This window comes from Adiantum capillus-veneris, chromosome 9, assembly GCF_014529385.1.
Source record: "Adiantum capillus-veneris isolate H3 chromosome 9, ASM1452938v2, whole genome shotgun sequence".
NCBI lineage: Eukaryota > Viridiplantae > Streptophyta > Polypodiopsida > Polypodiales > Pteridaceae > Adiantum > Adiantum capillus-veneris.
In genome coordinates this window covers 2,958,606-3,030,694 of record NC_140939.1, presented here as the reverse complement: position 1 = coordinate 3,030,694, position 72,089 = coordinate 2,958,606, and the positions used below count along the sequence as shown (strand labels likewise).

General features: G+C 43.3%; 2 protein-coding genes across 2 annotated transcripts; one reads left to right on the top strand and one right to left on the bottom strand.

Annotated features, from left to right (window-relative positions):
• Positions 1 to 11,112: 11,112 nt before the first annotated feature.
• On the bottom strand, positions 11,113 to 12,991 carry LOC147450040 (uncharacterized). Its single transcript, XM_086520637.1, has 4 exons — positions 12,815 to 12,991; positions 11,891 to 12,739; positions 11,543 to 11,773; positions 11,113 to 11,469 (listed from the first exon to the last, which is right to left on the bottom strand). Exons 1-4 carry the CDS (start codon positions 12,851 to 12,853, stop codon positions 11,113 to 11,115), a joined length of 1,476 nt encoding a protein of 491 aa, XP_086376763.1. The 5' UTR covers positions 12,854 to 12,991.
• A 2,978-nt stretch (positions 12,992 to 15,969) lies between these two features.
• Positions 15,970 to 35,291, top strand: LOC147450039 (ribosome biogenesis protein BOP1 homolog). The gene is made up of 16 exons (XM_086519395.1): positions 15,970 to 16,515; positions 16,642 to 16,796; positions 30,442 to 30,559; positions 30,697 to 30,798; positions 30,876 to 31,035; positions 31,114 to 31,222; positions 31,304 to 31,406; positions 31,501 to 31,651; positions 32,786 to 32,918; positions 32,995 to 33,095; positions 33,179 to 33,246; positions 33,531 to 33,591; positions 33,702 to 33,929; positions 34,133 to 34,217; positions 34,319 to 34,497; positions 34,570 to 35,291. Exons 1-16 carry the CDS (start codon positions 16,015 to 16,017, stop codon positions 34,653 to 34,655), a joined length of 2,340 nt encoding a protein of 779 aa, XP_086375521.1. The 5' UTR covers positions 15,970 to 16,014; the 3' UTR covers positions 34,656 to 35,291.
• Positions 35,292 to 72,089: the final 36,798 nt, after the last annotated feature.

Here is a 72,089-nt window from a genome sequence, read left to right as displayed (position 1 = left end):
GCACCATTTCTCCACCACTCCCCTATAGCCTTTATACCAAAAAGTTGATTCACATCATTTCATTCAGTCAAACTCCTATGAATGCACGTTTTAACTCTTTGTTTTCTAAAGCTTTTTTTAGTATGTCAAAGAAGTGAATGCAACTTTTAGACAAGACTTTTAAGGCCTTTGAAGGATGCATGTCAAACTATTAGAATTGAGTTAGAATTGAAGTTACCTTCAACATGGCGTGCCAAAAACTTTAAATTGTAGAGAACAAAGAATTGAAGAGTGCATTCACAGGATGTTGATCGAAGGATGGTAGGATATGTCTACTAATGAAGATAAGGTCTGAGCGAAGGATGGTCTGAGTGAAGAATGCGAGAGAAGGATGTGAGGTCGTCCATTGCAAAGCTTGAGCAACGCCGTTTGAGGGGTCTTGAGCTTGTTAACAACAGGTACTTAAGGGGGATGCACAAGAGCAAAGGGTTTTGCAAAAAGCTCTTGGATCGGTGTCAGTTTGGCCCAACCCTGCTAGATTGAGCTCGCAAGGGCTAGTCGGTGCTTCAGCTAGCTTGCCCGCAACTCACAACTGCTTCTCTTGCTCCTTCCTCGCCTCGCCGCGTTTGCATCTTCAGCATTGTATTAAGCGATTATTGTCTTTGAATTGCAATCATTATAGGTTAATAATCGTTTTTGCTTTCTAGAGTTAGTCTTCATTACACCCGGGTGTTGCTATAACGGAGATAATAATACTCGCTTTTTTGAAAGCGATTATTCTCCACTAGGTGGTGAATCTCCCTTTTGTGACTTGGTGTCGGTGAGGCCTTTCACCGCGCCATGGTGAGCTCCTCTAAGCCGTTTTACGCCGAAGCAGTGGCAAACAGAGGTCGACGATGGAGCAACCCGACGCTCTGAAGACAATTGTGGTTTCTCTGTCAAGCACAAAACTTGTAATCCTTTGACCCTCAAGGCTCGGTTTGAGCTCGAGGTTGATGTATATTTCTGATGTTCTTCTTTTTTTTGCAAAACTCACAATTTTGAGTGGATAGTATTAAGAACAGAAATAATATACACCAATCCTCAAGCTCAGACCAAGCCTTGAGGATCAAAGGATTACAAGTAATTTGCTTGGCAGAGAAACCGCTCCTACTCCTCGGCTTCACTTATTACAAGATGTTATGTATTGTTTTAGACCAATCCTCTTAGGCTTGTTTACCTCCGATCATGTGGATCATCAATCTGCTCTCTTGCGTTATTTCACAAAAGCGTGCCACAACTAGATCCCCCTCAAACACACGGCGGTTCCTTGCTTGCCAAATATGGTGCAAGAAGTAGTACCTGATTACTTAGGTGCAGACTAGAAGAGCAGGACTTCCCATCCTGTTACTACCAAAGAACAGATTATTCTTGAAGAACTTAATATGCCATGTCCTTTGAATCCACTTGCATATTTTCCCAGCCAAGCCCCTGATTGTCTGGCATCCCATGAAAAGGTGGGCTAGGTCTTCACTGGCTATTCTGCACCCCGAGCAACGATCGGACCCGATGCCTCTTTCTTGTATCTTTACGCCCGTCAATAGAGCACCCCACATCACTTTCCACGAAAATATATACTCAGGCCATCTTGGCTTCGAGATGTTCTCCATGACTCCCTCCCATCGTTTTTTTGTCCAGTGCCTCTTCGATAATTTGTTGAGGGGGCTACACGAATTAGCCTCGTGCATTAATGCATGGTAATGCCTTTAGAGTGTGGTTTCCAAAAGAGGCTACTCCCAGGCCATCTCCAAGCTTCCCATTCAAAGTTGGATTCACAAATTGGCATCACCACCTTTTCAAGCTCTTTCATCACCCTATAGACTAGTAAGATCTGAAAGCCATCCAAATGAAATTGGATGGCTAAAGAGTCAGCAGTTTTCTAGCACTTCCTGTTGCCATCCCAGAATTGCTCTAGTCGAACGAGCCCCTTATTATTCACCTTCCTGGCCATTTCTATCCAGTAAGGGCTTTGCGATGGCCCCAATATTTTAGAGAGCCAAGGGGACCAGTGTAATATGGAGTTCTTAAAGTGTCTGGTTACTTCCCCCCATTCCAGAACCTCAGTAGCACTTTTGTGCTTCCTCATCAGCTCCCTTGAGAGTCAACCAGATCTAAGATAAGACCACTTTGGGGTGAGAAGTTTGTCGTGCATCACAACCCCCTTCCACATTCCCCCTTTTGATCCCAGTTTTGCTGCATCAAGCATTTCCTTGGTCATGATAGCTCAAGCTTGGTCCTGTTTAGCTAATGAGACCATAAATTTGGCACAAAGGGCCTCTGCATGAGACATAGGGTTAAGAATGCCGAGCCCTCCTTGGTCTACCGGCCAAGCAACTACCTCCCATCTAGCCCACTGCCATGGCCGGGAGGATTTCGTGTTGTTCTAACCTTCTTTTCAACACTTCCAAGTAAAGACGCCCGGGCTTCTTCCACTTCCTGAGATTGGGTCTCTGGCTGGCCGATAATCTGGCTGAGATACTTGAGCATAAGTGCAGCCATCTCATCTTGGTTTTGAATTGTATTCCCTTTCTCATCATCGAGCACTTGCACGTGGCCTCGACTTTTCCTCACCTTCAGAGCCCTAAAAAGGTGTGCTTGGTTAGAAGGCTCTGGTTGCAGGAAAGTTTCCCTAGATAGCAGTCTTGCCTTCTTGATTTCCTCCAGGTGTTCATTGGCCAGGTGAATTTAGCTTCAAGCATCGCTTGTGCTCATCTTCGGTAGCCAGTTCGGCAACCTTCCTAGAGGCTAATTGCACTACCTCCTCTGTGAGATGTTTGAAATGTGCCTCATTGGCTTTTTTAACCTAAGGACTCGAAGTTTTTATAGCTTTTTGTACACTCCGAACAAATACATTCCAAGCACAAGGTTTATTCATCCCCACATCTTTCTTGAGCTTTCCCAATGCTTTTTTGGCGATGCTTCTGAAGAGAGGTTCTTTGAACAGGTGTGTCCCTGCAACCAGAAACTTTTTCTCCCCTCTCGGGGATTCCCCCCCCCCCCCCCCCCCCCCCCTTTTTCTTTCTTGAGTTGTATGTGTAATGGCATGTGATCGAAGAGGCTTTTTGTTGAGATTACCTTCATCTCTAACGTCGATGAGATCCAGTCGGCTTGATAAGAGCATTAGCATCTATCCAACCGAGAGGCCGTGCGGGCATACTGAAGGCTTGCGTAGGTGAATCCAGGAATGATGTTCCATGGCCCACTTCCCACAAGTCAATCATAGCCCACTTCTCGCATAAGCTCAGCCATTTAGACTTTTCTGAGCCAGCAAGTAGACTAGCGGAGCCTGTTCTATCCTTGCTTTTCTCGACCATATTGAAATTTCCAACCATCAGCCACTCCCCTTCAATCGGAGTATCCCTGAGCTTCATCCACAATTTAGCTCTATCCTTTGCGTTGCAGGGGCCGTACACATTTACTATGGTGATAGGTTGATTGTCCCATTTGATTCTAGCAACAAGGACTCTTCCAGAGGGGTGGTTAAGAACCACCTTTGGCTCCAAATCTTTGTCAGCAATGGACAAGACACCATTGAAACCGTCGCTTCCTTCTCCATAAAAGATAAGTTTTTTTCCTACAGCCTGTTTTCTCTTGCACAGGGCATCCAAATGGTGTTCTTGGATGGCCCAGCAATTGACTGCCTTATCTTTCTTCACTTCCTCCCAAAAGAGTGCCCTTCTTCTGGGTTTTTAGTCCCTTCACATTCCAAGGATGAATAGAGAGAGTATCCATCATTGGGAAAGGAGGACAAATTCTTCTACCTCCAGGAACTCTTCCCCAGAGTTCCCATTCAGGTTGTCCTCTTCCATTGGCTCCTTTTCTGTTGAAACCTGCATGGTATCCAACTTGGAAGTGAAAAGGTCCTCTTGATTTTTCTTCCCCAAAACTTCGAATATATTGTCATACAAGACCGGAGGCTTTGGGAGATCCGATGGGAGACCTATGATTTGTCCCAAGGCCCTAGCCTTTGCTTTGAAAAGTTTACATGAAATATGAGATACTTGTTGCCAGCCCTCATCTTTTGACCTAATAGTTGGAGACATCACGATCTTCTGCATTACTGGGGTGGCCGTTCTTTGCTGAGCGGTGGATGAAAAGCAGTAGCTTTGGGTGGTCTTGCTCTTACCCCGGTTGCCATGCTCTTGTTTCTCCACATCTTTATTCGAGTTGACTTTATTTTGCCCACCCTCTGCTTTGCCAAGATCTTCAGTAGGCTTCTTTGTTGGATCTCCTGTATTCGTGCCACCCTGTGGGGTAGCCTGTGATTGGCTTCTCTCCTCTGTAGGCTTTAGCACCTCAGCGGGACACGCCCTCGTATAATGTCCGAATTTGTTGCATTTGAAGCAGGCCCTGAAGAAGGTGTTAAAGTTAAGAGGAACGATCTTTATCCCTACCCCAACATTCACCACCAAATTCTTTGGCTGTGGCTTCCTCAGATCCCACCAGATACATACCTTGTTTGCTGCTACCCTCGAGGCTCTGGAAGATGGAACAAATAATGGATCACCAAGCGAGGCTGCGAGGTCCTTCAAGTTCTTCCTAAGCCATACTGGGAGGTTGCCAAACTCCACCCATACTGGGCAGAGATCCTTGAATGCCTCATTAGATTCAAATAGAGGGTCCCATGGGAGCACGCACACTGGTGCACGACTGAAGAACAGCGGGCTTTTCGCCAAAACCTTCTCAACCATTGCATTGTCGTTGAATTGAATTGACACGAATTCTTTTGCTATATATTGGGTGAATATTACCGAGCCGTGTTGATTCAACACCAGTGGACTGCTAAGCTAATTACGGAGCTCAATTCTATTGGGAACTCTCCCCATAAACACGAAAACCAGAGTAGAGTTTGCTACCTTCGCCAGTTGCTTTTTCACTATGGGAGAGGGAACAACCACCGTAATGGAATCTTCCACCTCGACACACTGCGGGAGCACTTTCTTAAGTGCTTGGTGTTAACCCTCACGGCACACGGACACCCCATCACCTACGACGGACGTGTATTATGTATTTGGTAGAGTCAGGTACCGGGCTTGTCGGACCAATAGGGAAAGGTAGAGTGATCGCCGATGAGAGGCGCACTTTAACTTGGACATTCAAGGGATTAGTTGGTTAAGCATGGGCGCCCAAGTGTGAATGGGGTGAGCTCCTATAAAAGCCAACTAAACCTAATTTTTACTCATTCTCTCATTTGTGCAATTGAAGAGTGCTCTTGCTCCATCTCCATCTTCTTCTTCTTCACCTCCTTGTGTGTGTGTGTGTGAGAGAGAGAGAGAGAGGGAGAGTGTGTGTGCGATCGAGCATTACGAAGGCACGACGGCGGCGAAGCGGTTGAGCGCGGCACGACTGCAGCTTCTTCTTCATCGCGGCGAGGAATCCACCACGAAGGCGAGCGTAGAGCGGTGAGTGACACACCCTTTGTTTTCTTGAGCTTGCTAGTTTAGGCTTGTTGTGTGCTTGGAGCCGTTTGTGGCTCGCATACGGTGTATTGGCAAGTCCCTTGCTCCGACAGTGCGGCAAGGAGCGCACACTTGGAAAGCTCTGTCCCCTTTGGCCACTTCAGCAGCATCCTCCTGCGTCGTCAAATCCTCACGCGACCTTTTGTTTAATGACAGTGCACACAGGATTGCCGCTAGGTCTTTGTCCACCTGCTTCTTTCTTCGTTTCAGTTCCTCCTTACTAAGATCAGTAAGGGAGCTTTGACCGCTATCATCGGCGCCCGGTTTCACTAGGTCGCCTGTCGGCTTGATAGCCTTGAGAGCGTCGAGCTGCTCTTTGCCCGAAACTGCTTCAGCGTAGGATGGCTTAGAGGAGCTCGCCATGGCGCGGTGACAATCCTCACCGACACCAACTTACTGTAAGAGTTACAATAATCTCTGATAATATTCAAAGTGCTGCAGTAGGGGGGGGGGGGGCTGCACTGCCTTTTGCTTAACACACCGTGCGTGTTGCTCAGCTCCCAGTCTCGCCAAAACTTATTCGCAAAATGTCCATGTGCACATTATCTTATTAGGTAGGCTCAGAAAATGCTTATTGAGGCAAATAATCGCGACGCCTTGTTGATAATCGCCTTCACAAAAAAGATAAGAATCGCTTAGCCAAACTTAATAATCGCTGCGTGCTACCGTCGTGGGGGAGGGGGATGCACCGCCTTGTTGAAAGCTTTTGGCAGGCGGCTATGCTCGAAGCTCTATCACTCTACCACACCTTACAGCAGGACGGAAGCCCCCCGGTCTCACAAGGTCACACACCTCAGCTCATCATTGACAGACACTCTTCAGCGCTTCAGACCATTGCGCCGACCTTCAGACCCTCATACATTAGCGCCGCCGAACCCTGTGATCACCATCGTTTAGTCTGCGCGATTATATATTATTCAGAGCTTCAGCGCGATTATTAACAGACCCATATTTCTTTTTTTATTATTATTTTTATTTCTGATGTTCTTAATACGATCCACTCACAATTGTGAGTTTTACCCAAAAAAAAAAGAAGGGATGTTTATCGCATGATGTGAAGTATTGATTTAATATAATTTTTCATAATATTTTATTTTATAAAGAGTCTTTTCACTTAAGGACTTAATAAAGATTCAATTCATGATGTGACGTATTGATTAATGAACTTTTCATAATATTTTAATATGTAATTTGCCTAAGAAGGCCATATAAAGGAGTTGATAGAGAAAACGTGCGAATCTCTCACCATCAAAAGTTTCACTATCACATTAAATGTAATGTACCCTTTGTTTGCACTTTAATCTTTTCATCACCATTTGATTACATACAATATGATTTTTTCTTCGTTTTGGTGTTTTTAAAAGGTGTCTCTATATTGGTGTTGATGTGAGGTATTAAAAATGTATAAAGAAGATCCTCTCCCTCTCTCTAACTGATGAAAATAAGGGTAAACTTGAAATTCTTTTGATTTTTAGGTCAAAATTTGAAGCTTTTGCCGGTAATAACACTAAAATTGTGTAAATTTCTCGATTTTTTTATAAGCAAGCTCAAAATATAATTGAGATTTTATAATTTTAACTGATTAAAATACATTGGACCTCGATTTTTTCCCAATACTACCTCCCTCCCTCCCTCCCTCTCTCTCTCTCTCTCTCTCTCTCTCTCACACACACACACACACACACACACACCAATGTTTGAATTTTTTTATAAAAGTAGAGTAAAATTACAAAAAATATCGAATATTTTGTAAAATTTCTTCTTTGAATATACCCAAAGGAAATTTTGTATGTTTTTCAAAATGATGTTTCTTGAATTTTGATGTCACACACACACACACACACACAATTTATTACAACTAAAAATATTGCCTTCTTGAGGCCACCGTAAAAACTTTACCTTGTTTTCTATTGGGCTTGGGTCTTTATTGAACTTGAGTTCTATACATCACTCCATGTACAAGATTCTGTCAAATGTTTGTCTTCGTTATTGGTCCAAGGAAGGTATAACAAGCATTGTTCTCTATAGTGGTCTTCTGGGTTTTTAAGAATGTTATATTTCACGAATCTTATGATTTTAGCTTTGCGCAATGGTTTGTAAGTCGTTCTGTCTTGTTTAATTGTTGATGCATATTCAGCCAAGCATAGATGATGAAGGCTTTGTGATCTTTTAACATATTTATCAATAATGTTTTGGAAGAATATGTTTGTGTCAGATGAGTGTAGTCTTTGTAGACATGCTTTCCTTTTGAGAACTAATGCACGTTGGAGGGTTAGTACTTATGTATACAAAGTCACCAGTTGTAGTATGGAGTGGTAACGGTAGCGCTATGTAAGATGCTTGTTGTGCACTAATTTGTTGTGTGTTGAGAATAGTATTGCCGACCTTACATAGCCGCTCAATTGTTGTTGTGTTGTTGGCCACACAAATATCAAATTGAGATCTTATTACTGCTATCAATGTGTTGTCGATTTTTGTCATGTATGATGTGCAATAACTTGTTGCACCATGTGCGTTCAAGACGAATTGATTATCAGTGTTTGCGTCCCATAGTGTTGCAATTGTGGGGTTGAAATTGTTTGTATAAATGTCCGTCATGTTTCGTTTCAAGAAGATTGTTGCTGTGGATAGTGAGTTTGTTATTGCCAAAGTATATTCTTCGAATGTCAAATGCACGCTTTGTAGCCATTCCTCAAAGGAAATGCTAGTTTCAATGGGAAGTGTATTGAGGCTAATTCTGAATGCATTTAAAAGTTTTCTTGCTTCTCATTTGGTTGTCATAGTCATTGCTAGTCGGGGTCTAAGAATGATTGTGAATGGCATGGGGAACCTTGGGAAGACAAAGCGACAGGATTTGCTTTTCTTGAGACAAGTTTTTCTATGTTGATGCATTTGTATTTCACAAAGGTCTGATGGAAGCTTGGAGCTGTTCGTACTTATGTACATGACTACGAATGCCACAATAGCATCATCTGTGTCATGTTCGAATATAGGAGCTTGTTCAACCCATAAAAGGCCATGATCATGCTGGCTGCCATGGCTTTGGAACTCTGTCACAAAGAAATAATCAAGAATTTTTCCGCATAATTTGCTATCGTTAAGTAGTATTCTTTTCATGGCTGTGAAGCGGTTAAGGTAGAAGCGAGTTGTTGTTATTGGATCTGCTCGCACCAAACGTCCACGAAAGGAGCTATCGCTTTCATCGCTATCTTGTTTAAGCGGCACTATTTGTTCCAAGGCATCAACAAGTTTTTTCCAATGTTTTTCAGCTGAAGAAAATGTCACAAAGAAAGTTGGTGGCCCTAGCTGTCGAATCATGCCAAAAACCTTTTTTCTTTATTTATCTTTGTACTGGCGAGGTACGAAGCGCTTCAAAGTCTATGTACCCTAGTTGTGATGAGACTACTTTTTCTATATTTGTGTCCTGACAAACATGTCCAGCAGACAAGGTTCTTCCCTCAAGTTTTGCTTTGCGTAGGCGTATCCAAATGGAGGATAGTTTTTTTTTTGTCATGATTTTCACTGATTTGAAAAATAAGATTTTGATGTTGAGGGCAAAACGCCTATCTTTGTGCATGAGCTCCCATTTGGCTACTGTTTGGTAACTTTTAGATACGTGTTGGTGGTATTTTTAGGCTCTCCAAAGAAGATCATAGGAAAACTAAGCTCCTCACAGAACACATCAGCAAATAAACCGAGTGGATTGTTCCCCTTTGATGGTGCGACATACAAAATTTTATTATTGTAATCAACAACTTGCTCAACAGTAGTGATGTTGTGCAGGAGCACATCAGTGTCAATAGCTTCCTCGTTCTCCATCTCATATCTGTTTGTGTCTAGGGGAAGTGATGAGTGTGAGATTTCTTGAAAGTGTGCAAGCCATTTATCATTTATGGTTATGTTTTTCTTCTTATACAAAGAGGTATCAAGAAGAGCGTGTGTGGCCTTTAGTGTCAGCAATGGTCTAACAAGGCCAGATAAGTAGCAATGTGTGTACTCGAGCTTGCGTTTGAGCCCTATCAAGACTGAAGCCTCATGTTGGATAAATCGAGGAAGAACTTGTAGTGTTTTTTCGATATTTGCAAGGACATTGACGACACTCCCTCGCAAATCATATTGGCCATCATAAGTTAGTTCTTGAATCTTTGCAAACGGTATGCGAATGGAGACCAGGCGTGCTTCGACATTGTTCAGTTGCAGGACTGGTAAGAGAGGGTTGTTAAAGCCCAATGTATGCAAGCTCTCAAACGGCATCATAGGTCTGTTTGATTTGTGTTTGCATGCACGGCAACAGAATAGAGAGGAGCATCTTTTTTGTTTTCCACCTCCAGCATGTAAGCACAGTGGAGGAGTGAAATGTGTGACTTGCGAGCGGAAAAACAAGCGGCCACACTTTTTGCATGGATGTGTAGGTGTGTCATTAAGCCTCTTCAGGATTTTTTTTACAATCTTGTTTTTTTGTTGTGGATGAATGGAAGGATGTTGCTGCAATGAGGCAGTCTCTGTCAGCTTTATATGCCTTAGTCGCTTCAATTTTGTTGTAATTGCAGAGTGTGTATGGACACAAAGTGGTTGCTTTTCAATAAATAGATTTGCGATTTGAGTAGCTGGTTTATACATGTTCTCTCTCCACAAGTGGGTTAATAAATCACACTCTTCAATTGTCCAATGGACAAGTTTAAGATGTGATTGTGAAGTCGTGAAAGCATAATAGATGAAGTCGATAATAGATCCATCTATAATTAGAAGTCCTTTTTTGAACTGTTCAATTGATTTTCCAACTACTTGTTTTTTTGTTGTGTCCACTTGTAGCATTGTGAAGGATTACGGTAAGTGTTTTTTCGAATTTGTGAGCGAAAATATTGATGACTTCCATCGTGAGACTCATCGATGTTTTACAAGTATCGTATAGAGCATGCAATTGTGTAGCTCTTTCACTTAATGACTCTAGCTGTGATCCAAAGAAGAATGAAGCTGAAGAGTGTGTGATAGAATTCGTTAAGTGGTTCTCAAACAAGCATTGTTGCATTATAAGTCTAAATGACTCAAACCTTAAGTTTGTTTGCGATACACTATGAAGTGCTCGAAACAATTGTTGATTAAGAGGATGTGTTTGCATAAATAGCATGTCAATGTCTCTCTTTTGGAATACTGAAACCAGTAGGATTTTCCATTATAGAGAGAGGAAGAGAGTAGTGTTTGTTGTTTTGCATATAATTGATAGATATAGAGAGGAATTGAGGAGTAGACACACACACACACACACAAAGCTTGTGTGTTGCTTTACAAACAATGGACATTGAGAGAGAGAGAGAGAGAGAGAGAGAGAGAGAGAATGTTTTGTGTATCTATGTGTGCCTATTTGTAGCTGATTCTAGATCGATAGATAGAGAGAGAGAGAGAGAGAGAGACAGAGAGAGAACAGAAATACAAAAATGTTTTGAGTTCTCAATTCGGGGAAGAAGCGAACAATACTTATAAGCATAACCACAATACTTAGAACCACAACCAAAAGTGTGCAAAAGCACGTTACAAATAAGTAGAGGATGGAAGCATTGGTTTTGTTTGAGGATATAGTTAGAACAAGCAAGCAAAGTAAAGCGTAGCTAATAATGAAAGACAAACATTCACAAGACTAAGATTCAGTTTGATACGCCACCACGTGGCCACTCGCATTGATTTTGAAACGACCAAAGCGTGAGGTTGTTGCCAAGGTATCTCTTGCCTCAGAAACGGACTCTGCGTAAATTTGGTTGAAGGTTCTATCCAATGCAAGCACTAAATCGACTGCTACACCAATAATTTGCACATCAAGAAGCTTTTTGTCTTTTGTTGCAATACGTGCTTCCAGCTTCAGTGTTGTGATTATTGTGGTGTTGTTATTGCAAGATCCACAATAAGGTGCCTGCCTAAGTCTATACACTTTTTGGGATTTACAATGCTTCTCCAGCAGCACACTATTGAAGTTGACAAATCGGAGGGTGCCAACAACCTGGACAAGGTAACTATGTAAGAAAATTAGAGAAGTCACTTCTAATATATCATTATATGCTATATGAGTGCACCTCACGAGTGTAATCCAAATTTTCGGTTTGAGCCTGAAAGACGGCAGCAAGCTCCTCTCTGAGGCGTGCACTACGAACAAGCAGTAGAATTGTAACATCCAGTATTGACAAGGTATTGGCCTTGGCAAGGAATGCACCGATGTTTCTTGCAACGCACATTACAGGGCCATCAACAACCATTTCTTGAAGCAATTGTTGGCAATCATCTTTGCGAGAGTTCACAAAACTCATCTACAAGAAAAGATTAAATATGGAAACAAAATCAAAAAGAGCATCAATATATCATGGAAGATTTCAAATGTATAATAAAATACTAGAAAACAATAAGCAAGATAGGTCAATTCTTACAAATGCCCTATCTGATGGGAGAAGACCATCTGCAACCAGAATGTCACCAACAGACCCACCAAATCTTGACTGCGAGTTGTGCTTTTGTAAAATAACAAAAGCAAGTGTGCTCAATTGAGAACGTCCACTCGAAGATTGTTGTGCACCTATCTCATCAAGAAATGCACGTATCTTGCAATCAGGGGCGAATGTAAGAGACACGGGGAAAGGTTCCGCTGTGCTTATCACAGTAGTAGCATCGATGTACAAGGTATACAGTGTTGACCCCCCATCTGCCCTATTTTTGCGTCTGACAACTGGGCTGTCAATGTGAACAAAGTCACCGAGGTGGAGCTTGTCGACGTAGAGCTCTATGTATGGATCATTGATCGCCACCATAATAGTGTCGGTGCATTCTTCATCAACCAAGTCAAGCTTCAAGTAACGGTTGTATTTTAGTTGGTCAAGACCAACTTTGTAGGTCCCATATAGATTCAATATTTGGCCCTCAATACAGAATTGTGGGCTTGAGTCAGAGATATCAACGATCAAGAATTGTGGGAGAAGACGTTGAGGAAATGGAACAATACTAAGATCAATAGGCTTCCTGTCTAGTTGAGATGATTCACCCAATCCATACAAGCCAGAAGGTTGAATAGAAGGCTGAATTTCAATCGGGCTCGGATCGTTGGTATTGTCAAGAGGTATGTCCTCAATAGGGTTTGGGACAATTGTTGCTTGGAGTGGTAAGGGAGGCTTAATAGACAAAGGCTCAATATCAAGAGGTGTGGTCTTGTTTAGCGCATGGGATGGAACAACTGTTTCAACATATGCCTCCTTCTTGATATTAATGGGCTCCACCATGGGTTGCTTACCTACATAATCTAAAAGATAGCAACAAAAACAAACAACTCTATGAGTTGATGAAATCGCTCTCAAATAGACATGCTTTTCCAATAATGAATGCTCACATGCAGAGTTCATCGGGTCGTTCAAATGAAACAGTGCGTGTGCAGTAGGCTTGTGAGGCCTATGAAGCTCCTGCTTCAATCTTTTGTGAGGCGCTGATGATGTGCAAGCAATTGGGGGCGCGTCGGAACGTTTACCGCTTGAGATAGGAGTACCTTCTACCAACCTTCAAAGCTTTGTAGAAAATTAATTATGAGCACCTAACACCTTCCATATATAATGAAAAGTTTGATAATGATAGGTAGAAACACAAGCAGTCATTTGTCACACGAACTGTTCAAGGTGACAACCTTGCCATATAACTTCTCCTTGTATATCAAAGCACCTAGAAGACAAAGAAGCGCTTTCAATTATAGGAAGGTGGTAATCATATGAGAGTGACAAATGTTGTTGTGATACAGGTCTATGCATGTCTGTGTGTTGTAGAGCGAGAGAGCGAGAGAGAGAGAGAGAGAGAGAGAGAGAGAGAGAGAGAGAGAGAGATTCAATGATTATGTGGCGAGAATGACGAGATATTAAGCACCATAGATGACATGACACAAGACAAGATAATAATTCTTGTCCTCATATCTTACACAGGTAGATTAGTTATGATGGAAGGAAGTTCGACACAAAATATGATGACCAAAAGTCCATAGATGGCCTATCGATAGGAGAGCATGTTGACCAAGTATGATTACTCAAGAATGGCCTACCAATTGGCTTCTTAAAACCTAGCAAACTTAAGATGGAGAAGAGGGCATGGACCTAGAACATTGATCTTTGAACTACATATTAGAAGGATTGTAGTCGTGCAAGCCTACGGTCATGGAGAGAAGCCACAATGCGGGGACGCAAAAGAAATCCTAGGTGTGTTGCACAACACACATGCATATAAAATGATCAAGCCATTTCGACCTTTGAACCATATAGTAAAAGGATTGTAGCTGTGTAAGCCTATGTTCATGGAGAGAAGGCACAATGCGGTGATGCGAAAGAAAGCCTAGGTGTGTCGCACAACGCACATGCATATGAAATGGTCAACCCATTTTTGACTCTGTTTGGTCGATCTAAGTCGAGAACCACATAGTAGAAGCATTGTAGCCGTGCAAGCCTATGTTCATGGAAACAAGGCACAATGTGGGAATATGAATGAAAGCCTAGCTGTGTCGCACAACGCATATGCATATGAAATGGTCAAGCCATTTCGACTCTATTTGGTCGATGTGAGTCCAATTCGAGGTGCTGTTGCGTTTCTGCTGGCGTCACGATGGGCCAAGATACAACACGAAAAGTGCAAAGGAGAGAGAAGTCAAATGAACAATACTGAAACGGATTCGAGCCTAGGCAGAGATTGTCGCACTAACGAGCTTCCAAATTTTCGCTCCGCTAGCTGTGGCGATAAAGTCATCAAATAGAAAGAGGTCTATCCAATCTCAAAATCTTTATGTATTGCAAGAATTCTAGCACGTATTTCTATTTTCTTCGCTTGAAACGCTCCTCGACATGTTCAAGTGATGAGCATTGCAATTGACATTGCTACTTCGAGGGTTATGAAAGCTAGATATAAAAAAACCAAGAACGGCCTTATGGAACGCGAGAAAAAAGCCAAGATTACGCAAGGACTCAATAACATGACAAGACGACAAGAAGAGAATCCGCGAAGCAACCATCACATTTCCATGACAATAATGAAAGTAAACACGATTAGACAATAATATCAAACAATCTCGCAATGAGTAACACATTCATAATGCCAATGCACAGTAGATTCGATGATACAAATTCTTAAAGAGTTTGGCCAAGCAAAAACAGTAAGTAGAACAAGATGAAAATCTTCAATAGGTCTCACCGCCTTCAAAATCCATGCTGTCAGCACCATCAGAATCTCCATTGCTTACGTACCATTCTCAGGCTTCAGGAGCAAAAGAACTCCCACTATTTTGTTTGGAAGCCATTGCCAAGCAAAGTAATTTTAGCACAAAGTGTTTTCACATAGTTCTTCTTTAGATACACAAAGGCACAACAATGCATGCTTTTATAGAATTTCACAAGAGGTCTTCAAAAGTGACGGTGAATTCAACTTTAGCAAAGCCATTTCTTTATTGTAGGCTGAAAGAGCACGTTTTTAAAATTTCTTATTGGCAAATTGAAGGAAAGGAATTTACTCTTGGCAAATTCAAGGAAAGGAATTTTGTGTATTCAAAAGATGAATTCATGGTAGTGAACTCGCATCACTGCAGTACAGCGTGGGTAGTGAACTCGCATCGCTTGCAGTGCAGCGTGGAAAAGAAAGCTCATGGCATTCAATGCCTTGTAAGGCGCAACAGGCAATTGCCATCAGCCTTGTAAGACGCAGCAGCCCGATACACTTCCTGCAGGACGAAATTGCACAGCCTGGTGCAATGGCCCTCCATTTCGGCACGCCTTCCATATGGGCTGCAGGCGTCCCCTCTTCCAGGCGCTGCAGGGCGTCCCCTCTTCCAGGTCACTGTTGCACCCACTGTACAGTCTGAAGACCTGCTCGCTGTCATGAGATGGGCCTCTTGGCTTGCAAGTTGCAATTGCCCTGCGCAGCCACGGGGCTGACCTCAGTAGTCTACCACAGTCTCACACTAACTCCCCCACTCATTTGGCTCCTTGAGCATCGCAGGCGTCCCCTCTTCCAGGCGCATGCGTTGCAGAGACTACACTGCATTGAAGCCTGTTGGCCACGTGTCACCCATCTCCATCTCAAAAATCGACGGCCAAAAAATTGCCCGTTTTCTCCACCAGGCCCCTATGGCCTCTGCAGGCCAAAAAGACTTTCTTGAAGACTGCATCATAAGATCAAACTCCTATGAATATTTTGTTTAATGATTTGATCTCTAAAGTCATTTTCAAGCTTGCAGACAAAGTAAATGCTGCCTTAGAGAATAGTTTCTATTCCAAAGCTTTAACTTTCTATTCACAAGACTTTTGAATCCCTTAGGGACACTTGTCTCTCAAAGAAGGTGATGTAAGAAAACAAAAGGGACAACAAAGTTATTTTACAAAGACCCTTGCCATGTGGCGCTTATCAACCAAAGAATCCAACGGCCTCAATGTGCAACAACCTTGCACAATGAACCCTATGGCCTTCAGCATGCCAATAATAATGTACCTTGCACAATGAACCCTATGGCCTTCCACATGCCAATAATAATGTGCACTGTTGTATGCTAAACCTAGCTCTCTGTTGGCTGGAGAAGGAGAGAGAGAGAGACAGAGAGAGAGACAGGACGCGCGTTACTCTCAGCTCCAACAGTGCCTTTACCACAGGGTTCATGGGCACGTCGGACAAAAAGCGGAGGCAAACTCCGGATGGTAGTAAACGGGCTGTGAACGTTGGAGCTGCTACGGGAACCAACGGAACTGCAAGTTTGTTAGACACAGCCCGAACAGTAGATTTGAGTACTTGCTCAGATAGTGACGATGGAGACTGGCAAAACACAAGCTCCGATAGTGATGATGAATACAGCTCTGCCAGCTTTGATGATGATGAGTCCTCGGGTGATGAAGGTGAGGGTACCACAGAAATTAACGAAGCAATACTGGACTACATGGGGGCTTTGGAGAAAGAAAGAGAAGATGAGGAAAGAGGGGATTCTCTCACTGGTGGTGGCGAAGAATCAAGGTCACCAAGAGCTGTCGTAGAGAGTGACTCTTCTGAAGATGAGGTTAGTGAACATTTTCTGTTTGTTGAAGGTGGGTTTGGAAATTGTACAATCCGTCCTCAGATCAAGAGCAATGGAGGCATTCCATATTGATTTTGAGGTTCATCATCTTCATCTTACATTTAATAGGTACCATCACGCAACACAATTGGAAATGTGCCTCTTGAATGGTATAAGGATGAAAATCACATTGGGTATGATCTGAGTGGAACGAAAATTAGCAGAAGGGAGAAAAAAGATCAACTTGATTCATTTCTTGCTCGCTCAGATAATTCCAAGGATTGGTAAGCTAAGTGAATCTGTAACTAGAAAAGACAGTCATCTTTTATGCATCACTAGAGTCTTTTGTTTTTGGAATGTAGTTGTTGGCCTTGTGCTAGAAGTATGCAGAGGCAGATTCTAGAGGCAACGATCTAGCTGTTCCAATTTAGTATTTTCTATTAACGTCCTTTGGACCTCCCTTTGGAGGCCGAAGTCGACCAATAAGACTAAATAGATATATCATTGGTTATATTTCACTGTGGGCATTGTGCCGTATAAAGCGAATGGAAAGCAAAACATAAACCAAAATAACTTTGGGAGTTCGAATTACCATTGTAAGAACCTCAATTGGGAAATGATAGTAATTCACTATCTTTACAACAACAAGAAGAATTAATCTTCATTTTTCGTCCTTTTGTGAGGGAGAGTCGGACTAGTGGATGATAGCTTTCCCTCTATAAACAACCCATTTCTCTTCTTGTTTGGCTGCTCCGACCCGAGCTAATGTACTTACTCTTAGCTTGAGGGGTGTGAGCTCATGTGAAATCCATAGACAAGTGCCTTTTAAGTTGTTTAGTTGCTTCATGACTTCTCTTTTCTCCCTGACATTAGCCTATCTTTACTTGCTTTCTTGTAACCTCAATGTAGACCAGATCTCCGAGGTCCACAAAAGGGACTAGTTTGGTCAGTCATTATGTAATGGGAGGGCACCACGTGCCAACGGAAAAGAACATACGAGACAACTTTAAGCATTTTGAAACAATTGGAGAGAGAGAGAGAGAGAGAGAGAGAGAGAGAGAGAGAGAGAGAGAGAGAGAGAGGGAGGCGGAATTCCACCCCCAGAGAGCATTGGCCCCAAACCTTGGTGCCCCTTTTGGTATTTCTTTATCTGCCAGATCAGCCCTAGCGTTTTCTAGAGGAGCAGCCAACAATCTCAGTTTGCAGCAGATCAGCCTCAGCATTTTCAGATTTCAGCCTGTCACAAGACGGGCACCATGTGCCAATAGAAAAGAACAAGACTGAACAGACTTTTAGCACTTCAATAACAACTGAAGAGAGAGAGAGAGAGAGAGAGAGAGAGAGAGAGAGAGAGAGAGAGAGAGGTGGAATTCCACCCCAGAGAGTATTGGCCCCAAACCTTGGCGTCCATTTCGGTATTTCTTTATATTGCATCAACACAATACAAGCCAGTACTTCAGACTCTGCACCTTCTTTCGTTGTGAGAAACGGCTTGGATCTACCTTCGCGATCTTCCCCTGTGGTATGATACTTTGGCAGTCCATTGAGCCTCCCCTCGGCCATTCCCTCGCTGGCATCGAGTGCTCCACAATTGTCTATCATCGGCCTCATAGAGATCTGCGTTTTCACCCCTTCATTCCTCACATCGGGAGTGCAAATAAGCCCCCTGGCGGCCATCCGCAATCCCACATCGAGAAGGATCTAAACGTGCATCAAATCAATCCCGAAGGTGCCTTGTCTTGAGGAGTTACCGAGGTGATTGTGATCATACTAGTCAACAGAGTCTGCAGTTGAGGTATTGCATTGTGTGTACGTTCCATTTATGCAATCTAAAGCAAATATCACATCGGCAACGGTGTGGGGGGTTGTTGAGAGGGTTGCTTGGGATCCCATTGGGTGTTGCTCTCTTCTTCTTCTTCTTCTTCTCTCTCTCTCTCTCTCTACACATCTCTACCATACTCTCTCATTTCATCTCTTAGGAAAAGATAAAAGGAACCCTCATTCAAGCTAGAAAAAATTACTAACGCAAGGAAAAGAAGTAAAGGATTTGTGGAAGTGTAAAATCTATATATTTACCATTTCAATTTCGTTGCACCTGACACCTAGGCACTTGGGCCCAATCGGACGGGGTCTTATAGGTTGGTAACACTTTTATTATTATTTGTCCCAATCGGCGAGGATTTGTAAGTTGGTGAACACTACGTCTTCTTTTGCTTCTTCTAGGGTTTAGGCCCCTCGGTCGAGATGTGGAGGTTGGATTAGGTCTTCAATAGCTTGACACGTCAGCAGTTTGTGATACATTAGGGAGCTCATCAATCCTAATGCACTTCCACACTTCATATTCTTTATAATGCTCCTTACTTTATAATGCTCCTTACTTGTGTAAGTTATCGCTTTAACTAGCTTGCTGGATATTTCCTTTACCAACTTTCATAAGGGTAACGCTAGAGTTTTGGAGGTCATCTCCTAGGTCTTCCCAACTAGATATTGGGAGTGAGGACTTCTTTGTGACTATGCTTGGCCCTTTGAGGCTTTTCTAGAGTCTAGGTGTTGTGAGCGGGATGGAAACACATGTCTCTATAATCACTCGATCCACACTCTTGGGATAACACACACACATACACTAAGGGGCACCACTCGACTTACACAATCCACCTGGTTGAGACAAGGAACACACTGATGGAGTGTCACATGACACATCCAACCCTATCTGTCCGTGGACAAGCTACAACATGACCAGGGTTCAGTTGAGTCAAGTCAGTCTAGAATAGGAAGTGATCTGGCACTTTGTGAGTCTGTTCGTAGACCGTGAATGACCAGTCACTAAGATTAGATGCATATCCTCCGGTTGCACACATCATGATCATCAACATTCCCATTAGAATCCATCAGGGGAATTTTACAGTGCATTAAACCTATTTTTCCTATTTTTGACATTTTTCGCTTATTTATTAAGTGACTTTTGTTGGGAAGTAGGCAGGGCAATTTTGCTAAGATAATATATAAGCAACCTAAGGCTAGCATTATTTGGCAGAAGAAGAGGAAAGTGCACAGGCAAGGCTCCCTTGCAGCAGGCGTCTCTGTCTCACTCTCAGCAAGAATAGACCCCCATCAACTTGACGTTTTTCAGCACCTGGACTCCAGTGTTTTCAGCAAGGACATTCAGCAAGCAAGGCCTTGCAATTAGCGATTCTGCAACAGATATTCAGCCCTTAGAACCAACGATTTTCAGCAGCCTATGATCAGCGTTTTGCTGCAGAAAAGCAGCGCTTAAGAGACCAGCCACTTCAACGTTTTTGCCAACTTGCATCAGCGTTTTTGCACTATCATACCAGCGTTTTTAGCAAGGCAAAATTCAGCAGATAGAAGAGCAGCATATCAGCATTTTGCATCAGCCAATTCAGCGACATGAAGCCTAGCAAGCTAGCGTTTTTGCAACAATAGCAAGTACGCGTCCCAGCACTCAGCTCTCAACATTAGCCTCGTCCTCGTCGTCCACACCGTCGACCTCGACATAACCCCATTAGATTTGCATCAACATCTTGTATCAGATTGTGCAATCAATAGTAGACCACGCTCTCTATCGAGAGTGGGGCCTTTGGAGGAGGGTTTTACAACGTCTCTGGTGTCGTATTCTCTTCTCTCTCTATCTCTCAGTCTCATGCACCTTCACGCATAGTGTCCATTCAATTTGTTTGTGAATATCGTTCCGTCTGCAAGTTCAAAAAAACAATCATTCAATTGAGATTGCCCATTATTCTAAAAAAATTAGCAGCCTATTGATTCCGCTCCAGAGATAGTGTCCTGCACGCCTCAATGTGTGCTCTCATCTACATGAAGAGGTGAATACGAGACCATGGGTAGATTCCTCCATATACGCGTAAGAGAACAAAGAGTGGCTGAAGAGCCACGACAAAGCTATCCATCTCTGTCCAGAAGGCTTCATCTAGAACCTTCCTCTGAATGAACTTGGTAGGCTCCTCTTTGCCATGGTGCATTAGACGCGACTTCGGATCTACAACTGTCTGCAAAAGTGAGTCTCTCAATCTTGAAGAACAAGGTACATGTATGCAAACCTGGTCTTTGAGGACCGCACCATATCCAATGTATGATGGCTCCTGAAGATGGCCAGAGCTTGATGCTTCTTGCGGGAAAAAGTGGTCACCCTCGTTGCCTCGGACACAATAGGCTGAACCCAAGGCAATTTTTCTATATCCTCCATGAGCAAGTTTAGGCAATGGGCGGCACATGGAGTCCAGACTCCACACAATGCGAGGGAACTCCCTCCCCATGGCCTTGCAGTTGCTAGCATTATCTGTAAACTTGCAAGTAGCCAACCAATGTAAAGTTTCAAATTTTTAATTAATGTAGACTCGTAGAGACACAAGAGTAGGTCCTCTTGAGATAGTAGAGATTGAACAATGAACACAAGGAGAAGAGATGAAGAGATTGACTTTAGTTGCACGGCATTCTCCTTTTCCACCTCAAGAATGGCACGACGAACATGTTTGTAGATGAACTCTGTTGTGATCTTCTCACTTGCCTTTCTTGCATTGACAACTCTCAAAAAATACGTATCAAGGCAGGATGACACCAAAATGTTGATGATGTGGTGTCTATGCAGAGAAATGATGGAACACCCAAAAGTTTACCACCCAGCTTTTACTGGGGTGATTGCTCTATCAATGATTGCTTTCTGTTCATCTAGCATACTTGTATGCATCTTATTATAATTCAAGCCAGTCCATGACTCTGTGGGGCCAACTTGTGCAATGTCTCTGACCATCCTCTTCCATTGATCTGTTCGAAGCACATTGAATGCAATATTGCACTCTACAAGGGTGCGAGCAATCTCCATCTCTGCTATCTTTAGTCTCTCTCTCACCCAAGATCGAGAGTTCACGCGTGAAGGCAACGTAGTCTGCCTCAATGCTTTGGTGGGAGTTGTAGACTGGTCATCCCCACTCTCCTTCTCATCATGCCTTGATACACGAGCTCTTTTCCTACTAGTACGGACACTCGAGGGCACAGTAGTCTAAGAGCCAGAAGCCATCCCTCATCTCTAAAAATGTCACCAAGGTCCCCAAGTAATGCATCTTGCAAGGCATCTCGTGAAATCAAAGACCGCCTCCAAGGTGCACTGGATGTCGCTGAGAAGTGTTTCCGTGTAAGGTCTTCCTTGTTTTGAGGGGGGATCTTCTCAGAACCATGGCATTGATTTGTAGTACCTATCCGTGTAAGATGCTTGAGAACACGAGTATTAATACTCGTCTTGCCGTCCCCACAATACTTGCATTGCCATTGACGAGTTCTCGATCCTTGCCGACCCGATGTAGTCACTACACTGATCACATGGGTGTGTGTGTCCCACACTCCCACACTGGGTTGGGTTTGCGAGGTCCAAGAAGTACATGCAAGAACAATGCACACAGTACCTGCAAGAACAACATCTTACTATGTGCAACCCCTTCAATCTGCAATAGTGCACATTGCACCCCCTTCACACTACAACCCACCCAAATTCGCCGTTCTGAGTCTCTGCACAAGAGCTACCTGCAAGAACAGTGCACACAGTACTTGCAAGAACAGTATCTGCGACCCCTTCAATCTACAACAGTGCACACTGCACCCCATTCGCATTGCAACTCACCCAATTTGCCCCTCTGAGTCTCTACACAGGTGCTTGATGCAAGGCAAAGTTACTCGAACCGGGAGGGTGCGGAACGGGAGGGAGGAGGGGGGCTGAAACGGTTGACTAAAGAAACTATCTATATATGTTATATGTAACGGGGACGGGCACCACGCGCCAATGGAAAAGAACAGATCGAGCTGACTTTAAACACTTCAAATCAATTTAACTGAAAGAGATACACGACACACGAGACGAGGAATGGCAGAGTTCCAGCCTGAGAGAGTATTGGTCCCAAACCTTGGTGCCCCTTTTGGTATTTCTTATATTGCTTGAACTTAGTACAACCGCCTGAGGAGCCCCTCAGGTGATGTTTATAGGCCCTTGGCCTCTCAAATGTAGTTACATGAAAACTTCAAGTTCTAAAAGCATATGGTCCCAAAAGCTGACGCTGAAAGCTGCCAGCACATTTCATGGAAATCCGTACACCTGCCATGTCATCAGCAGTCAGCGTGAATTGCGAAATTCCGTACAGTGCCACACAAGCATGTCAAAGCGAATTGTGGGCTGTTTGTGTAACTGACATGCCATCAGTTGAATTCGCAAGAGCATTGTGTGTACATTCCAGCCATCATTCGGCGGTTGCGCACTCCAAAGGGAGTGTTGACTTGTGGTTTGCTATGGACACACCTATGCACACATTAGAGGAGTTCACACGAGATATGGCCATGCTCATGGCATATGGGATCACGACATTCCCAGAGAAGACACCACCATCTTGGGTGGACACACTTACCACTTGACCTCGACATGCCATATCACTTGCTTACACAGGAGCATCTACAGGGACTCAGGGAGAGGATCTTGGATCTCTTCTTGGACAGGTTCATTGCTTGGATCTACAGAATGGAGTGGGACTTCAGTCTTGGAGAGTTTACCCACGAGATGTGGGAGATTAGGCATCCCGCAACTACATCCGGAGTCCCTCGGAGCTTGGCTTGGATGGTAATGCAGTTGCTCTTCTACACTCCTGATCATTCGGATTGCTACCTTTAGAGTTGCTTACACCCACCCTCCGTAACCTTACATCAGACGTATCCCCCAACCTGGGCAGTAGGCCACTCCCAGCTCATTCACATTGAGAGCCACACCGAGATGCGGTTTGGTGGTGTTGTTGACGCGGATTCTGTTTTGGTTGACACCGGAGGATTGGAGGCAAGAGATACAGGTAAGACAACGTAGACAGATTGGTATGGTCTTTCCTCTTCTCAGAAAATTGAGTCTTGCTTTCCCCTCATCTTGGATTACCCTACCTACTGATAGGACACCATCCGGTGGGGGTCCGTGCGGTCTCTCGGTGACTGTTGCAGCTTACGGTAGCTTCTACAGTGCAAACTGCTTAGTCTGAGGATGTTTACGGCACAAATTGCTACAACTGGCCTTCTTGGAGTTATACACAGCTGTTGTTAGAAGATTAAGCGAGCGATTCTTACTTACAATAGGAAAAAGGAGTAAGAAACAAGGGGAGGAGGGGGGCAGATGACAAACACTGAACGCGTTTCGCTAGATTAAGCTCATCAGTAGTGTTTATCTTTTGCAAGGGATGGGGGTTTATATAAAAAAGGAGGGTAGGGTGTTTACAAAAAAACAAGAAGGGTAGAATGGGAGGATTAAGAGGAGGGAAGAAGGGCATCTAGGTACACAGTAATAAATAGAGTCCTTCTTTGGTATCTAGGTGCAAAATTTGAGGGAGTAATCCATCAAGAAAAGAGAGGCTAGAGGGACAAGGGACAAGGTACAAGGTGCAAAATTGTGAGAGAGACATTTAAGAAAGAGGGAGCTAGGTACCATGAATAAATATTGGTGGCTCAAAAAGAAGAGAAGTATACAACATTCTTTAGGGAAAAAGAAATATTCAAAAGGGGCGGGGGGGGGGGGGGGGGGGGGGCGAGGGGGCGGCTAATGGGTGTCCGCGATTAAAGAGGGGTGCGAAAATTGGAGGCTAGAATCTTTTCAACATTGGGTGCATTGAGCCAACATACAAGAGGTCTGGGGAGGTGGGAAAATTTTGGTGTGTTGCTAAGGTAAAGAGAGAGAGGTTTATTAATGGAGAGAGAGAGATTGAGGTTGCGTGTAAAGGGTGAGAAGGGTATTTTGACCACCAAGGGGGAGGGTTTGGATTTGGCCTTATTGGTTAGGAGGGAATCTCTTTCATTGTAGGAGACGAAGGTAAAGCAAGCAGGAGATCTTGGGGGTAACCTCTCGCTCTTAGTATCTGGAAAAAATTGGAGCGAATGTTAAGGAAGCCTCTAAGAGAGCTATATCTTTTAGATTATGAGATGATAAAGACGATTTTTTGGTGGGTGGGGTGCCAGATACCGATTTAGATAAGATTACGGGACCTAGATTTTTGTCGGCAGGTATAATGATGATGGACGGGTCATTTTTTAGAGAAACAATAGCTTTTTCAAGAAAAAGGCCCATACCTTTTTTAGGTTATGCGCTCCCAGATCGTCTCCGTGTAGGTTGCTGTGGGGGTATACCTCTGAAGCTGCAGCATGGAGCGTCTCTGTCAGTATCTGACTGAGTTTAGCTAGTGGCCGTCCCGGCTCTTGAGTGCATAGCTGCCTGTATATCTCATCCATATACACATAATCCGTCTCCCTCATGAAGGTATACCGGGTGTGCGTGAGGACCTCTCCTAATGGATCTGTGCTGAACCGAAACGTCAAGGTGAAAGACAAGATAGCATGATCAACTGCTACTCCAATTGGCCTAGTGCCCACCATGAAATCCTGAAAGAATGGAATGAGATCTGGCTGGGCCATAACATAATCCACTGTGCTAGCACCATGTCGGTGTGGAAATCAAGTAAAACCTCCAGCCGTCAAAAATCTGTGTAGGCCAATCTATGTGCAGTTTCCATATCTATCAAATATTTGCCATACTCAGTGTATTCCTTATCTTGTGATAGTCTGGATAGACCCATCTCTGTAACGTCCAGCTCCCTAAGCATCTCTTGGTAGTATCATAAAATATTGTCTGGTGGTGAGTAGTCCTAGCATTGAAGTCCCCTAGTATGATAATGTCACCATCCTTGGAAAACTCCCATATGTCATTGTCCAAAATAACAAAGGGGGACCGTCCTCTAGGTGATGCATATACTGACGTACTAGGAGGAAAGTAACAGATAGCATGGCGCCATTTCCCCAATCATGTAGGACTTTAGTGTGCTGTAGCCACGGTCTGCCAATCAGCAAATGGAAGCCGCCCTCAACCTGGGGAAAAAGGTGGACCACGACAAAATCCAAGCTGAAGGTGAAGTCTTGTATCTACAGAGGAATCTTGTCCATTATGCCCAAGGGGTAGACTATCCTTTGGTTGGCCAAAGTAATTGTGAATGGGTGGGTTGGGTAGGTTGGAGACCTAATGCCGGTATAGTGAGGGGAGTAGCAGGGTACGAGATCATGTAAGATTGATGGTTGCATAGGGAGGTTCCTGCCACTAGGATCTGCTTCTAGTAGGTAAAGAAATGAGTAATTGCAAGGGTGTCACTTCGAAAGCCCGCATCTAGTCGAAGTATGTCATAGAGCGATACTTGTTGGAAGGTGTTCTTTAGGATATCCTCTGTTGTAGGTTTTTCTCTTTATATATGCGCCTTTTCTGGTACCTTGATCTATTGTAGGTCAACTGTTGCTTCCAAAAAGGCCGCATCCATGTCGGAGAACAAAGAAGTGGGTCTGTTGTAGTGAATTGCTTGTCTGTTGCTAGAGGAGGTGTATTCACTAGTGAGACAACTAGCGAGCTCCTCTACCTGCTGCAACTTGTCTTAGGGGCAACCACATGGGCGGAAGGTGGTGACTGAGTAATGGTACCAACAACAATCAGATTAATCTGTGGAAGTTTGAATTCCGGTTGGCTTTGGTTTGGACTCGAAGATGGAGAGGCGCGCTATTTTGGACAGGCCTTACTGCAGTGATCCTTGGCATCAAGGCAATGTTGACAAGCATGAGACCCTTCGAGAAGAGGGCATTTACTATGGTAGTGCCCATATTCTCCGCATTTGTGGCACAAAATGGGTCTATTGGATGGGCGAGATGGGGGGCGAGGTGGTCTCTGCTCGTGCTCGTGCTGTTGCTCCATTGAGGTGGACGTTGATGTATAGAAGCTCTGAGGGGCTAACAAAGTGCTAGCATGATAAAAGCATTAAGATGGAAAAGTCTCTTGCATACCTTGCATAGGAGGGGTAGTCAGCAAAGGAGGCATGTGATTTGGATGGCCATAGGGAGAAACCATGTTGGATGCAAGTGCCAACCCTTATTGAAGAGTAAGGGCGAGGCTCTGTCGTTGTTGCCGCAATCCCTTCAGGTTGTAGCAATCTATCTTCATGTCCAAACTTTTCACAGAAGTGGCAATAAGCCGGAAGCGGGCATTCTTATGGAGGATGCCTTGGAGAGTGACATGAGCTCTGCTGAGCCATGAGCTCTTCTAGCTTTCTCTTGATTTGGGCCAAAGCTTCTTGATGTGGGGACTTCTCTTGTAGAAGAGAGAAGGACCTCTCCTCTTGAAGGGCTCATTCTAATTTCAGTGCATCCAGTTCCTTGCGTAAAGAAGTCAAGGGGTCAAAGCACTTTCCATGAGAACTGAGGCGGTCTCTACTTGAGGGGGTCTTTGAATAGCCTCCTTGCCTTTTCTATCCTAGTAGCGGTAGCGACAAACTCTTGCAGAGTTGCTTCAGGTTGGAGAGTCTCCCATAGCTTTTGTTGAGAAGTCTTGGGGAGAGCCTTCTCTACCCACTCCTTGACTATGAATTCTTCTAATTGCTGGGGAAGCTGGGCAACCAGAGACTTCGTTCATGTCATGAGTTCCGCAAAAGTCTCATCAGGTTGGAGCACTAAGTTTGCCAACTCATCTAAAACCTTCTCTTGAAGTTCTCACAAGGGATTCTCAAAAGCAGAGCCCCAAAAGCATTGTATCAAAAGCATTGCAAACCCAAAAGCGTGTGCTCCCAAAAGCTGCGAGTGTGAATCACGAAAATCTGTATAGCTTGCCACGTGGCACAGCTAGCGCAAAACGCGGAATTTCCATACAACCTACCACATCAGCATCTGTACGATTGGTCACGTTAGCATGTCAGCGCAATTTACGGAACCCTCTTTCAAAGTGCAAGCTTCTGGTCTTTAGGGTTTTAGGCCCCTTGGCGGGATACCATAAGTTGGTGCAACTTTGAGCTTCAAGCTCTTTTAATTTAGGCCTCTTGGCAAGGCACTGTAAGTTGGTAAGATTTTATTTGCATCTTTCACTAGAGGTTGGACCTCCCTCTTTTCAGAGTGCGTCAAGTCGGCCATGCCACGTCATCACTTTTTGATAGTTGCCCAATTTGTAAAGTGATTCTCAGCAAATTGACTATACCATTTGTCTGTTAAGCCATCCAGGTTGACAAGAAGAGCACTAGGTAGGCATCTTGATTCTTCTCTAGTGAGGCCACGACCTCTGCAGAGGGATATGAACCTTCTCGCGTGGTCGTGTGCATCCTCTGTGGAGAGTCCCTTGAAAGTCGGAAACTTTATGTTCACTTGGCCAGAATGCTTGCTTGTCAGCTCCTCCATTGCCGCCTGCTCAGGAGCTTGTTGTAGCTGCTGGTGGAAAGTGTACTGGGGAAGGTAATAAGGGTGGTGAGGAACTGGTTGAGGTAGATGCCAGAGAGGGTAGTGGAAGCGGGGGTGGAGGAGTTCTACTTGGTAAGAAAGGCTGACGCTTTTTGTGGTAGTACTGTTGTAAGGTGCAGCGGAAGTGAATGTTGAACTTTGCTCAAGATGAGTGCTCCGAACTGTGCTCAAGGTTCCTTTTACTCACGGAAGGGAGAGCCTTTTGTTCCTTTAGTGAGAGAGTGCAATGGACATAAACAAAGTGGTGAACACTGTGAATGAAGATGCTGAGACTGAGAGATAGAGAGAGAAGAATACGACACCAGAATGTTGTCAAAACCCTCCTCCGAAGGCCCCACTCTCTATGGCGAGAGCGGTCTACTATTGATTGCACAAATCTCTACAATGCTTTGGACTTGCCGACGATGTCGACGACGATGAGGATGACGACGAGACGGGCTGACATCTGAAAATGCTAAGGGCTGAAATCTGCAAATCCTTATCTGCTGAATTCTGACTCTATGTCGGTGACGATGTCGATGACGACAATGCGACGACAACGCGCTGAAAACACAGAGCCGAAATCTGCGTTTTCCGGGCTGAATCTGCAAACTACGCGGGATTTGATCGTGCGGCGAGGATCTGCTGCGGGAAGGTGAGATCTGCGAGGTTCGGAACTTCTTTTGCGGAGTCTTGATGCTGAAAACTGAAAACACTGGTCTATATGCTGAATCTGTCGCGGTAGATCTGCAAAACGGTAAGTGGTCATGCTGATGCAAAAACGCTAGGGCTGAATTCTGACCTCGCGGCGGAAATCTGCTAACGCTAGGGGAATTGCTGTCTCGCTGCTCTCGGGGCTGATCTACTGTGCAAAAACGCCAGGTTGATGGTTGTATGTGAAAACGCTAGGCTTGCACCATGCAAAAATGCTAGGTCTTCAGTTGGGGGATGTCTTGCTTGAGAAGGTGCATTGTGGATGTCAGGTCCCTGCTGCCTCTTTCGCCAGAAAGTTCTAGCGCTAGGTTTCCTTATATACATGCTTGTCAAAATTGCCCTACCTAGTTTCCAACAAAAGTCATTAAAAAATAATAAGTGAAAATTGGCTAAAATAGGGAAAATAGGTCTATGCACTGTAAAAATGCTCCTAATGGGTTCTGATGGAAATCTGATGATCATGTTGTGTGCAACCAGAGGATATGCATCTACTCTAAGTGTCTGGACATGCACGGTCTGCGAACAGACTCACAAAAGTGCCAGATCACTTCCTAATCTAACTGAACTGAACCCATGTCATGAAGTAGCTTGTCGACGTACACATAGGGTTAGATGTGCACGTGACAACTGCAGAGGACTTTGTAGGGACTCTGTGGATCTTTAGACTGCCTTGTATATGTGATGCAATAGCAATAGACCCACCCAACCTCTGGGCAAGAAGACCCTTGAACTAGTTGGACAGTCTAGACCCACTGGACCAGACTCGACCATTCAAGTGACTTGGATGAGGGCAAGAGTGGAATAGACTAGCTAGACCTAGCTGAAGGCGAAGGTGGACTATATCAGATCAATCTAGACCGGGAGACTAGATCAGGCGAGAGACTAAACCAGGTAGCTCCTTGACCATGTACGCTCAATGGAGTGAGACTTCAGCTGAGGTTCCACTGGGTGTGCCAAAAATGAGAGCACCTGTTGCAGGAAATGTACGTCGTCGCTCTACTGTGGGTGCTCCTTAGTGTTATGTGCAAGAAATTTCACTCCAAACAGAATAAACACTACATAACATTGGAACAAAGCAAACTCAAATGACACGACACTAGACTCCAAACTCAATGGAACTCAACTAACTCTAGCTGGAAGCACGCTCAGCTCCTAGCCCATGACTCACAAGTACAGTGGGGGTTTGAAGGCTCCAACTGTGCAGGGAGAGTGCAGATGTGCAAGTGCTAGACTGAACACAAGACTCGAGACTCAATAACTCATAAGACGTCTATAATGCCTATGATGACTAAAACCAACTGAGCATATATACAACCATAAAGAGCAACCAACGGCTAACCCAAATATTCCTGACAATCCAGCTATGTCTATCTCCGAACTGTGGTTGCGATAAATTGGCGACAATGTCCACTAGACCACCACTCCCTGTGTTTGCGACGTGTCATTGCCCAGGCAAGAGTCCACCTAGTGTGAAGCGAAGACCAACCCTAATTGCCTGTCGAAGTGCAAGTGACACTGTAGCCCTGCTACAAATGCAAAGCCGATCACAGCTTTTTAGTTATGTGAGTAGTTAATGCAAAATTAATTGCGACGTTAGCTATTTGATTATGTGCATGTGCACAAAATTCGAGCATTTCAGAGAGCCTTTTTAGCACGTTTGTGCAGTTTCATGTTGTATGCATTATGCAGATATAGTTCGAGCTAGTGAGAGAGGGGTGAAGGTTCTCATGGGGGGGGGGGGGGGGGGGGGGGGGGGGCCGGGGGGAGAGAATTATAGGGAGAAGATGGTGGGTGAATCCACAGCAAGGGGCCTAATTTCTAGACATATCTGCCTAATGTTAATGTTTCAGGCATTTCTGGATAGAAACTACCTAACAGTTGACTCCTGAACCACTTCTGAGTCGCAATGAACTTTTTTGCGATGCTCATGACATGTAGGCGAAAAGTTTATGATGAGTACAATGATGAAGAGGTGGAGCTTACCAAGGAGGAGATTGACATGATTAAAAGGATACGAGATGGGAGAGTACCACATGCTGAAGTCAATCCATATGAGGTAATACAGATGTTGCTTTTTGGTTTTTGGCTGCTTTTTGCTGCCTGCCTTTCTGCAGAACTGCTTATGGTGGGAGCTAGACCTTCTTTCCTAGTCGGTCGACTGTTTTGTACTGAAAAAAAGTTTCTGAAATGCAGCCATATGTTGACTGGTTCAATTGGGAGGACAAAGGACATCCTCTCTCAAGTGCGCCTGAGCCCAAACGGCGGTTTATTCCCTCCAAATGGGAGGCTAAAAAGGTGAATGTTGGGTATTAATTGGTCTGAATTTGTGGGTTTGTATTCTTTTATGGATTCACTCTCTGATGAACTTGCAGGTGGTAAAACTTGTACGAGCAATCAGGAATGGGTGGATCAAGCTGGATAAGCCCAAGGAAAAGCCGAAGTATTATCTCATGTGGGGAGATGATCTAAAGACTGCAGAGAAGACAGCAAATGGGCTTGCATATATTCCTGCACCCAGACCTAAGCTACCAGGTATTTTGGAATAAAATTAACTTAATGAGCAGAAATCAAAAGCCTATTTTTTCCTACAATATGTTAAAATTGTGGCAGGCCATGAGGAGTCATATAATCCTCCAGTAGAATACATCCCCACTCAAGAAGAGGTGAATTCTTATGCGCTCATGTATGAAGAAGATAGGCCAAAATTTATTCCGAAAGGGTGAGAGTAAGTTTGACCTGATTTTACTCGAGGACGATATCAGTGTTACTGGTTTGTTAAATTATTGTGCTCGTTGACCAGGTTTTCATCGTTGAGACAAGTACCTGCATATTCAGATTTCATCAAGGAACGATTTGAACGCTGCCTAGACCTTTACTTATGTCCTCGCAGTCGGAAGAAGCGGGTAATTTCTACCTTGTCTTTCATTGGTTTCTGGTTGCTGTGATTAATTTGATTTTTCCTAGGATAATTTATCAAGGTCTTTTTATTTGGAACAGATAAATATAGATCCGGAGTCTTTAGTACCAAAGCTTCCAAAGCCCAAAGATTTACAGCCATTTCCGACTACTTGCTACCTGGAGTTTCTTGGTCATGCAGGTCCTGTATGTAGCATAGCTGTCGATCCTTCTGGCATGTGGTTGGCCTCAGGTAAAGTTGGCTTGTTTCTTACGTCAAACAGTATTATTGACAAGAGGAAAGCTCTAGATTCATGATGACCATGGTCTTGTTTTAGCTTCTGTTGTTCAACTACTTTAATTGTGGAACGTTGTTTGGTGGAGTGAGTTTGAGAAATGTTTAATTTTCTTACAATTGATTATGTTTTCTTGCTCTGTTCTGCCAGAATTCTGAAGGTATCTGGGCAGATTGTTTTTTATGTTGCTTTGGAAGTAGCCTGATGCATAATATATAGATGTATGTAAGCAACAGTTTGCCGACTGCAAGACAGTAATCAGCCCAGGGCACGTTCTCAGAGGACTTTTTTATGTGCTAATAATGTTATCCGCGTGCACCCATGTGGGTCTGCTGGTGCTTTGAATGGGCGCAGCCAGATAGATGCTGCTGAGCAACTCTGCAAATGATGATATATTTTTCTGAGTTCAGATGTCCTAAAAGTAGTCTGATGCAGAGGTATGACTGCTTTTTGACTCACAATAGTGGTTGCTCGTTCGATCATTATCAGGTGGCCGTGATTGTAGGCTTTACTATTTATTAGTTGAAGGAAGTAAGTATTTCAAATTGCCCTCAAATCTGCAAAATGAAAATTTTCATATCATGACCAGCAAAATTGTGCAAAGCTAGTGCAGGTATATTAGATGCATGTGTTGATGCAGCCAAGCATGATATACTCCCTTGGTTGACTACAGAAGGTCGAAAAGTCTGATTGCTTGTCACTTCACAACAATTGTTGATTGTTTATCTATCACACGGATTATTGCTGTAAGCAACCTAGTGGTCACTTTCAAAGGTGTTTTTTGGGGTCACATGCTAATTCTGTTGTGCGCGCAGGTCCATGTGTGTGAACTTAATCCATTGAATAAGCTAAATTGCAGATGATTATCCAGAATGAAGTTGCTTGATACTGTTTCTGTTTTTTCAAAATTTTAAGTAGTGTTTTCTTGAACATATAGCTTAATTGAAAGCATTCTTGTACTTAGTTCAACCTTGATTTTTTCTAATGAAAGTAGGTTCTATTGTCTCCCTTGATTCTGTATTTTCTGCAACTGTTTTCTATTAGTTTGTGATCAGACTTTTCTGAAGGTATTTATCGTTTCAATGGAATAGGCTCCAGTGACAAAACTGTCAGACTGTGGGAAGTGCAGACGGCACGCTGTTGCAGAGTATGGAGTATGACTGGGCCAGTAAGGCACATTGCATGGAATCCAAGAGCTGGACTAGGCATTCTAGCAATTGCCTTGTACTTTCTCTAGCCTAGTATATTTACGTCAAGACTTTTTTGAGTTCCACATCAAGCTGATTTTGTGGTCTTCTAGGCAGCAGGAGATCTTACTACTAGATGCTGAGCTAGGCAGTAACACAGAAGAAGTGTCACAGTTGCTTAACATTAATGTTTCTTCGGCGACTGAACATACTGGTCTGACCTCTAAATGGTGAAATCTCTAGCTCACAGGTTTTCCTGGCCTCAATTTTTATGTTTATTCTTGGCAAACTTTTCAGGAGATGGTTTATTAGTGAACTGGTTGAGACATGAGAAGCTGCAAGCACTACAGATAAAGCATAGTCAGGTGCATGGTGCTTCTCTATATCCTTTTTGATTAATTTGATGCTGCTTGTTAGCCTTTTGTCAATTTTATTTAGGGGGTCTTACAAATTCTTCCAACCCTGCTGATGATTCAATGGAGGAACTTAGTGGGATTCTTAGGTGTGACTCTGAACTGAAGTAAAAGAGTCACATTAACGACTAGTTTGTCTTCTAGTAATAAGTAATTCAACTGATAGAGTTTTGTTTGAGTGTTTCTATTTTAAGCATATGCTGTGCCACATAACTAAATTAGTTTTATCAGTTTAGGAAGTTGTTTCTGTGACATGGCATCACAAGGGGGACTACTTCACATCAGTTGCGCCGGATGATATCCTTGGGCATGTACAGTGTACATTCAGCCAGACATAAATTGTTCCAAAGTTTTGTTGTTTGATTCTTGACATGAAAGTGATTGTGCAACCCTTGACTTTTCCAAACCTAATACCAGAGCAGTGCTTGTGCATCAACTATCGAAGCAGCAAACACAGAACCCTTTCCGTAAGTTACAAGGTCGTGTGGTATCAGTCCTCTTCCATCCTGTTCGGCCGTTCCTCTTTGTTGCAACAAAGATGCATGTTCGTGTGTACAATCTTGCAAAGCAACAGCTATCCAAAAAACTCATGACAGGTCTTCATGAGATCACATCCATGGCTGTGCATCCCAAAGGTATTAAAAGTGAAGGGGCGAATAACTGCATCAATTTATCTTTTATTTGGTTTGTTCTGCACACTTGTTTAGTATCCAGGACAGGAGACCTTGGTAAAATGTGGGTTTCTGGTGTATAGTACTGTTCGCCAGAAATGTTATCACAGGTGGCATGCATTAAATTGTGATTTTGAGTTCAACACTAAAAAATCTTGTAACAACAGGAGACAACATGATCATCGGGAGCCGGGAAGGAAAGCTGTGCTGGTTTGATATGGACTTATCAACAAAGCCGTACAAAACACTCAAGTTGGTCTTTTGTTTTCATTTAGCTTAGGCCTCTCTTGTCACCTTTAAAGTGATAACGCGAGATTTTGGTATGAATGTCATTTGCATTTTGTAAACTTTAGGAATCACCATGAAGATATTCAGGCAGTTGCGTTTCACGTTACGTACCCATTGTTTGCTTCCTGTGCTGATGACTCGACAGCTCATGTTTTCCATGGGATGGTGTACAATGATTTACTTCAAAATCCTCTAATCGTGCCCTTGAAGATCCTCCATGGGCATCAGAAAATAGATGGACAAGGTGAATTATCTTGGGCTTTCTCTTTTCTATAGAGCAACGCTGTCCTATCTCCTAATTATGCCAGTGTAACAGGTATTCTGGACTGCCATTTTCATTCAAAACAGCCTTGGCTATTCACGGCAGGAGCAGATTCCATCATCAAGTTGTTCTGTAATTGAAGTGATCGAATCCTTGTGAGGCAGAGCATTGTTGATACAGAAGTGGACATTTTTTGATGGTGCTCTTTGTGCGAGGCTACAGCCTCCATTTCTTACAGCAAAGGACTGAGAGCTGGGTGGAGGAGCGTCAAGGAGACAGATGCTGTAAGGGATCACTCAGGGTTCTGTTTCAGGGGCAAACACATACTGGCAGTGACGGGCTCCTACAGCAAAACTAGTAAAGAAGGAAAATTTGGAGAGTACACATCTTTTGAGTTCAGAATTGCTTAGCTAGATGAGGCGCCAGAGGCAGCAGCGCTGGAGATGTGATGATGTTCTTAAGCATTTACAACATTGGAAGCCTTATCTTGTACACGAAAGTGGTAATGGTTTTCTAAAGATGATGAAATCCACCATCTTCCAAAGTTGAAATGTGAAGTCTTTTTATGTTGTAATCAAACTCTTGAGTCTAGCTCCAGAACTTACAAGGGTGGATGTAACCAAAACCGTCATCCTTCTAATGTTACTTGGTGGCTGGTGCAGGTGCCAAGATTTTGAAGGCCATTTCTAATGACTAATGTTTAAGCTCTCCCTTGAAAGAGAAATTGTTATCCGTCTTTGCTAATACGCTGGACTGTCCAACTGGTCTTTTGCTTACTGTGGGGATCTCCCCTTCCACTTCTTCTCCTTGTCATTTATTGTCATCTACTTCTGGCGCATTGTCCACCATAATCTTTGACTTGTGAGAAAGTGTTTTAACGGCTTCTATAAGCAGCTACTAGCACAACATCATGTCTAGTACAAGCTTCAAGGGTGGACTTGTTGGGATGTCCAATTTTGGAGGTGATGCATGCTTGCTCGACCAAATCCCTCAGGCAGCCCTGCCAAAAAGTCTGGTATATCCATCTTATCTATTTCAAATCTGATGTTAAACTGTTTAACTGACATACTTGCTCCTCCATCTCCAAGAGACACAATCTTCTTAAATGTTCCTCGCTAGAGGGCTGCTCTTAGCCAGCCTCTCCACTCTGGCCTTCCTCCGTACCTCTCTCCAAAGAGTGGGCATCCTCGAAGCTTTTCATCAATAGTCATCATTTCTTGAGATGTATTATTGATGTAAAAGAGGTCTCTACATTCACAACATTCTAGTGGTCCATATGGAGGTTGCGCCGTGGCCTTACGGAGAATTGAAGTATTCTTTGACTCATCTGTCTATGCCCTGCCATGAATAGCTTTGCTCAGATCTGTAGGAAGCCAACCATTGATAAACAAACAAAGTGCATACCTCTCACCTCTGAAAGGTGCCTCTGGCTCCTTGAGGCGTTTATTGTTGCATGTGGCATGTAAGGCTACACCTTTTCAGAAAAAAATCAGTCTGTAGGATGAGGCCTTTTCCTGCTTAATTAGAGTGGACTGATGAGATGCATGATACAATATGATTGTGCATAGCAATGCTAGAGATCGGTGTAATAATCTCCTTCAGAGAATGACATTGGTCAGGTCTATCGCATTTGACCATGGAACTCAATATAATCACCATATACTTGAGCATCTTGAAAAACCCTTGAATAAGAAATGTACTTAGCATTCTTATTTGGACAATAAAGTAAATAACCAAAGTTTCTCTTATTGGTTAATTAACCAAAGGAAACACTCTTGAAAGGAAAGATGAGAACTAGAAGTTGAATGTACAAAAACATATATGAGTGGTATTTTCCTAAAAATGCCAAGCATTAATAGTCCAAGCGACTTAAAAGACTTTTCCTTGCCAACACCATTCAAATTTTTCTCCCACTCAAAATCCTTCCTACTGGTCCGAGTTGGTCTAACAGTAAGGCTTTGGCCTCTCCACCTACGGGTTGTGGGTTCAAATCCTCCAATGGGTCACACTCTAGAGGGACACCGTGTGCTCAACTGGTGTTCACGTTGCTAGGGATCTTACCCTTGAACACTCCAGTGCATTCTCCTCCTCGGGTGGGTCACCTGAGAGTTGGTTGCTACGAGTTCTCTTCGTCATTCCCAGCATGTGGTGCATCAATTAGGTGGCCATGGTGATGCCCATGCGTGGCTCTTGTTTGATGGTATGCGGCCCTTGCCTTAAGGGTCCTTTGGTGTGTCGAAAAAAAAAATCCTTCCTACCCTTCCGGTTTGGACCTTCAAATATTTCGGAAAGGATTTTTAATGTTATTTAGAATTGCAGAGGCCTTTTACGATTGGCAATAAGTATCGCAATTGTGCTCCACTCAAGGTTACATGCTAAACTTTAGACTATTACATAGAGATTGGTGTTTCCCTTATTCTAAAGTGCGCAGTTTTGGGCTCATTCTCATCCTTTATAATTAAGCTAATTGTGAACACATTGCGCACCCCAACGACTCTTGACAAGTTCCTATAAGATATAGTGGAAGAAATTTGTGTTCTCAAAGAGAGAAGTTCCTCCTTGATATTGTTGGTGTTACTCTGTGCATCAACATTAATATGGTTGGTCTTGTATGATAGAATGGTGGAAGATGTCTCCTTTCTCAAATGGAGTCAAACACAAGCAGACCAAGGTTAGATGGTACTTTGTGGATGTCTACAAATGCATTAAGTCCGTTGGAAGAGATTGTTTTTTTAGCGACTCACTCCCGTCAGACATGATATGAGGGGTTTAAAGCTTGTATGCGAGAGTAACTTGTAGGGTTTGCTTTCTAGGAAGATTTTTTAATACCATTACGATCACCATAAATGTCAAGCAAATATGTCCTATATCATTTCTCGATCTTGGGCTCTACATAAATGAGGTGGCATAATACATCCATAGTATAAGGGGCAATAAAGGTGAGAGATATTAAACATCGGTGCATATTATGCAACGAGGATGAGACATATTTAACATAGATACATGTTATGCTCTATGCTTATGATCGCATCTCAAATTCCAAAAGTTGAAGCAACACCTACATGCACTAATGGTCTTATATGTAGCAAACACCTCATAATGGATTCTAATAAAATTAAAATTATAAACTCTTTGATACTTATATCCAGGTTCAAACATGATATGGCTTGATTTTTGAGAGCGACTAGATAGAGGTATGTGCTACCTCATAAAGATTCTCTATGTTATAGGTCTCTAAGGCCTATGTCTCAATTCGTGTTCGTGATATTAGTGGTATTTTAGTAGGTTATTATGTTATGGTCCCATTTGGTTGTTACCATATACATGTGGTAGTGATGCGTGTGAACACACTAGGACCGTCGGGGCATTTTTTTCCCTCTTTAGGAGGTTTTTTCCCCCGAGCATTGTATATATGCCCATCACTCTAGGGCTATCTATTTTTCCATTGCACACTAAGTAACACACTCTCTATTGTGTGCCTTGAGCTTCCTTCGTCTTTTCCAAGCTGTATTTCTCTGCAGCCCTAATTCCAACAATTGGTATCAGAGCAGGTTACGTCCTCCCGGGCTTAGTCGCCAGTTGCTCCAGCACATGCCTGCTCACTTTCTCCGATTTCAGTGAGCTTTGGCAAGCGTTCCGCAGATCGACAAAAATATCAGGAGAACTCGTAGAGCTCAATTTGCTTAGATTTTTTCATTCGGGCTCATTTCGGCCTCCGTTTCCACTACAGGCAAGTCTGCATAGGCAATTTTTTCATTTTGTGTAGTGCCGTTTTTTGCATAACAGGTGCCTTACAGTCTTCTACAGTTTGTGCTATATAGCACGTGTTGTTCTCGCTCCGTTTCTCCTATTTTCGGGCAGTTTTCACATCAGGTGCAGCACTTACCATGGTTGACAACAACACAGATGTCTTCAAGATGTTTGCTGCCGAGGATAGGTTGGATGGGGACAGTTACCCTATGTGGGCTTATATGATGCAACACGTTCTTGTGTCAAAGGGCGTTTGGAATATTGTGCAGGGCATTGATGTACGTCCTGGTTCTGAGGATGTAGGCGATGTTGAGGATGTTGTAGGTCTTGCTGCAAAGATTGCTGCTATTAGAATTGTTTTGCCTATGGTAGAACAAGCTCATTGGGATGTAAAGGATGCGCATGCTCATGCATTGATTGCGTTGTCTGTGAAGCGCACCATTGTTCCTCACATCCGTTCAACAAAATCTGCAAAACAGGCTTGGGATATTTTGGCTGGTCTTTATGCAAGTCGCAATGAGGCTAAAATTGCTTTGCTGCGTGCAGAGTTCGATTCGAAGATTATGCATGGGAAGATGATATGGACACTTTCCTTGCTGGTGTCAAGGATATCAATGAGCAACTTATTTATGCAAGTGAAGTCATTTCAAATAGTTCCCTTGTGCAGACTGTTCTTGATGCCTTACCAGATTCTTACCAGACTTTTGCTAGTACTTGGAGACTTATGACCCAAGGAAATCCAGAAGTTGTCAAGTTTGATGCATTATTCACATTGCTGTTGCAAGAGTCACTTTCAAGAAAAAACAGGAAAGACAGCGTGCAGTTGAACAGGCTTTTATTGCTTCTCAAATAAAGGGTGGTAACAGCAATACAACCACTTCTTATGGTTCTGCTGCGAGTGGAAAAAATTATATTCCTAATGCTTCTGCTAGCAGCAATTCGTCTGGAAATTCTGGTGATAAGGGCAAAAAGAAAATGCGTTGCCATTATTCTAAAGCTAATGATCACTTGATCAAGTCGTGCTCTAAGTTGAAGGCCAAAGAGGCTAAGAAGAAAGAGGGTGGTTCCACTGCAAATGCTGGTTCCACTACAAATGCAGCCATTGTTGAGTCTTTTGTAAAAAGAGACTGTGTTGCTGATGTTGATGTAGAATGGGCTTTTAACGCAGAGTGCACTTACAATCCTGTTGTCCATGATGCATGCTTGTGAGTTGCTATAGATTCACATGTGTGGTATTTTGACAGTGGTGCTACAAAGCACATTACCTCACATCATGAATTGTTCACCTCTCTCGAGTCTGTCCCTCATGGGAATTCAGTCACTTGTGCCAACAATGCCTCTTATCCGGTTCAGGGACTTGGAAAGATTGTGCTTACTGCTGCTAATGGGAGTTCTTTCACACTTGTTGATGCACTTTATGTACCTGGGATCAAGAAGAATCTTTTGTCTGTATCTGCACTTGCTAGACCTGGACTTGTAGTCAAATTTGTGGATGACAGATGTACAGTTCATGATCTCAGTTTTGGTGATGAAATTGTTGCATCTGGCCTTTTGTGACGTGGGCTGTATAAGCTCGCTTCGTATGACAAGTGTGGATAAAATTTTACAAATGCTGTTGCAGATTCAAGGGCTATTTCAGATGCAAAACTTTGGCATGCACGTTTTGGTCATCTGAATTTTGCCAGTTTGCTACGTTTGCAGAAATCTGATATGGTTGCTTCTTTGCCGCCTCTTGAAGCACCTGTCAAACATGTTTGTGAAGGCTGTATTTTGGGTAAGATGCAGCGTTCTAAGTTTCCAAAGGATGGTTTAGTTTGGGCCACATGCAGGTTGCAACTTGTGCATAATGATGTTTGTGGGCCCATGCAAACTCCGTCCTTGGGTAATTACCTTTACTTCGTGACTTTATTGATGATTTCTCCAGGCATGCATGGGTATTTCCGCTTAAAGAGAAGTCTGAAATTTTTATGTGCTTCAAACAATTTCTGGCTATGGCTGAAAATGTCTCGAAATGTACTATGGGCACCCTCAGTTCCAATCGGGGGGGGAGTATATGTCTCATGAATTCAATGCATTTCTGGCTAGTCGTGGGATAAAACACCAATGTACAGTGCCTTATACACCTCAGCAAATTGGTGTTGCTGAGAGGAAAAATAGGTCACTTACAGAAATGGCACGATGTATGGTCAAAAGTCAAGCTCTACCGCATTCTTTTTGGCTTGAGGCCATCATGCGTGCCACTTATGTACTAAACACGTGTCCTATGAAAGCTTTGCAGTCTATTACTCCATATGAAGCATGGCATGATAGAAAGCCTTCTATTGAGCACATGCGTGTTTTTGGTTGTTTGGCATCTGCTTTGGTGCCACAAACACATCGGAGAAAATTGGATGATAAGGCTGTCAAATGTATTTTTGTTGGTTATAGGCTACATTGGCACAATGTAAACTACCTCACATTTTTAACCATGTCTGATCTTGCATGGAGATTAGGACCATAGAGATGTAATCTTATCTTTATGGATCATTGTCTATATTTGTGGGTGCGACATGCATACACACCCATGCATACATGACAATGCATGTAGTGGGAAAACCCTAACACACTAACCCTAACAATCTAACCTAAAACTCCTAGAAGCCAACCAACCAAAAGCCGCTAGCCCTAAGAAGATTGATATGGTCAAACTAATGCATGTAGTGGGAAAACCCTAACAATCTAACCTAAAACTCCTAGAAGCCAACCAACCAAAAGCCGCCAGCCCTAAGAAGATTGATATGGTCAAACTAATGCGACCCCAAGTCAATTTAGATTGGTCAAACCAAAATTCGCTAACACTAAGACAATTTAGAGTGGCCAAACCAAAAGCCGCCAACCATAAAAAGCCAACCCTAAGAGCCTTTACATGGCAAACTCTAATAGCTTTACCTAGCCAACTCTTAGCGGCCAAACCAAATGCCCTTAACTCTATGCGGCTAGCACTAAGCAGACTGAAATGTCCAAAACATACGCTACTAAATCCAAGTGGTTAATCCTAAGGGGGCTGAAATGGCCGAACTAATGCGATCCTAAGCCAATTTAGAGCGGTCAACCCCAAGTGCCTTTATATGGACAACCCTAGGTGATTTTACAAGGTCAACTAACAGCCAAACCAAAGAGACACTAACCCTAAGTGGCTATCCCTAAGCCAATTGAAATGGCCAAACTTAACCCGATTTAGAGTGGCCAAACTTAAGCAGCTAAACCAAAAGTTGCTAACCCTAAGCAGCTATCCCTACCCGACTAGCCCTAAGCGGATTGAAATGGCCCTAAGCGGCCCTAAGTTGCTAACTCGAAGCAACATTTCCTAAGTAGATTGAAAAGGCCCTAAGTGGTCTAAGGTAGCCATAAGAAGCTAGTCGTAAGCTAACTGGAATGGAAAAACTAATCAAATCCTAAGCAGGTTTAATGTCACCAATCCCAAGTGCCTTTACACAACCAACCCTAAGCACCTCTACAAGGTCAACTCCTAGCGATCAAACCAAAAGCCGCTAACCCTAAGTAGCTAACCCTAAGCAGCTAGCTCCAAGCGGACTAAATTGGCCAAACTTAACCCAACTTAGAGTGGCCATACCAAAATCCGCTAAGACTAAGCAGGTAGCCCTAGTAAGTGGCTAGCCCTAAGCAGCTAGCTCTAAGCGGATTGAAATGGCCAAACTCAACCCAACATAGAGTGGCCAAACCAAAAGCCACTAAGCCTAAGCAGGTAGCTCTAGTACGTGGCTAGTCCTAAGCGAATTGAAATGGACCTAGGAGGCCCTAAGCCACTAATCCTAAGTAGCTAAGCCTAAGCAATGTTGTGGTTTTGTGCATCCAAAGGGGGACACTCAGATAAAATACTGCTTCCTGGGTGTTATAAACTTTTAGACAGATTGTTGGCAGCCAATATTGGACTAACGTGGTTGATATGTATGCCTAATGTGGTCGTTGTCAGTGCTTGGTTGGCAATAATGGATCTTAGTGGCAATATTTTGGTGGATATGTATGCCGAAATGAAATTTATGGGGATTTTGATGCACTTTGGAGACCACACTACGTGATAGAGAGCTTCTGATTCGGGATGTAGTCTCTTTGAATGCCTGAGATATATATATATATACCAAATATAGTGCCCTTACGAGAGCACAATGGCTGTCTATTTAGAAGACTACTACAATGAAGCAAGTTTTCTCCTACACATTGTAAATTTGAGAGAACCAATGTTGGAATTAGGGTTGCAGAGAAACGCACACAGCTTGGAGAAGACGAAGGAAGCTCAAGGCACACAATAGAGAGTGTGTTACTTAGTGTGCAATGGAAAAATAGATAGCCCTAGAGTGATGGGCGTATATACAATGCTCGGGGAAAAAAACCTCCTAAAGAGGGAAAAAATGCCCTGGAGTCCTAGTGTGTTCACACACATCACTACCACATGTATATGGTAACAAATCCCTCCTGGAGTGATGTGGTGAACCAGAGCTGGCAAATGAGTAAAAGGAAATGCCATGCCCTGAGGACATGATCCGTCCACAAAGGGGAGTAAGCCCAAAGCTTTGCGGAAAGCTTCAAGTTTCTCAAGAGACAATGCCTTTGTGAAAATATCTGCAAGGTTGTCCTGTGTTGGCACATAAGCCAAGCTGATCTCTCCTGCTGAGAGCCTCTCCCTGACATAGTGGTAATGCACCTCAATGTGCTTTGTGCGAGTAAGAAAAACTGGGTTCCTCGCAACTGCCAATGCGCTCTGAGTGTGTAGATAGTGTTGGCAGTGTCCTGTCCAACACCCAAATCAGCCACAAGGCATCTGAACCATACACACTCTACCGTAGCTGTGAAGACTGCCCTGTACTCAAGCTCACAACTCGAAGTAGCCACAATAGGTTGCTTCTTGCTCAACCATGATATACATGAATTGCCAAGCATGAAACAAAAACCACTTGTGGACACTCGCATGTCAAACAATCAGCCCAATCTGAGTCCAAAAAAGCATGTAAGTCTGGCGGCAATGATCCCCCCTTGGGATAAAACAAGCCAAGATGTAAAGTGCCACTAAGGTAGCGAAAAATTCTCTTGACAGCCTGCCAATGCTTAGGCCCTAGGTTATGCATAAATCTGATGACCTGTGAGACTGCAAATTGAATATCCGACCTCGTGTTGCATACATAACTCAGCCAGCCAACAGCAATTTGGTAAAGAGTGACATCATCAGAATCGCCAACATCATGTAGACTCAACTTCAAACCTGTTTCCATGGGAGTGGCAGTAGGTTTGCAATCCTCAAGTCCAAACTTACATAGAAATGTCTCTATGTAGCTTTTCTGACACAAGGCAATACCACCATCACACTGCTTAAACTATATACCCAAGTAATGATGCAACAACCCCAAATCTTTCATCTTAAAAGTAGCATTCAAATCATCCTTAAATTCAGCAATATGTCTCTTATTTGGTCCACTGATCAGCAAATCATCGACATAAAGAACCACAATGAGAAGTACATCACCCTCATGCTTTACATACAATGTGCTTTCTGTTGGACTGTTACGAAAGCCTCGTTTGACCAAATGAGTGTCAGCTTTCTCATACCAAGCACGAGGAGATTGCTTCAACCCATACAAAGCCTTCTTACATCTGCACACTTTTTCCTCTTGTCCTTATATGACAAAACCGCGAGGCTGCATTACATAACCTTCCTCAAATATGTCACCATTCAAGAAAGCAGTAACAATGTGTGATTGATGTACATCCCAACCAAAATGAGTTGCCAATGCACATAGAAATGCATAGTAGTCATACGACAAGTGGGAGCAAAGGTCTCTTCATAATTTATGCCTTTTTTCTGTGCATAACCCTTTGCAACAAGTCGAGCCTTATGGCGATCGATCCCACCATCCAGCTTGCGTTTCAACTTGTAAACCCACTTCGTACCAATGGCCTTTTTGCTAGGAGGCAAACCACATAAAGTCCATGTGTCATTTTCTATAAGTGCATCATATTTTGATTGCATGGCAGCCATCCAATTTTCTGAATTTTGTGCTTCAAAAAGACAAACGCTCCTCAACATCATGTAAGTTAGACACAACGAAAGCATAACAATCTGATGCATAAGATGCATGGCGAGAGCCTGAATGAGTACGACTAGACAAAGGTGCATCCAATTTACTGTCATGCAAAGTGTGCACCAGCCATTTTGGCATACCTCTAGCCTGCTCATTTTTGGCCCTTTCCTCATCAAGTACATCATGTACATCTGCATCAGTAATAGGCTGATCTGTAACATTTTCAGAAACCCCCATAGGCTGTACATTTGCCTCATTGGAAATTACATTCATTAGTACACCACTGAAAAGAGGCAATAAAGTGTCATAAATGTCCTGTGAGCTTACATTGCTGTCTCTAGTACATGATAGCAAGGGTTGAATAGAATCTTCCACAAACACTACATCCAGTGAAACCAGAATACGTTTTGTTTGCAAATGAAATAACCTGTAACCTTTGCTTTCAAGAAGATGAGTCACTTGCAATGCTTGCTATCTATGCGGGCATGAAGGATCCCAATGGAAAGGAAGAGAAAGTCAATTTTCAAATTGATTTTGAAGACCAAGGTCTCCCAGCAAGCCTCTCTTTCCTCCCCAATGAAAACGAACAGAAGTTGGTGCAAACAGTAGCAAGTACACTTGTGGAAATCAAATCATATGCCTCCTCCTACAAACGCATATTGGAAAGCACTTTTCATCTACACAAACCACTGATTGCAATTGGTAGAGATGATCGATCTAGCATCGATCTTACAAAGAAAAATCTTGAAGAGAAGGATGAGCAAACTGAGGTAAACAAATATAACCTGGTAGATTGTCTACTATTCCTTACTGCAAGTGTTAAAGTCATTTAAAATGCTTTGTAGACGGCATACCATGTTGATAAGATTGCAATGCGTACTGGAGGTTCACGCAACGTACCCATGGGTAGGGATAGCTCACTTTGGCACTACCTGAGTCACTTGGGGCCATCCATTCTTAGAGTTTCTCACACAGAGCTCTCCAAGAATGGTTATGTGGAGCTGCTAAAGTGCAAATCATTATGTCATAATAACTAATATCTAATTCTCCGAAATGTTTTTCTCATGTTAAACTGATCATTTAATATCGGGAAGTGCCAGGGGAGAAAAACCTAGAACATTGGTTAAGCTGGCAGACTGCGGCCACAGTAGGGATCCAAAGGGGGGGCCATCTGTAAAAGAGCAATGAGCAACAATGGGCTTTAAAGACCCTAAGGTTCATCCCATTAAGACTTCCAAAATGCTAAGGTTCCAAAATTCAAAGGTTGTGTCCAATGGTCAAAGCTTAGTTAAATTGGATGCTTAGCGTGTGTACCAAAAAAGTCTTCACAACTCCTACAAAGGAGGGGGCGAGCCTTGCAAGTAGGGGATGAGAGAGAAACACACACACACACACACACACACACACACACACACACACACACACACACACACACACACACACACACACACACACACACACACACACACACACACACACACACACACTCTCTCTCTCTCTCACAAGCCTCCTTTACACAAAGGGAATGAGGGCCACATGTCAGCTCTCTAGCCCAGATGCCCACAAGGTGTACTCAAATCCTATTGGATGGCCATGGAGGTGGACCAATGAGAATTAGGCTAGAGTAAATCTAGTTTAATTAATTTAAAAACACTTAATAAAAGAAACAATAAAAATTAAGCTCTCTAGAAGACTGTTGGATAGTCTCCCAAGGGGTCCAATGAGCATTCAACAGCCCAATGGCTTGCTTGATTCCTATTGGCCAGGAGACAAAAGGGGTCTAATGAGAGTTTAGCTGCATTAATTAATTACCTAAAGCTCTCACAAAAAGGGAAAGGGGGACACATGTCAGAAGGCTATCACTTATGCTCCTTAAATCCTATTGGCTAAGCCTAAAGAGGTCCAATGGGGTGGTAGCATGAGCAATAGCAAGAGGGGTTGACCAAGAGAGAGAGGGGGATGAATTTTCAAAGGCATTATCTCACACACTCACACAGAAGCTCATGTGTGAAGCAAGAAGACTCTCTCTCTCCTTCTCAAGCTTTAAGGGAAATGTTATCACCTACTCCAAGCTTGTAAGAAGGGAGGCCTACACCAACTACTCTTGGCTTTGTGATGCAAATCCAACCAAGAGCCAAGCTTCAATGCATGCTCATCTCCTCTACCATGCTAATTACTAAGCTATGCTATGCTAATATGAGTGATTATGTGAGGAGATGTACATCTTTCTCGTAAGACTACTCCTTCTTCCTGTCAATCTACTTTCATACCCCGCTAGCTCTCACCATCTTCGAAGGTGTGTGAGGTCTTGGGTTTGAGATCATGAGGGAATTGATGTTGTGTTTTATAAGTGTTTTGCTTAGTGCTTGAAGCTTCCATGTTCGTTGCACTAGCTAGTATTGAAGGAACACAAAGAATTGTATTGTAAAATGTCTCTCTTGATGGGAGAAACCTATAATACAAAGCCTTTTGGAGGGAGGGGGGACCGGCTCCATGTCAATCTGGTTCTCAACTGTTGTCAATAGCTTAATTTCTCTCTCTTTTGAAGTATTGTCCATGCTATCTAACTAGGTGTTTTGATTTTTGTTTCTATCTCCACCCAAGCACTCTTGTTATGCTCATTAGGAATCTATTCTAATGAGATGCTCACTATGTTCATGTTATTTTCCGCTACACATAAGTTACTAGGCCATTAAATGTTACATTGGTACCAGAGCACAAGGTTTCTCTTTTCTTGCTCAAGAAGGGAGGTCTCCAAGCTAGCTTTAAATGGTTGTTATTATTAATTGCAAATGAGTAAGTAGAATAGGGATTTTTTGTGCAGATAATGGGGCATCACCGTTGAGAGCTATGGTCTTAATAGTGGAGTCCTATGGGGCTTGCCTACGGCTTAACCACTATTGAGCTATTAGAAGCTTGATAGGAGTCGGTGCTATTTTGGTGTTGAACGACCTCTCTTCTATTCCTTGCAACTAATGGTATTCGAGCCACGGGTACAATAGCTTGAGTGCTTTTCTAAAGGGGTAAAGAGGAGTAGCAACTAGGACTTGAAGTGTTAAAGTACACCTAAAAGTTGCTAGAATGGCTAAAAATAGTAAAGAGAGTGAAATTAATGTTGATAGCTTTGATTTTGCTAATGAGCAGGGTACTAATGATGCCCTATGCTTGTTAACTTCCTTGTTTCTAGGCTTCAACAAGCCATGGGAAATCCATCCCTCCAAAGTGAAGTGCAACGGCAGCTTCGTGCTCATGGAATTCCCCAAACTCCCCACCATGACAAGAGAGTACCTAGGAAGCCTCCTTGCGACTCTCAAAAGAGACCTCTCTCCGATTCGGGAAGAAGAAGAGGATCCATACGAAGGGATCAAAAATTTGCTTCTTGAAGACGCATCTCCTTCTCAAAGGAGAACTCAAGAGCCCCCACTGAAGGAACGAGAAAGAAGCGAGTCTCCTGCCACCTCGATGGAGATGGCTCTATGAAGAGGGCAGGCTAATCGCTCTCCATCACCTCCTAAGCGGAGAAGACCATCACACACTTCTCCACACCATAATTCAAAAAGGGTGACAAAAAGCAAGAGAAGAAAAAGGCAAGAAAGAGGACACCCTCTTCTCCATCTTCTACATCCTCTTCCTCTTATGAAAGTGATGGTGCAGACAAAGAAGATCAAGGCAAGAAAAAGGCAAGAAAGAGGTCACCCTCTTCTCCATCTTCCTCAAATTCTTCATCTTCTGAAGAAAGCGATGGTGCAACTTTTGAACCAGAAAAGAAGAGGCCATAGGAAATGCTATGTTGCTTGGAAGAGGTTGTCCAAGCTCAAAAAGTTAAAAGAGGGAGGAAAGAGCATCTCTTTCCTTACCTACGATGGCACCTTTGGTGCTACGGACAAAGTCTTGGACTTTATCCAGCAATTTGATGCGGCATTTGGAGATGAGGGCTTCACGGAGTCCTCTAAGCTACACCATGTAGCTATGCACTTTCAAAAGTCTGCAAAGCAATGGTGGTCTAGCCTACGGGCCAATGGTGACGCTCCACAAACATGGAAAGCTTTAAGAGCTTCTATCATGAAGCAATTTTTGGCCACTGATGCCAAAGACAAAGCACTCACCGAATGGCAAAGCTTGAAGCTCTCTCCCTACGAATCCATTCACAAATATGTAGAAAAGTTTTGGGATTTACATCGCAAAGCCACTGTCTTAAAAAAGATGGATTTTGGAGAGCAAAAACAACAATTTTGTGCGGGCTTAATTGAAGAAATGGTGGAGTATGTCAACTCCCAAAGGCCACGCACCATATCTGCGGTTATATACCATACTATGGTGGCTTCTCAAATCAATTTCCAAACAGGGGCTAAGAGAAATTCTAAGCCCACGGAAAACAAGGGTTCCAATGAGCCTAAGGGGAAGGACAATGTCCAAAAGTCTCCTAAGGGCAATTCCAACAAAGCTAAGGAGAAGGGAGTTTACAAAGGCAAAAACAAACTCTCTCTTGAAGAGCTTGAGCGTTATCTCAAGGATAACCGTTGTTTCAAGTGCGGCGAGCAAGGGCATGCATACCGCACTTGTCCCCAAAAGAACACCCGCCATGAGCCTCCTAGAGCTACCTTGGTTGAAACCCAAGAAGAGGAAGCTCACCGCAAAGTATCTCCTCTATGCCATGCTTGGGGAAAGGTAAGAGAACATGATGCTTTTATTCTCTTTGACCCTGGTTCTACTCACAATTTCATATCCACAGAGTTGGCCACCAAGCTAGGCATCCAAGCCTATGAGATGGGAGATGTCCTACCTGCAGATAGTGCTTTCAAGGGGCAAGAAGCTTCAGTCACTCCCTTAATTGGGAAATTGAGGCTCCATGTCCAAAGCTATGTGGACAAAGAGGACTTCATTATCTCTCCTCTCAAGCACGAGGATGTAATCCTAGGGGCACAATGGTTTGATCGCATGGTTGCCAATGTTAAATTCCCTGAAAGGAGAATCTACTTTAGGTTTAGGGAAAAAGATATGTACATAGATGCCAAAGAGATGGGTAACACCATACCCATTGTACATACGCAAGCTTTCAATAAGTCAATACAGAGCTCTATTTCCGTGTACATGATTTTTGTTAAAGATTCTCAAAAGGAACCTAATGCTTTAGCAAAAGAAAATATAAACAATCACAAGGAATTAGAGTTATCCAATTTTCTCAAAGGGTTTCAAGATGTCTTTATTGACGACATCCCTTGTGAACTACCTCCTAAACAAGGCAATGATGACCATGCAATTGAACTTCTTCTAGGAAGTTCATCACCTAATAAACCTCCTTATAGAGTTTCTAAAGCTCAACAAGAGGAGATTATGCGGAAAGTGCACAAGTTAGTTGAGAAGGGCATGGTTAGGCCTAGCTCATGTCCATTTTGCTCACCTGTGCTATTAGTGCAAAAGAAAGACGGCACATATCGTATGTGTGTCAACTATAGAGCGCTAAATAGGATCACTATCAAGAATAGGTTTCCTGTTCCACGGGTAGAAGACCTATTTGATAATCTACAAGGGTCCACCTACTTCAGTAGGATTGACCTAAAAAGTGGCTATCATCAAATAAGGATAGTTGATCAAGACATTGTAAAGACTACATTTTGCACTACGTTTGGTCTTTACGAATATATTGTCATACATTTTGGCTTGACCAATGTACCAACCACATTCAATTGCTTGATGGAGAAGCTATTTAGGCCTCACCGAACCTTTACTAGAGTGTCCTTTGATGATATTATCATCTACTCTAATTCACTAGATGAACACAAGCAACACCTCCAGGTAATATTTCAAGTCTTAAGGGAGAATAAACTTTATGTTAATCGAAAGAAAAGTGAATTTTTCTTGTAAGAGATTCAATATTTAAGTCACATTATCTCTCAAGATGGCATCCAAATGGATCCATCAAAGTTAGAGGTAATAAAAGGATGGCCTAAACCAAGGAATCTTCATGAACTAAGAAACTTTATAGGTACGTGTGCATACTATAGATGCTTCATAGAAAAGTTCTCACAAATTGTAGGACCATTACATAACCTAACAAAGAAAAACGTTAGGTATACATGGTTTACCAAGGAGAACAATGCTTTTGAAAAGCTTATCTCTCAACTAGTGCTTACATTGACGGATCTCTCAAAGCCATTTGAGGTCCAATGTGACGCTTGTGGTGATTGCCTTGGAGCTATTTTGCTCCAAGAAGGGCACACCATAGCCTATGAAAGTTGAAGGCTCGACCCTGTTGAGCAAGCTCTAGGAATATATGAAAAGGAACTCCTCGCAGTTCTACATGCCTTAGACTCATGGAAGCACTATTTATTGGGGACTCCTTTCATTTTGCGAACGGATCACCAAAGTCTTAAGTACTTCATGACGCAGACCAAGCTCTCCGACACAAATGAGGTGGGAAAATTTCCTTTCGCTATTTCATTTTCATATTACTTACATTGCTCGCAAGCATAATCAAGTAGCCCATGCACTCTCAAGACGGCCGAGAGTGAATGCGGTTTCCATAGCAACTCACAATAATCTATCTTCTATGATAGATGAGTATGCTATTGATCCCGATTTTAGAGATGTGATTTCAGTCCTTGCATTAGGGAAGAAAGAGGAACCATTTACCTTACAATATGGTTATCTTCTCTATGGCAATAGGCTATGCATTACTAACTAACTACGTGAGAAAGTAATGTATGAATCTCATGCTCCTCCTTATGCGTGCAATAGAGGGATTCAGTCTACCCTAAAGGGGATCGAAACATATTTCTATTGGCCTACCATGAAAGCAAACATACAAGAGAAACCTGGATTGCTTCAACCTTTGCAAATCCCTAGTTCACCATGGGAGAGCATATCCATGGATTTTATCTTTGGATTGCCTAAGTCTATCCATGGGATACGGGAATATGGACGATAGTAGACAGGTTTAGTAAACAAGCTCATTTTATACCTGTAAAAAAGACTATCAAAGCCCATTAAATGGCAACCCTCTTCATATCACAAATCTTCAAGTACCATGGCTTGCCAATGTCCATAATGTCGGATAGAGATCCTAGAATGACCAGTAATTTCTAGAAGGGTCTCTTTGAAAATTTAGGGACAAGGCTAAAGTTCTCTTCAGCCTATCACGCGCAAACGGATGGCCAAAGTGAAATAGCTAACCTAACAATTCTTGATATACTAAAAGCCTATGTAACGGAAGTAGATCAAAGGTCCCAATGGGAGAAGTACTTACCCTTAGTGGAGTATGCCTAGAATAACACTATACATACTTCCACAAGAAAAGCACCTTTCGAGGTAGTTGAGGGAAGATCAAAAAGTCCCTTGCTACTTAAAGTACACGGGAAGATCTTCGCTGTAGATGAGTATAGCCGAGACCTATGTTAACCCTCACAGCTCACGGACACCCCATCACCTACAACGGACGTGTATTATGTATTTGGTAGAGTCAGGTACCGGGCTTGTCGGACCAATAGGAAAAGGGTAAGAGTGATCGCCGATGAGAGGCGCACTCTAACTGGGACATTCAAGGGATTAGTTGGCTAAGCATGGGCGCCCAAGTGTGAATGAGGTGAGCTCATATAAAAGCCAACTAAACCTAAAATTCACTCATTCTCTCATTTGTGCAATAGAAGAGTGCTCTTGCTCCATCTCCATCTCCATCTTCTTCTTCTTCACCTCCTTGTGTGTGTGTATGTGTGTGTGTGTGTGTGTGTGTGTGTGTGTGTGTGTGAGAGAGAGAGAGAGAGAGAGAGAGAGAGAGAGAGAGAGAGAGAGAGAGAGAGAGAGAGAGAGAGAGAGAGAGAGTGCGATCGAGCATTGCGGCGGCACGACGGCGGTGAAGCGGTTGAGCGCGACGTAGCGGTGTCTCCTTCTTCTTCGCGGCGAGGAATCCTCCACGGCAAGAGCATAGAGCGGTGAGTGACACACCATTGCCCTCTTTTGAGCTTGCTAGATTAGTCTTGTTGTGTGCTTGGAGCCATTTGTGGCTCGCACACGGTGTATCGGCAAGTCCCTTGCTTCGACAGTGCGGCAAGGAGCGCACATTTTTGGCGCCGTTGCCGGGGAATCGCCCTGCACTAAGCCCAAGAGGCACTTTGTGCTTCTCCTATGAGTTGTTTGTAGTAGGAAAGAAGAGGAAGAGGAAGAGGAATGAGTTGTTTTTCTGCAAGTTGTTAATTTCTGTATTGTCTGCAAGTTCTGTGATTTTTGCATAATGTTGTGTTTTCTGTTTGCACACAGTCTTTGCACAATTAGTAGTCGTTAGCTTGTTTGCAGTGAATGAATAAGTAGGAAGGCAGTTAGCAATTTATGCTTGCACACAGTCTGCACACAATTTCTGTCAAGGTTTGCCTGCACACAGTCTTTGCACAGTAAGGTAGTGAGAGAGGAAGTAGGTGGACAGTTAGCTCACTGTCAGTAGGCAGTTAACAGATTAGTTAGTGGTTAGCAGCACTGTTAGTAAGTAGATAAGGTTAGGTAGGTTAGTCTGTGAGCTGTGAGCTGTTGACTGGGAGGTTAGGTAGGTGACAGTGTGTGTGGCCAAGAAAGGGTCACCAAAAACCAAAAAACCAAAAAAAAACCGAAAATATTTAAGCGTGAGTGACTGGGAGGCTACACTAAAATTTTGATCAGGATCGAGATCATTTCCCCAAGCCCAAGCCCAAGCCCAAGCCCAAGCCCAGGCCCAGGCCTCAGTCTTATGATATATACTAGACTCACTCTTATATATATACCCTACCCCCTCAAGAGGGAATGAGGGCATGTGGGGCAAGTCCTCCACTCTCCTCCCTTCTCTTCCCACTTGCACCCTTAGACTTTCTAATTTGGGCCTAGTTCCCTACTAGAAATTGACGGTTTTAGGGATTTCGAGGGCATAAAGTGACCAAACGGAGGGTTGTAAATCACGGCATGTCCCTCTGACCGAAACGCTCGTTTTGAGCTATCATACGTTCTATTCTATAGCTGGGTCAGAAAAAAAAGGACCAAAAAATCAAAAAATAAATAAATAAGAAAAGACTTGGGTTGCAAAACACCCAAAATTACTAGGTGAGCAGCCTTCACGGGCCCTCACTGACACTTCTAGGGGATCCAAGTCATGTGAACCTACACTCTGGACGAGTGTTAGAGCACGAGCATATTGGTAGTGCCTCCATTTACGCGGGCACCCATTATTCCTCCACCCTAGGTTCTGGACCTTCAGCCGGGACTCAAGGTAGCGCGACCCAAGATCCTCATATCGCGTCTAGTGATTCTTCCTCTGACTACGAAATCATGGAGGGGTATCCTACACCAAACCCTGATAGTTCAAGTCAAAACATGCATGCCATGGGCCCACGGCCCGGGTCTAGCGTGTTTAGCCGCTTAAAAGAGACCCTTAGTAGAGCTACTCGCTCCGAACATGCGGTTAATGAAATAAATGAAGGGAGTGGGGAAGTAAATTCGTCATTCATGCCTAAAATGGACCCTATGCTTCCTGAGAGTGTGCATGTGAATGTTCCATCCACTACACCTCCTGATCCTTTAGGACTATCTCCCTCTGAGGTTTTACTACCTGATGGTAGGAGTCTTGCCGAAGTACAAGAGATCGAACGCTATATGCAAGCAACAAGGGAGAGGGAAATTGAGAACCTACGAAGGCTAGAACAAAGTCGAGCCCTGAAAGCAAAGGCTCCTATGACAATGACGAAGGAAATTTGGAATGGCGGCCTCTACACCAAAACAAACTCCATTGCGCCACAAGGGAAATGAGATGAGGGCACCACCTAGTCTTGGAAGCGTGAACTAGGACCGCTACACGAAGACACACACACACACACACAGAGAGAGAGAGAGAGAGAGAGAGAGAGAGAGAGAGAGAGAGAGAGAGAGAGAGAGAGAGAGAGAGATCACTATGAATGAAGCATTAACCGTGGTGTGTGTACAAGGAATGGATGACTTCAAACACTCCCAACAAAAATAGCATATAGATTACCAAACAATCACTCAAGGATTAGCCAAGATCACATCAAGCACTCTCACACGCATATAAAACATTTCTCTTAATTAACATAAGTAAGAGGAGGAGAGGTTACTAGCATGAAACAATTTGCACTCTAGAATGTGCAAGAATAGAGTGAATGAATGAGCTTATGGGCTCATGGTGAGTGATACAAAGGCTCAATGGGCTGAGGGAGGCTTGAAATTACAAAGGGGAAGGCCCCTTTATATAGGAAAGAGAGTGATTAGGAGTGAGGTTAAGATCCAAGTGTAATTTGTACAAATGAAGCTTGATTAGGGACATTCAACCAATGAAGAAGCTCCTTCCAAGTGATTTGTTGACCAATTAGCTCCATCATCACTTGTGTTGTCTTCACTCCTTCCTCCATAGCTTGAGTCCAAGAGCTTCCTTATTTTAAAATGTAAGAATCTACATAAAATCAATACATATCTAGTAATAATAGAAAGGGGTTGAATGAGAACTTATGAATTACAACAAGATTAAGTATGACTTGAGAGGTGATAAGAAGAGGAACTTTGATGGGTTTTTGAGCTTGAGAGAGAGGAGGAAGGAGAGGAGGGTGAGAAGACTAATGGCTGATTTTCAAGAAGGTCTCAATGTGGAAAAGGAAGGGTGTGTGTGTGTAAAGGTAGGGGGGTGGTCTCCACCATAGTTGAAAAAACTGCCGTCCACCATTTTGGCCATATCTCCTAGACCGTAGATGCAAAAATTATAAAAAAAATATGGCCAGAATCTTCAGCCCGTCGGTTACAACTTTGATGAAGACAACTTTTCTTGGATCGGAGTGGAAGTAGTTTTTAAAAATTCCACAAAATCATGTGCCTGGTTTCTTCCTTTACCAAGTCTTCCACTTGGGTCCCATTTGTTTGAATCATCATATGGCTTCAAGGCCATGATGATATGAGCCACTCATGACCCTTGAATCATGGGTGCATGGCTCCACAACCACATCATATCTTTTCTTTTCACATTTACATATTTTCCCTTCCCTTTACCACTAGGTTCTCCCTCTACCTTTCACCTCCGGTGAACTAGTCAAGAAAAAATCATTTTTTTTAAAATTTTTCCAAGAGGTTGTTCTCACTCTTTCTCTTATTGTAAACCTCTAGAAGCAAGGAAAACCAACAAAATATGATAACCAAAAATTTGTGATAGGCTCGGATCATAGCCCCCCCAAACCTGGCTAGGGGTATTTATGCCTCTAGCCTACTTTCTTTGATCTTGAGCTGACCTTATCCTGATGTGATAAGGCTTTAGACGCCATCCATTTGTCCTGGTCTTGTGCACTTTACCATCAATGTCTTGAAGTCTGTAAGAGCCATTTTTGAACTTTTTGGTGACCAAGAACGGGCCTTCCCATCGGAAAAGAAACTTTCCATCCATACGAGTGTCGAAGCGATTGTCATATCGAAGCACCAGAGATCCCTTTTTGATGTCTTTGGATGCTAGCTTTTTGTTGAACTTTTCTTTGCGCTTCTCTGCTTCTTGAGAATAGTGGTTGATGGCTTCTTCACGATCCAATTGCAGCCTCTCTAGATCCATGATCCTTTGTTGTACTTTCTCCTTTTGAGAGCCTACCTGGCTACCCAATATTCGAAGGCTTGTTAACTTCACTTCAATGGGCAAAAGAGCCTCCTTTCCATAAACCAAATGAAAGGGTGTGTACCCTAATGTGGTTTTGAAGGAGGTTCTATAGGCCCATAGAGCTCCATTCAGGTGTTTGTCCCAATCTTGGCGCCTGGCATGTACCTGTGTGGTGAGAATTTTGCAAATGATTCCATTTACCTTTTCCACCAAACCATTGCACTGAGGGTAGTAAGGAGTAGAGTGTTGATGCTGAATATTTAGCTTCTTCATGAGTTCTCCTACCAAGTCTGCTCTAAACCCTGGTCCTCTATCAGATAGTATTTCAAGAGGGGTGCCAAACCGGCAACAGATGTGGTCAAAGATGAACTGACTCACATCCTTAGCAGTAATTCTATTGGTCGGCATAGCCTCAGCCCATCTAGTCATGTAGTCTACTCCCATGATGATGTACTCTTTACCTGACTGAGTGCGTGGTAGAGGCCCTATGGCATCAATTCCCCACTTCTCAAAGGGCCCATATACCTTTATTGGGTTCTGAGGTTCAGCTATGAGCCGTCGTGGTCCTGCTTTCTGACATCCATCACATGTTTGACACCAATATTTAACATCACGATGAAGACTTGGCCAAGTAAACCCAGCTTGTAGAACCTTTCTACTAGTGACGTCGTGTGCAAAGTGTCCTCCACACATATCATCGTGACAAGCTTTTAAAATCTCTTCAATTTCACTCTTCAAAGGAACTCTCCTAAGCACACTATCCTTACCAAGACAATACAAGTCATCATTTACTATGCGATACCTGGTAGCCTTCCTAGCTAACCATCGCCTTTCCCCTGCATTTAAGTGTTTAGGAGCCTCTCCTTGCTCCAGAATGTGCATAATATCTTCCAAGTCCTCCTTGCCTTGCTGAAGTGGAAGTTTGATGGCCACTGCTCCCACTATTGACTCATTTAACTTTGATGATGCTAGGTGGTCTGCATCCTTGTTCTGGTCTCTTGGTACATGATGTACTTGTGCCTCCCTAAATCTCCTCATAAGAGCTTTTGCTTCTCTCATTTTAGTAGAGAGACGGGCATTTTTGCAAGCCCATGTACCTTGCATTTGCCTTACCAAAAGCATGGAGTCACCAAAAGCGTTTAATCTCTTAATTGAATTATCGAGGCACCAACAAAGGCCATGAATTAGAGCATGATATTCTGCTTCATTGTTGGAGTGGACATCTTCTAGAGTGATCCCTTCACCATGGATCCTCTCTCCCAATGGGGATAAGACCACGATGCCTGCAACTGCCTTATCCTTGGTTCTCTTGTATGCTCCATCAAAGTAGAGGCTATAAGCATTGACCAAAGCCTCTACAGCTGGAGGTGGTGGAAGTTCCTTTCTCTTCAAATGGCAAACTTTTTCATAGCACTTGTTTGTTAAAATGTCGGCTAAGCATGCTCGAGTTGTTCTTTCAACCTGTATTGTATAATCAAACTCTTGAAGTCGCACCACCCACTTTGCTATTTTGTCAGAGATTTCCATATGTTGTAGTGCATAGGGAAACATATCCTCCACAGTGATAATTACAAACCTCTTCGGCAGCAAGTATGGCCGAAATTTGGTTACCGCAAACATGAGAGCTAACACTAGCTGTTCCATTAGGGTGTAGGCCTTCTCTGTGTTTTCCATGAGGCGGCTAGCAAAATACACAGGCCTCATAAAGGAGGTTTTTGGATCTTTTTTGTAGGAGGGCAGCACCAATGGCTTCTTCTCCCACACTAGGGTTTACAAAGAATGTTTCTTCCCAACAAGGTTGGAGGATTACAGGGAGTGACCCTAACATTTTTTTAATCTCTCTAAAATGCCCTTCACTTTCTTCACTCCAAACAAGCGTCTCTTGACGAGTCAGCTGTTGTAGAGGAAATATCACTTGGGAGAGTAAGTGTATGAATCTACTCAAATATCTTAGCTTTTGCAAGAAGGAGATTAATTGTTTGATGGAAGTTGGGGAAGGTAGATTTAGCAATGTTTCTATCTTTTCAGGATCTACCTCGATTCCATCAATGGACACTACATGCCCTAATAGTGTAACCTTGCTTTCCCCAATGTGACATTTGTCCTTGTTTAGTTGTCCACCCAGCTTAGCTAAACGAGTAAATCCTTCATCAATCTTGCCGAGATGCATACTTTTGGAGCTGTAAATACAAAAGTCATCTATGAAAACCCTTATGGACTTACCAAAGTAAGGTTGGAAGACCATGTTCATGAATCGTTGAAAGGTGGCTGGAGCGTTGGTGAGACCAAAAGGCATGACTCGAAATGCAAAACATCCCCATGGTGTGATGAAAGTAGTCTTTTTCTGGTCCTTCTCTGCAATGCGTATTTGAAAGTAGCCAGAGTAGCCATCACACACTGTGTATCTCTCATGGCCTGCTACTTCATTTAGAATCTCATCTTGAAATGGGAGAGGGAAGTGGTCCCTCTTTGTTGCAGCATTTAGTGGCTTGTAATCCACGCACACTCGCCATTTACCATTCTTCTTTGGCCTCACCACTACTGGGGAGACCCATTCTGAATCTTCTACTGGGTATATGAATCCTGCTTCTAAGAGTCTCTTCACCTCAGACAACAGTGCATTTTGTTGCACAACTCCTAATCTTCTTAGTTTTTGTACTACTGGCTTGCTCCCTTCTTTTAGATGGATATGATGCTTCACTGCAGTGACACCTGTAATGTGAGTGTAATCAGAAATAAACAATGATGCATGCTTCTTGAGAACATTTACATAACCCTCCTTTTCTTCTTCCTTTATATCCTTGGATAACATCTCCTCTAGGCTGGCATCCCACACATTCTCCATTTGGATCCTTGGGTTGTCTTCTGATGAGGTAGTTTCCTTTATGGTGACGCCCATGACTTCGAGAGTGCTATCACTCTCTTCACTTGAACTCTCTTCCTCGTCCATGGATGAGGAGCATCCACTTGAGCTCCACTCATCAGCTGACGTCTCTAGTTCAAGGTTCTCTTGTCGCCCATTCTTTAGGTTATAAACCACCTTCCGACTATGGCCACCCATGCGAGGCCTCAACTCCAAGTCTCCTGTTGCCCAATCTTGCCTAGCTCCTATACCCATGAGCCAAGGTCGTCCTAAAATAAGGGGGTACCCTTCTCCCTTTACTGGCATCACATAAGCATCAACCTCTGTAGTGATTCCAAAAACAGAAACTTTCAAAGCTTTCACTACACCCACACAAGTGACAGAGACATTATTGGCCATTTTTGCCCTAAAGTTTGATGATTCCATTACCTCTAAACCCAATTGATGCATTAGCTTTTCTGTCATGACACAAACCTCTGCTCCACTGTCAATGTAAGTTTTTGGAATCCATTGTCCCTTGATTTGAGCCTCCACCAAAGGCACTATATCCTTGAGACCATATGCTTTGATTACACTTACTAGCTTACTTCGCTTTGCCCTCGTGCTCACCATTTTTGACCATTGTCGTCGAAGCTTTGGGGAGATATGAAGTAGTTGTGGCCAAGTAATCTTTGGTCCTTGAGAACTCACATCAGCTGTCAAGTCATAAGGTTGTGTCCGAGATCCCATAGGGAAATCAGAGATGTCAATTTGAGACCTAGTACGGGTCTTTCTCTTCTTGGCTTCATCTTTAGTTGCCCGAGATGTACTTGCTTCATTGCTTGCATCCTTGCTTGTTTCTTTACCTACTTCATCTTGGACACGTACACGTTTGATAGGCATTGTAGCCACTTCATCTATCTTCATCTTCCCTTTAGCTATTTCTTCTTGGTTGCTTCTGCCCTTGAGGACCTCCTCCATCCTTATGATGCTCACATTTGGTTGAGTAGCAGGGGCTTGAGCTTGAGCACGAGGTGGCTGCAAAATTTGAGGTTGCGGTTGCTCTTGTGCTTGAGCTCTAGCACGGGGTGGACTTACTTGTTGTCGAGGACCTCTGACAGGGTAGTCATATCTTCTGGGATGAGGGCAATTATACATGCCGTGGCCAATTTCCCCACAATTGTAACACAACATTTCCCTTGCTTGACGTCGCATTGGTGGCCGATTCCCACCATTTCCCTCAATAGGCCTCCTTACACCCTGCACAAGATTTACTCTCAACCCCTCTAGCTGGTTTGTGAGATTGTTTATTTGTTGGAGCATATCTTCTTGTTGACCTCTATTGAGGTCTGGTGCATTAGGCACATTTGGAGGTATGTGAGAAGCTTCCATAGTTGTGATATTGCCTCCCAAAGCTAGCTGGCCAGCTTGGGCTTGATAGAGAATCTTTCTATTCTTTTCCCTAGCAATTCTTAAGGCATCTTCAAAAGCATTTGGAAATTTGCCCTTTACCTTCTCCCTTAGCAAGGGGTACAAACCTGAGATAAATCGATCCTTTTGGAGGCAATTGGGAGCTCGCTCACCAGGGTTTAGTGAGTCTAACCATTGCCCCCAAAGTTTCAGAAAACCTTCCTCATAGGTTGCATAACCATGAGGGTCAACTTGATGAAGGGACAGAAGCCGTTGCCATAGTTCTTCTGCCGAATTGGCTCGTTGAAATCTTCGTAGGAAAGCCACCTTCAATCCCTCCCAATCAATTCTTTGGGTTGGATCTAGAGCCTGGAACCATACCCTAGCTTCTTCTTTGAGCACCAAAGGAAAAGCTCTCAATTTCACTGCTTCGTCATCCCTCCCGGAGACAAGGAAAGCCATCTCCAAGTTATCCAAAAAATCCCCAGCATTTTCCCCACTACGCCCAAAAAAATTTGGGAAAGCCATCATAAAAGTGGGTTGCCTTCCTCTCAATACAGCACAAAGATAAAAACGTCTAGGCCCAAATCATATCTTATTAAGGGTAGAATAAATGGATTGATAGATGCATTAATCTCAGCTAGACGACGAGGGCCTAGTAAGTCCCTTATGATGTTTTGGAACCTAAGCTTTGTGCTAGCTATTATATGCACAGTTTGTCTAGCAAGAGGTTGGAAAGGTCCATATAAATCCCTATGATTCATGGAGTATGCTTAAAGCAAGATGAAGATGTGAACATCAAAAGATACATTATACTCCAAAATAGGAAATATTATAGGGTCAGGGGACAGCAATATCTCTCTCAACCTCTCAGCTCCAAAATAGAAGACCAATCTTTGTTGGAAAAAAATCTTTCTATCAATGCGCACATTCACCCTAATATTCTGAACTGATTGAAAGTTGTAGAAAATGGGATTATTCATTGGTGCATTAATTACAACCTTCCATGAAGCACTTCATTGAAGTTGAGCTCTCTTGGATCCCACCATTTGAGAGATGCGAAGAATTTGCTCACCAGTGATTAGCCTAGCTTTGGTGTGACCATCTTCAGCTTTGTAGAGTTCATAGGGTTCGATGGCTACCCTCTCAACCACCTTGAGCCTTCTTGCTAGTAGTAGTTGGAGTGCATCACCATATGTAGCCTCTTGCCAATACCGCACCCCATTGATGTGTAGCTCCCCCTCCAAAAACTTGTTAATACCCGAGTTTGAGAGTGCTTTCACCACCTGAAGTCGAGGCTTCAAAGGAAGTGTCTTCACACTAGCCACAAAGCACTCCACACAATTTTTTGACCTAGGGACTTGATGACTACAAGATTTTCCTTGAAGCAAAGAAGGGTGTGTGTAGTTAACTCTCTTTACCCGCATACGTGCCGTTTGTCGATAAAGACGCTTCTTTTCTCGAGCTTCTTGGGGAGACCATAGTGGAAGTCTCGGAGAATTTGATGGATTTTCCTTCATAGGATTGATAGAGCGCTGCTTGAGAACTCCTCAGTGGGGGCACCAATTTATGACGAAGGAAATTTGGAATGGCGGCCTCTACACCAAAACAAACTCCATTGCGCCACAAGGGAAATGAGATGAGGGCACCACCTAGTCTTGGAAGCGTGAACTAGGACCGCTACACGAAGACACACAGAGAGAGAGAGAGAGAGAGAGAGAGAGAGAGAGAGAGAGAGAGAGAGAGAGAGAGAGAGAGAGAGAGAGAGATCACTATGAATGAAGCATTAACCGTGGTGTGTGTACAAGGAATGGATGACTTCAAACACTCCCAACAAAAATAGCATATAGATTACCAAACAATCACTCAAGGATTAGCCAAGATCACATCAAGCACTCTCACACGCATATAAAACATTTCTCTTAATTAACATAAGTAAGAGGAGGAGAGGTTACTAGCATGAAACAATTTGCACTCTAGAATGTGCAAGAATAGAGTGAATGAATGAGCTTATGGGCTCATGGTGAGTGATACAAAGGCTCAATGGGCTGAGGGAGGCTTGAAATTACAAAGGGGAAGGCCCCTTTATATAGGAAAGAGAGTGATTAGGAGTGAGGTTAAGATCCAAGTGTAATTTGTACAAATGAAGCTTGATTAGGGACATTCAACCAATGAAGAAGCTCCTTCCAAGTGATTTGTTGACCAATTAGCTCCATCATCACTTGTGTTGTCTTCACTCCTTCCTCCATAGCTTGAGTCCAAGAGCTTCCTTATTTTAAAATGTAAGAATCTACATAAAATCAATACATATCTAGTAATAATAGAAAGGGGTTGAATGAGAACTTATGAATTACAACAAGATTAAGTATGACTTGAGAGGTGATAAGAAGAGGAACTTTGATGGGTTTTTGAGCTTGAGAGAGAGGAGGAAGGAGAGGAGGGTGAGAAGACTAATGGCTGATTTTCAAGAAGGTCTCAATGTGGAAAAGGAAGGGTGTATGTGTGTAAAGGTAGGGGGGTGGTCTCCACCACAGTTGAAAAAACTGCCGTCCGCCATTTTGGCCATATCTCCTAGACCGTAGATGCAAAAATTATAAAAAAAATATGGCCAGAATCTTCAGCCCGTCAGTTACAACTTTGATGAAGACAACTTTTCTTGGATCGGAGTGGAAGTATTTTTTAAAAATTCCACAAAATCATGTGCCTGGTTTCTTCCTTTACCAAGTCTTCCACTTGGGTCCCATTTGTTTGAATCATCATATGGCTTCAAGGCCATGATGATATGAGCCACTCATGACCCTTGAATCATGGGTGCATGGCTCCACAACCACATCATATCTTTTCTTTTCACATTTACATATTTTCCCTTCCCTTTACCACTAGGTTCTCCCTCTACCTTTCACCTCCGGTGAACTAGTCAAGAAAAAATCATTTTTTTTAAATTTTTCCAAGAGGTTGTTCTCACTCTTTCTCTTATTGTAAACCTCTAGAAGCAAGGAAAACCAACAAAATATGATAACCAAAAATTTGTGATAGGCTCGGATCAACAACAATCATGCCAGTCGAGCAACCGAGTGCTCCTAAGGTAGCAGTCACAGAGGGGCAAGCTATGGGGAGCAATAATGCTTCCACTTCAAGGGAAACCTCCAGCACGCCAGGCCTAGATGGGATATTCCTAAACAAAAATTGGGAGTATGACCTACAAGCAGAAGCTTTAACTGATCGGTACACATGACACACCTATCATGTGGGTTGGTTAGATGTTCTACAATCCACATCGGGTGCTACTAGCATAGATGAGCAACAACAGAAAGTCTGTGATGTCCTCCATAGGATTGTCGAGTTAGAAAGACAGAACACAGGGATCAACATGCCTTCAATAGGCCTAATGAGATTCTTGGATACGGGAAAGGCCAACCAACCAACCCTATCACAAATGGAGACTCCCTCAATGAGCCCCATTGATCCTCCATATGTTGTTTCGCCAGGAGCCTCAGTACAATCTGTGCCCACAAGTGGAATCTTTACCTTCCCAGATCTAGCTCATCTTTCTCTTAATGACACTACGGCTACCATGCATATCCCAATGGTGAGCATGACAAGAAGTACACCATGGAGTTCATTTGTTAACACTGCGCCGATGCCTAGTAGCACAGTGCCCCCAACTATACCTACATGTATGAGCCATGCCATTTAATAATAACATGCCATATCAGGCACCCCCTATGCCTAGGGCCACGCCTGTAAACTTTGGACCACCGTCTGGTACACCACCATACGAAATTTGGGACCCAAGAGCCGCGCGTATGCCAAGGCCAGGGCCAACTCCCATCTCACATGTGGTTCCAGGAGCACATACACCCATTATACCTGCTCAAATAGGAGATTTGGCAGCATTTGCTCAAACTATCGGTCGCTCTATTGCGGAAAACATGCGTAGTGCACCTGATAGAGAGCCTAGGAGCAAGGCAGTTCAAGTAGCTAAGCTCACACAGAAATTCAGTGGAGACGGAGATGCTAGAAAGCATATGGAAGTCTTTGAACATGTGTGCGATTCCTTGGAAGAGCACAATGAGCTACATAAGTGTAAGGCTTTGAGTTTGATCCTAAGCGGAAAGGCTGGAGATTGGTATAGAACCTTAAGAGTAGAAGAGAAAACGATCTACTCTACTCTCAGGAGACTGTTCTTAAAAGAATACATACGAGAGGGAGTACTTTGGGGTGTAGCCTCTCAGCTCCAGAAAGCCCAACGAGAAGAAGGTGAATCCGTGAGAGACTTCATTAGTCGCCTAAAGAATTTGAATTCTCGATGCAATCCAAACGAGAGATTCAACAACAACCAATTGCTCGATAGATTCATTAGGGGACTACGACATGAAAGTATCTATAATGGCCTAGTCATTAGAGGTATCACTACTTGGGAAGCATTCACCATGAATGCAATCCAATTGGAGGATAATTTAATGATTGCAGGAGAAAGAGTGTCTACCGAGCCGAAGTCAAGTAGCTCGCAAGCATCACGGCATGAGCCAATGAAGATAAAGCCAATCGTGAAAGAGCAAACGATATCTGAGATGACTTTGGCAGATCTCACAAAGGCCATCCAAGAAAGCCTTAGGGGTAATCGTGCTCCACAAAACACTCATATGTATCCAAGAAGGGAGCAACAATGGTGCTCAATTTGCTTGGGCCCACATACTACGAGTGAATGCCCTACTTTCAGAGTAAAGTTTAACGGGACTTGTAACGAGTGTGGTAGGTATGGCCATCAAGCGAAGGATTGCCTAATGCTTAAACGTATCATGGAAAATAGACCGCCTATAGCTTGGGCAGACTCACCTCGAGTTCCTGCATTGATGCCTACCCCACCCATGGAGCAACAATTGCCATTACAACACATGGTCCCTAGAACCCAAAATGTGGTCCAAACCACACCGTTGCCACCTCCAGTGCTAGGACAGCAACCCCCTCATCCAAGAGTTACACCTATGAACCAAATAGGTTGCGAGTCATCTAGTACTTATGTAGATTGCGAAGAAGACATAGACTCTAGTATCACCTATGGAGTCGACATGCTTGAGGAGTGTCCCATGTACTATATGGAAGACCATTGGGGACAAATCAAACCGGTATATCAAGCTACTGCGCTAGCAGCAAGAGGCCAAAACATTAATAGTTTTGCCAGGAGACCACCTCTTCAGTGCTACAAATGTGGTGGACCACATCGAGTAGCTGAGTGCCCCATTAGAATGCAAAAGAATGCTGCACTAATGCAAACAAGTCAAGGGAGTGCATTGGCAATGCCAATACTCACTTGTAATCGTTGTGGCATAGATCATTTGATCGCACAGTGTCCTAACAATCCAAACGCACCGAAAATCACACCATTGAACATAATAGAGATTGTTGATGGGACACCACCAACTATAAAAATAGCACCAGTGAATGCACTCACACGATCGATTCTCCAAAAGCAAAATTACATCCTCGAAGAGAGAGATGCTGCATCCATTGGCCGAGCGAGAAAGAAGAAAACACGAAGAAAGAAATCCCTTAATGTTTCTAGCTCAAAACCTAGTTCAAAGACTAACATAGGGACATGAGAGGATCCCGTGTATATGAATGACCCTGAGGATGACTCAGATTCGATAGAGACCACGGAGACCAAAACTATTACTACAAAGGAAAAAGCCAGTGAGGAGGATCACGAGAGGGAATTACGACGAACACCAAAAGAGTATTCAAAGTTAAATCACCCAGTTGCGAACCCCCTAGATAAGCCACGAGAGACGAAAAATGAGGATTGCAAGAGAAAGATTGGAACCTATCCAAACCCAACAGTGGAAATTGAACGAGTCCAACAACTGAGGGGTTTGGTGGAAGAAACTCAACGAACATTAGAACCTGAACCCAAACATATCCAGATGTCGAACGCAGTGTTTCCCACACAAGTTCAACCTCACAAGAACTACAGGCCGTTAGCTATACCCAGTATCATTCGGGAAGAGAGTGAGGGTAGGACATCTGAAAGTGGACACACACCTTTCCTACTAGAGAGAATGTTTGGTGAGGGAATGCCCGACCCCCTTGAGGAAGTGGAGATTCCATCTTCACCATTCTCTTGTCAGGGTCCTACGTCCCACAAGATGCCATTAAATGTTGCCAAATTGATGGATTTCATGTCTTCAGAAGTTAGAACCACCATCATGTCCAAACTATATAAAGACCCCGAGCTAGTCTCAGCTCTTCGAGCCTTCCTCAATGGAGAATTACAAGCCGGATTACCACAGTTTTCACATATGAACAAACCTGACTCGGTAATGAATGATGAGGAACATTTAGCACCACCATCTGACCTAGCGGGACATGAATCTGTAATTGAAGTACCCGTTAACAAGTTGGGGCAATACTTTGAAGGTGATGAATCTAATGCTACTCTACCAATCACTACTAAAGGATTAACTGTAAAGGGGGTCCTTGACGGTGGTGCGAGAGTCAGCATGGTGACAAAGAGTTGTTGGGAGTCTATGGGGCGACCTCACCTTGAAGCCACAAGCGTAGTGGTAAAAATGGCTAATGGATCTATTGTTATGCCTATTGGAATGCTAAAGGATCTCAGAATCAAGGTCTTGGGACACAAGGTAAGGCAGACTTTCATTGTTATGGATTTTTCCAAGCATCCTATGTCATTTGAGATGATCTTAGGGCGTCCATTCATGAGGGAAGCAAAAATGGTGCATGACTGGTCCAAAAACCACGTCTACTTACAGTTCCAAGACTCTGTCATTCGAGTTGATCTTTTAAGTGGTCGAACGCATCCTCTAGGAAATAAATTCATCATTGATAATCGATCAGACACAACAATTCACTCAGCTCCATTACAGTATTGTTACACGTGTAATGAAGACACGGATATTGGGGAGAACTCTCCTTATATGGATATCCTACCCGGAATGGCTGAGTTAGACAATGTCGATTGGGTACACCTAGCGGCAACTATAGATACATGGGGAGCTAGAGGAACAACCTGGGTAACACCAGATGGGGAAAAGATACCACACATTGCACCAGTAAACATGTTAGGTGTAGCGCATGTAACATCCGATGATAAGAAAGAGGCACACCTACCTGGGAGTGAAACCGATGATTCCTCAAAGGCTTCAGGCCAATACACATCAGAAACGGAATCTCAGGGAGAAATGGATTCAGAACCTGAGGAAACATCGAGTGAGCCAAGTATAGAAACTGAACACTCAAGGTCTAGTACGACCATCTATGGTAATTTATATGAGAGTGAAGAAGATACAAGCGAAGACCTATCAAGCGAGTCGAGTTCAAATATTGACCAAAATCAAAACCTTAACAAGAAACAAAGGTCATATAAGAGACGACGATATCAAGCAAATGTGAGAGCTAGGATAAGCAAGGAAAGATCTACTGCAGAATGGCTTAGCTATCTAGGGGCATGTGATGCTCATCGAAAGCTAGTAGACAATTGGGGTGAACACCTCCAGAGTGTCATGTGGTGCAGCCCGCGACCCATTGACCTCGCTCAATTGGAGGTTACAGAGCCGAAATTGAGTCGAACTATAAGAAGACGTCAAAACCGAGAGTTAGCACAACAACAAAAGGAGGCAGAACTAAAAGAAAGGTCTCCGTCAGGACAAGAGCCTGCTGACTTACATACGGCTCCTGAACATTTTAAATCTTATACCACGGGGGAGCGAAAGGTTGTGTATGCCAAAGCCCAACGAATACCTACCAATGAAAGCAGTGGAGTCTATGATGGTCCAGTGGTAGTTAAAGAGATAGAATTAGCAGAACCAGGTGAGGAGTCTAAACCAGCCTTTATTGCTCAAGACCTTACCGAAACTGAAGAGGCTGTACTTAAGGAGCTCCTCAAGGAATACAAGGATATCTTTGCTTGGACATATCATGACATGAAGGGCGTTCCACCTTCTGTGGTGCAACATACAATTCCCATGATCAACACTGCTAAACCTGTCCAGCAACGACCCTATCCAATGAATCCTAAGTACGCCAAAATTGTACAAGAGGAGATTGAAAAACTTATCCAATGTGGATTCATATACCCTATTGAGCACTCAGAATGGGTTTCTCCAATAGTCATTGTGCCAAAAAAGAATGGGAAACTAAGAGTGTACGTGGACCTCAAGAAAGTTAATGCAGCCACTAGGAGAGATCATTATCCCTTGCCATATTCAGAACATGTGCTTGAAAGAGTTGCGGGCAAGGAAGCTTATAGCTTTTTAGATGGGTACTCTGGTTACAATCAAATCACAATTGCATTAGAGGACCAAGCTAAAACTGCTTTTATCACAGAGTTTGGAGTGTTTGCATTTCGTGTTATGGCTTTTGGCTTAACGAATGCCCCTGCTACATTCCAACGATTAATAAACACTGCGTTTAAAGAATTTCTAAGGGAGTTTTGTGAAGCTTTCCTAGATGACCTTTGTGTTTATTCTTCTTGGGAGAAGCATTTGTTATATCTACGAAAAATATTTGAAAGGTGCAGATTTTATCGCATCTCATTGAACCCTTTCAAATGCCAATTTTGGGTTAAGCATGGAGTCATTCTAGGGCATATAGTGTCCAAGAACGGGATATCCACAGATGAGAGTAAGATTAAAGCCATTGCCGATTTGCCACCACCTACGAACTATAAAGGAGTTCAAAGAGTTATGGGCCATGTTGGTTATTATCGAAGGTTTATTTTAAACTTTGCCGAGATAGCGCGTCCATTGTACAAGCTTCTTATCGAGTTTCACTGGACGAAAGAATGTCATCAATCTTATGAGTTATTAAAGAAGGCCCTAACAAGTGCTCCAATCCTACGAACACCTGATTGGAATGTACCTTTTCATGTGCATATTGATGCATCAAATTTTGCTATTGGGTGTGTTCTAACTCAACCAAGAGAACATAAATTGGACTACCCTGTTAGCTTTGCAAGTCGCCAATTAAATGATGTCGAGATGAACTACACTACTACAGAGCGCGAAGGTCTAGCTATGATTTACGTAGTAAAGAAATTTCGCTATTACCTTCTTGCTACCAAGTTTGTGTTTTATGTTGATCATCAAGCATTGCTATATTTGGTAAACAAGCCGTGTTCCACAGGTCGAATTACACGATGGTTGTTAATTCTTCTTGAGTTTGACTTCACCATTGTTGTGAGGCCTGGGAGGAAACATTTCATGGCAGATCATTTATCTCGTATCCCTAATGGCGAAGCTCCTACGGGGGTTGATGATGAATTGCCTGATACTCCTTTGTTCATTGTTGAGACAATGCTTGAATGGAGTGAAAAGATTGTTAACTTCTTAGTTAATGGTTTTCCACCCAAAGAACTGCGAAAAGATATAGCTCGAAAATTAATCAAGGAATGCGAACCCTATTGCTTACTGGCTGGAACTCTCTATAAGAGAGGAAAAGATGATGTTCTTAGACGCTGTGCCCGTGACGATGAGTATTTATATATTCTACAAGAGGCACACATGGGCGTAGCTGGTGGTCACTTTTCAGGAAAGTTGACTGCCCGAAAGATCTTACAGTCAGGCTATTGGTGGCCCACTCTGTTTAAGGATGTTTCACTTTTTGCAAAGGGATGTGATGAATGCCAACGCTTCAACAAGCCACAAAGAAGGGATAGGATGCCTCTACATCCCATCAAGGTAACCCAACCATTTGAAAAGTGGGGCTTAGACTTTGTAGGACCGATTAGTCCGGCTGCACGTAACACGCAATCACGATATATCATTGTGGCTACCGACTATGTAACCAAATGGGCTGAAGCAAAAGCAACACGGAAGGCGGATGCAAAAACAACAGCTAAGTTCCTCTTTGAGAACATTATCACACGTTTTGGATGCCCCTTTGAACTTGTGAGTGACAATGGAACTCATTTTATAAATGAAGTAATAAAAGAACTCACATCAAACTTCATGATATCACACCACAAGTCTACACCCTATTATCCCCAAGCAAATGGCCAAGCTGAGAGTACCAACAAAACTCTCATCTCCATTTTGACAAAGACAGTCGAGGCTCATCGCACTGATTGGGACCTAAAGCTTACATCAGCTTTATGGGCTTATCGTACTGCGTATAAAGTTGCTATTAATTGCACACCGTTTAAGATGGTGTATGACCAAGAAGCAGTTATGCCATGGGAGTTTGTCATTCCTAGTCTTTGAGTAGCTTCTCAAGAAGGTTGGGATGGTAACCCCTTAGTGGAGCGATTATATATCCTGGAAAGGCTAGATGAAGAGAGGCAATTAGCTGTGCGAAATGCTCTAGTGGATAAGGATAGGAGAAAGAAGTGGTTTGATAGCCATTTAAAGGATAAAGACATCAAGGTTGGTGATAAAGTTCTTATGTACGGGGTACGTAATGAAAAGAAGAAATTGAAATACGCTAGTAAGGGACCATATCGAGTGTGTGAAATTACCCCGCAAGGTACCATTCGTGTGGAGACTCTAGATGGAGTTGAAACCATTGGATTCCTTAATGGGAGTAAATTCAAAAGATATTATGATCCTCTAAGCCAGGAAGAGTTGCAAGCCATCCATCAAAAGAAGGCTGCCAAGGAACAAGCAGAGCTTAAAAAAATCCAAGCAAGAGTTGAGGCTCGAGAACGACAACAACGTCTTAGACGCCAACGAGAGGCTAATCTGGGAATCACGCAAGCATTTTTCGAGGACACAGATGACAAATCATTAGAATCTGAGCCACCCCTACGATACCCAATTGAGCTAAATAGCCCCTATGGGAAAGTACTATACAATACCTTATTAGATACGGGAGCTAAACACAATTTGTTATCCTATGGAGTTTGGTGTCAATTAGGGAAACCGACCCTATCCCCGAGTACGATGCAAGTCAAGGGCATTAATAAAAAGAAAACTGCTATTCTTGGAGTCCTTCAGACCCCTGTTGTCTATGACAATGGAAGCATAATGCAGAGGTTTCTAGTCATGCTCGCAGGAGCTATGGAAGGCAACGTAAACCTGGGACGCACGTGGATGTTGGCAAGCAAATACACTATTAATTGGGATACTGGTAGTGTCACGATGCGACCACTGACTCTTAACCCTATCATTCAAGCAAAGTCACCTACGTTGCAAACTCTAGCAAAGTTGAAGGAGAGCCAACATTCACAAGCCAAGGTGGTTAACTCGTCTTTGCCGGCTACCCATGAATCTAGCACTTCAACACTTGTAGTTGCAGCAAGCAGTAATATTGCAAGTACTCAACCTGCACGACCTAAGAGTACATATCAATGGGTCCCCAAGGCCTTACTTCCAACTACCTCAACCCTCCCATCCATTTCAAGAAAAAATTTCCCCGGAAAACCAAGAGCGCGCCCTAGGAGAGTCAAGACCAAATCACGATGGATTCCAAAACAACTGTTAGAAGCCCAAGGGTACTATGATGGAAATGAGCAAATTTGGGTACCTAAACGTAAAATGTGTCCTTCCCTATCGACAACAAACCCATATGAGTCAAACAGTGTAACGCTAAAGCCAATGGCAGACCGTGGGAAGGGAAAGATCACAGAATGCTACACACCTAGTCTCGAGCTAGTTTGGGCTCCAAGGCAAAACCAATTTATTCCACCTAGCTCAGGGAGGGGGGAGTTCCATGAAGCTTCTAGCTCCTCATGTAATACATCCATAGAGGTAAAAGCTTCTACACAGCCTCCATCTATAGTAGTGGACCTCCAGGAAGCTACAAAAGAATCCACACCTCCCAGTGTTCAAGAATCACCTGATGAACCACTTCAAGTTCGATCCTGGGAGAGTACCTTACCACCCTTGCAACTTGACGAGGCACCTAGGGTAATAGAAAACTACTGGCAAAAATCCTCACCTATTACCAA

Excerpts from the sequence above, each read along its gene's own strand:
- LOC147450040 (XM_086520637.1), bottom strand. The coding sequence starts at position 12,853 with ATGAACTCTGCATGTGAGCATTCATTATTGGAAAAGCAT. Across the intron at positions 12,740-12,814 it reads ATTCATTATTGGAAAAGCAT|CAACCCATGGTGGAGCCCAT; the intron begins GTCTATTTGAGA and ends TATGTAGGTAAG. Across the intron at positions 11,470-11,542 it reads ATTTGGATTACACTCGTGAG|GTTGTTGGCACCCTCCGATT; the intron begins GTGCACTCATAT and ends TACCTTGTCCAG.
- LOC147450039 (XM_086519395.1), top strand. The coding sequence starts at position 16,015 with ATGCTAAACCTAGCTCTCTGTTGGCTGGAGAAGGAGAGAGAGAGAGAC. Across the intron at positions 16,797-30,441 it reads TCAGATAATTCCAAGGATTG|GCGAAAAGTTTATGATGAGT; the intron begins GTAAGCTAAGTG and ends CATGACATGTAG. Across the intron at positions 30,799-30,875 it reads CCAAATGGGAGGCTAAAAAG|GTGGTAAAACTTGTACGAGC; the intron begins GTGAATGTTGGG and ends ATGAACTTGCAG.